At 40.6% G+C, this 72089-nt stretch overlaps 4 non-coding genes across 4 annotated transcripts; 3 read left to right on the plus strand and 1 right to left on the minus strand.

The window, feature by feature from the left end:
• Positions 1–5624: 5624 nt before the first annotated feature.
• LOC130977925 (small nucleolar RNA R71) lies at positions 5625–5732 on the plus strand. Its single transcript, XR_009085595.1, has one exon. It is a non-coding gene; the product is annotated as a small nucleolar RNA R71 (small nucleolar RNA).
• A 9079-nt stretch (positions 5733–14811) lies between these two features.
• LOC130977259 (small nucleolar RNA R71) lies at positions 14812–14919 on the minus strand. Its single transcript, XR_009084959.1, has one exon. It is a non-coding gene; the product is annotated as a small nucleolar RNA R71 (small nucleolar RNA).
• A 6434-nt stretch (positions 14920–21353) lies between these two features.
• LOC130977309 (small nucleolar RNA R71) lies at positions 21354–21457 on the plus strand. The gene has a single exon (XR_009085007.1). It is a non-coding gene; the product is annotated as a small nucleolar RNA R71 (small nucleolar RNA).
• Positions 21458–35301: 13844 nt separating this feature from the next.
• LOC130978539 (small nucleolar RNA R71) lies at positions 35302–35408 on the plus strand. Its single transcript, XR_009086164.1, has one exon. It is a non-coding gene; the product is annotated as a small nucleolar RNA R71 (small nucleolar RNA).
• Positions 35409–72089: the final 36681 nt, after the last annotated feature.

Consider the following 72089-nt stretch of genomic DNA (forward strand, 5'->3'; position numbering starts at 1 on the left):
TCCATGCATTAGCATAGAACTCTTGAAACATTAAGATTCCGACTTGTTGAATGGGATTGGTGAGAGCTTCTGGTGCACGAAATTGTGATCAATACTTTTTAATACACGAAATAATCCCTAGTAATGGCTCCAAAGACTTGGTGCTTAATACCATGGCATAAATACAACTTCGCACAACTAACCAGCAAGTGCACTGGGTCGTCCAAGTAATAAACCTTACACGAGTAAGGGTCGATCCCACGGAGATTGGTGGTATGAAGCAAGCTATGGTCACCTTGTAAATCTCAGTCAGGCAGACTCAAATGGATATGGTGATGAACGAAAATAACATAAAAGATAAAGATAGAGATACTTATGTATATCATTGGTGTAAGAGCTTCAGACAAGCGTATGAAGATGCCTTCCCTTTCGTCTCTCTGCTTTCCTACTGTCTTCATCCAATCCTTCTTACTCCTTTCCATGGCAAGCTTATGCAAGGGTTTCACCGTTGTCAGTGGCTACCTCCCATCCTCTCAGTGAAAATACGTCCCTGATGCTCTGTCACAACATAGGCTAATCATCTGTCGGTTCTCAATCAGACCGGAATAGAATCCAGTGATTCTTTTGGCGTCTGTCACTAACGCCCCACCCTCAGGAGTTTGAAGCACGTCACAGTCATTCAATCATTGAATGCTACTCAGAATACCACAGACAAGGTTAGACCTTCCGGATTCTCTTGAATGCCGCCATCAGTTCTTGCCTATACCACGAAGACTCTGATCTCACGGAATGGCTGGCTCGTTTGTCAGGCGAGCACTCGGTTGTCAGGTGATCAACCATGCATCATGCAATCAGAAATCCAAGAGATATTCACTAAGCCTCAGATGCTTGTAGAACAAGAATAGTTGTCAGTCACCTTGTTCATAGGTGAGAATGGTGATGAGTGTCAATCATCACCTTCATCAAGTTGAAGAACAAGTGATATCTTGGACAAAGAACAAGCGGAATTGAATGGAAGAACAATAGTAATTGCATTAATACTCGAGGTACAGCAGAGCTCCACACCTTAATCTATGGTGTGTAGAAACTCCACCGTTGAAAATACATAAGAACAAAGTCTAGGCATGGCCGAATGGCCAGCCTCCCAAAAGAGGGTTCAATCATAAAAACATGATCAAAAGATATAAATACAATAGTAAAAGGTCCTATATATAGAAAACTAGTAGCCTAGGGTGTACAGAGATGAGTAAATGACATAGAAATCCACTTCCGGGCCCACTTGGTGTGTGCTTGGGCTGAGCAATGAAGCATTTTCGTGTAGAGACTCTTCTTGGAGTTAAACGCCAGCTTTTATGCCAGTTTGGGCGTTTAACTCCCATTTAGGTGCCAGTTCCGGCGTTTAACGCTAGAATTTCTGTAGGTGACTTTGAACGCCGGTTTGAGCCATCAAATCTTGGGCAAAGTATGGACTATTATATATTGCTGGAAAGCCCAGGATGTCTACTTTCCAACGCCGTTAAGAGCGCGCCAATTGGGCTTCTGTATCTCCAGAAAATCCACTTCGAGTGCAGGGAGGTCAGAATCCAACAGCATCTGCAGTCCTTTTCAGTCTCTGGATCAGATTTTTGCTCAGATCCCTCAATTTCAGCCAGAAAATACCTGAAATCTCAGAAAAACACACAAACTCATAGTAAAGTCCAAAAAAGTGAATTTTAACTAAAAACTAATAAAAATATAATAAAAACTAACTAAAAGATACTAAAAACATACTAAAAACAATGCCAAAAAGCGTACAAATTATCCGCTCATCACAACACCAAACTTAAATTGTTGCTTGTCCTCAAGCAACTGAAAATCAAATAAGATAAAAAGAAGAGAATATACTATAGACTCCAAATTATCAATGAAACATAGCTCCAAATTAGATGAGCGGGACTAGTAGCTTTTTGCCTCCAAACAGTTTTGGCATCTCACTTTATCCTCTGAAATTCAGAATGATTGGCTTCTTTAGGAACTCAGAATCCAGATAGTGTTATTGATTCTCCTAGTTAAGTATGATGATTCTTGAACACAGCTACTTATTGAGTCTTGGCCGTGGCCCAAAGCACTCTGTCTTCCCGTATTACCACCGGATACATACATGCCACAGACACATAATTGGGTGAACCTTTTCAGATTGTGACTCAGCTTTGCTAGAGTCCCCAATTAGAGGTGTCCAGGGTTCTTAAGCACACTCTTTTTTTCCTTGGATCACAGCTTTATTTCTTTCTTTTTCTTTCTTTTTCTTTTTCTCCCTTTTTTTCGTTTTTCTCCTTCTTTTTTTTTTCACTGCTTTTTCTTGCTTCAAGAATCATTTTTATGATTTTTCAGATCCTCAGTAACATGTCTCCTTTTTCATCATTCTTTCAAGAGCCAACAATTTTAACATTCATGAACCACAAATTCAAAAGATATATGCACTGTTCAAGCATACATTCAGAAGACAAAAAGTATTGTCACCACATCAAACTAATTAAGCTAGTTTTAAAGATGAATTTGAAATCCTGTACTTCTTGTTCTTTTGTGATAAAAACAGTTTTCATTTAAGAAAGGTGATGGATTCATATTGATAGCTTTAAGGCATAGACACTAAGACACTAATGATCATAAGACACAAACATGGATAAACATAAAGCATAATTTTCGAAAAACAGAAAAATAAAGAACAAGGAGATTAAAGAACGGGTCCACCTTAGTGATGGCGGCTTGTTCTTCCTCTTGAAGGTCTTATGGAGTTCTTGAGCTCCTCAATGTCTCTTCCTTGTCTTTGTTGCTCTTCTCTCATGATTCTTTGATCTTCTCTAATTTCATGGAGGAGGATGGCATGTTCTTGGTGCTCCACCCTTGGTTGTCCCATGTTGGAACTTAATTCTCCTAGGGAGGTGTTCAGTTACTCCCAATAGTCTTGTGGAGGAAAGTGCATCCCTTGAGGTATCTCAGGGATCTCATGATGAGAGGGGTCTCTTGTTTGCTCCATCTTCTTCTTAGTGATGGGCTTGAGGTCATGCCTTCTCAGTTGAACCGGCTTTGGATGCCATAAATGGTTATGGAAAAACAAAAAGCAATGCTTTTACCACACCAAACTTAAAAGGTTTGCTCGTCCTCGAGCAAAAGAAGAAAGAAGAGAGTAGAAGAAGAAGAAATAGAGGAGAGGGAGATGGCTTTGTGGTTAGGCCAAAAGAGGGGGAGAAGTGGTGTTTAGGTTGTGTGAAAATGAAGGAATGAAGAAGGGTATTTATAGGAGAGAGGGGAGATGAGGTTCGGCCATTATGGGTGGGTTTGGGAGGGAAAGTGGTTTGAATTTGAAGAGTGAGGTTGGTGGGGTTTTATGAAGGATGGATGTGAGTGGTGAAGAGAAAGATGGGATTTGATAGGTGAAGGGTTTTTGGGGAAGAGGTATTGAGGTGATTGGTGAATGGGGGAAGAAGAGAGAGAGTGGTGGTGGGGTTGGTGGGGATCCTGTGGGGTCCACAGATCCTGTGGTGTCAAGGAAAAGTCATCCCTGCACCAAATGGCATCAAAAATCACGTTTTGACCCATTTCTGGCATTAAACGCCGGGCTGATGCCCATTCCTGGCGTTTAACGCCAGGTTTTAGCCCTTTTCTGGCGTTTAACGCCAGTCTGGTGCCCCTTTCTGGCGTTAAACGCCCAGAATGGTGCCAGACTGGGCGTTAAACGCCCAACTGCTAGGCTTACTGGCGTTTGAACGCCAGCAGCATCTTCCTCCAGGGTGTGCTATTTTTCTTCCTGTTTTTCATTCTGTTTTTGCTTTTTCAATGGATTTTGTGACTTCTTATGATCATCAACCTACAAAAAACATAAAATAACAAAAGAAACTATATAAAATATAATCATTGGGTTGCCTCCCAACAAGCGCTTCTTTAATGTCAGTAGCTTGACAGAGGGCTCTCATGGAGCCTCACAGATACTCAGAGCAATGTTGGAACCTCCCAACACCAAACTTAGAGTTTGAATGTGGAGGTTCAACACCAAACTTAGAGTTTGGTTGTGGCCTCCCAACACCAAACTTAGAGTTTGAATGTGGGGGCTCTTCTTGACTCTGATTTGAGAGAAGCTCTTCATGCTTCATCTCTATGGTGACAGAGGGATATCCTTGAGCCTTAAACACAAAGGATTCTCCATTCACTTGAATGATCAGTTCACCTCTATCAACATCAATCACAGCCTTTGCTGTGGCTAGGAAGGGTCTGCCAAGGATGATGGTTTCATCCATGCACTTCCCAGTCTCTAGGACTATGAAATCAGTAGGGATGTAATGGTCTTCAACCTTCACCAAAACATTCTCTACAAGTCCATAAGCTTGTTTTCTTGAGTTTTCTGCCATCTCTAATGAGATTTTTGCAGCTTGTACCTTAAAGATCCTTAGCTTCTCCATTACTGAGAGAGGCATGAGGTTTACACTTGACCCTAAGTCACACAGAGCCTTCTTGAAGGTCATGGTGCCTATGGTACAAGGTATTGAAAACTTCCCAGGATCTTGTCTCTTTTGAGGTAATTTCTGCCTAGACATGTCATCTAGCTCTTTGGTGAGCAAAGGAGGTTCATTCTCCCAAGTCTCATTTCCAAATAACTTGTCATTTAGCTTCATGATTGCTCCAAGGTATTTAGCAACTTGCTCTTCAGTGACATACTCGTCCTCTTCAGAGGAAGAATACTCATCAAAGCTCATGAAAGGCAGAAGTAAGTCTAATGGAATCTCTATGGTCTCATTTTGAGTCCCAAATTCCCATGGTTCCTCATTAGGGAACTCAGTGGAGGTCAGTGCACGCCCATTGAAGCCTTCCTCATTGGCGTCCACTTCCTCTCCATCCTCTCCAAATTCGGCCATGTTTAGGGCTTTGCACTCTCCTTTTGGATTTTCTTCTGTGTTGCTTGGGAGAGTACTAGGAGGGAGTTCAGTAACTTTCTTGCTCAGCTGTCCCACTTGTCCTTCCAAATTCCTAATGGAAGACCTTGTTTCAGTCATGAAACTTTGAGTGGTTTTGATTACATCAGAGACCATGGTTGCTAAGTCAGAGGGGTTCTGCTTAGGATTCTCTATCTGTTGCTGAGAAGATGATGGAAAAGGTTTGCCATTGCTAAACCTGTTTCTTCCACCATTATTATTGAAACCTTGTTGAGGTCTCTCTTGATTCTTCCATGAGAGATTTGGGTGATTTCTCCATGAAGAATTATAGGTGTTTCCATAGGGCTCTCCTAGGTAATTCACCTCTTCCATTGAAGGGTTCTCAGGATCATAAGCTTCTTCTTCAGATGAAGCATCCTTAGTACTACTTGGTGCATTTTGCATTCCAGACAGACTTTGAGAAATCAAATTGACTTGTTGAGTCAATATTTTATTCTGAGCCAAAATGGCATTCAGAGTATCAATCTCAAGAACTCCTTTCTTCTGACTTGTCCCATTGTTCACAGGATTTCTTTCAGAAGTGTACATGAATTGGTTATTTGCAACCATTTCAATGAGCTCTTGAGCTTCTGTAGGCGTCTTCTTTGGATGAAGAGATCCTCCAGCAGAGCTATCCAAAGACATCTTGGATAGTTCAGAGAGACCATCATAGAAAATACCTATGATGCTCCATTCAAAAAGCATGTCAGAAGGACATTTTCTGATCAATTGTTTGTATCTTTTCCAAGCTTCATAGAGGGATTCTCCATCCTTCTGTCTGAAGGTTTGGACTTCCACTCTAAGCTTACTCCATCTTTGTGGTGGAAAGAACTTTGCCAAGAAGGCATTGACTAGCTTTTCCCAAGAGTCCAGGCTTTCTTTAGGTTGTGAGTCCAACCATATTCTAGCTCTGTCTCTTACAGCAAAAGGGAATAGCATCAGTCTATAGACCTCAGGGTCTACCCCATTAGTCTTGACTGTGTCACAGATTTGCAAGAATTCAGCTAAGAACTGATGAGGATCTTCCATTGGAAGTCCATGGAACTTGCAATACTATTGCATTAGAGAAACTAATTGAGGTTTAAGCTCAAAGTTGTTTGCTCCAATGGCAGGGATAGAGATGCTTCTCCCATAAAAATCAGGAGTAGGTGCAGTAAAGTCACCCAGCACCTTCCTTGCATTGTTTGCATTGTTGTTATTTTCGGCTGCCATGAGTTCTTCTTCTTTGAAGAATTCGGTCAGGTCCTCTAAAGAGAGTTGTGCTTTGGCTTCTCTTAGCTTTCTCTTCAAGGTCCTTTCAGGTTCAGGGTCAGCTTCAACAAGAATGCCTTTGTCTCTGCTCCTGCTCATATGAAAGAGAAGAGAACAAGAAGATATGGAATCCTCTATGTCACAGTATAGAGATTCCTTGAGGTGTCAGAGGAAAAGAGAAATAGAAAGAAGAAGGAGAAGAAGAATTCGAACTTTAATTAGATGAGGTTCGAATTGTGCATTGAGAAGGAGTGGTACTCCATAAATAGAAGGATATGAGAAGGAGGGAAGTAATTTTTTCGAAAATTAATTAAAAAGATTTTGAAAACATTTTGAAAAACACTTAATTGATTTTCGAAAATAAAAGTGAGAAAGAAATCAAGTGATTTTTGAAAAAGATTTTGAAATTAGAAATTAAAAAGATTTGATTGAAAACTATTTTGAAAAAGATGTGGTTAAGAAGGTATGATTGAAAAGATTTGATTTGAAAACAATTTTGAAAGATATGATTTGAAAACAATTTTTTAAAAAGATTTGATTTTAAAAATAAATGACTTGCCTAACAAGAAAAGATATGATTCAAACATTAAACCTTTCTCAACAGAAAAAGCAACAATCTTGTGATGTTCAATCAAATCATTAATTGTTAGTAAGTATCTTTGAAAAAGGAAAGAAATTTATTTTGAAAACATTTGATTGAAAAGATATGATTTGAAAAAGATTTGATTTTGAAAAACTTTGAAAACTTGAAAAAATTTGATTTGAAAACAAAATCTTCCCCCTTTGCCATCCTGGCGTTAAACGCCCAGAATGGTATCCATTCTGGCGTTTAACACCCAAAATGCACCCTTTTTGGGCGTTAAACGCCCAACCAGGTACCCTGGCTGGCGTTTAAACGCCAGTCTGCTTTCTTCACTGGGCATTTTCGAATGCCCAGCTTTTTCTGTATAATTCCTCTGCAGTATGTTCTGAATCTTCAATTCTTTGTGTTATTGACTTGAAAAGACACAATTAAAAAAAATATTTTTGGATTTTTAATAATTAAAATGCAGCAAGAATCAAATAACAATGCATGCAAGACACCAAACTTAGCAGTTTGTATACTACTGACACTACATGAGACACATAAACACTCAAGTCAAAAGAATTCAAAGATCAGAGTAAGAAATCATCAAGAATTACTTGAAGATCCTTAAGACACATGAATGAATGCATGCAATTGACACCAAACTTAAGATGAGACACTAGACTTAAACAAGAAATATTTTGGTTTTTATGATTTTGTAATTTTTTGTGCTTTTTCGAAAATTAAGTGAAAAGGAAAATAAAGGTATCAAAATTCTTAATGAGAATTCCAGGAATCATGCAATGTTAGTCTAAAGCTTTAGTCTAAAGGAATTAGACATGGCCGGCCAAGCTTCAGCAGGACACTGCATTCAAGAGCTAAATTGATGAGAATCAATCAGCCTTGGTGATGATAAGAACATCACCTTGAAACACTAGAATTCATTCTTAAGAACTCTGAAGAAAAATACCTAATCTAAGCAACAAGATGAACCGTCAGTTGTCCATACACAAGAACAATCCCCGGCAACGGCGCCAAAAACTTGGTGCACGAAATTGTGATCAATACTTTTTAATACACGAAATAATCCCTAGTAATGGCTCCAAAGACTTGGTGCTTAATACCATGGCATAAACACAACTTCGCACAACTAACCAGCAAGTGCACTGGGTCATCCAAGTAATAAACCTTACGCGAGTAAGGGTCGATCCCACGGAGATTGGTGGTATGAAGCAAGCTATGGTCACCTTGTAAATCTCAGTCAGGCAGACTCAAATGGATATGGTGATGAACGAAAATAACATAAAAGATAAAGATAGAGATACTTATGTATATCATTGGTGTAAGAGCTTCAGACAAGCGTATGAAGATGCCTTCCCTTCCGTCTCTCTGCTTTCCTACTGTCTTCATCCAATCCTTCTTACTCCTTTCCATGGCAAGCTTATGCAAGGGTTTCACCGTTGTCAGTGGCTACCTCCCATCCTCTCAGTGAAAATACGTCCCTGATGCTCTGTCACAGCATAGGCTAATCATTTGTCGGTTCTCAATCAGACCGGAATAGAATCCAGTGATTCTTTTGGCGTCTGTCACTAACGCCCCGCCCTCAGGAGTTTGAAGCACGTCACAGTCATTCAATCATTGAATCCTACTCAGAATACCACAGACAAGGTTAGACCTTCCGGATTCTCTTGAATGCCGCCATCAGTTCTTGCCTATACCACGAAGACTCTGATCTCACGGAATGGCTGGCTCGTTTGTCAGGCGAGCACTCGGTTGTCAGGCGATCAACCATGCATCATGCAATCAGAAATCCAAGAGATATTCACTAAGCCTCAGATGCTTGTAGAACAAGAATGGTTGTCAGTCACCTTGTTCATAGGTGAGAATGGTGATGAGTGTCAATCATCACCTTCATCAAGTTGAAGAACAAGTGATATCTTGGACAAAGAACAAGCGGAATTGAATGGAAGAACAATAGTAATTGCATTAATACTTGAGGTACAGCAGAGCTCCACACCTTAATCTATGGTGTGTAGAAACTCCACCGTTGAAAATACATAAGAACAAAGTCTAGGCATGGCCGAATGGCTAGCCTCCCAAAAGAGGGTTCAATCATAAAAACATGATCAAAAGATATAAATACAATAGTAAAAGGTCCTATATATAGAAAACTAGTAGCCTAGGGTGTACAGAGATGAGTAAATGACATAGAAATCCACTTCCGGGCCCACTTGGTGTGTGCTTGGGCTGAGCAATGAAGCATTTTCGTGTAGAGACTCTTCTTGGAGTTAAACGCCAGCTTTTATGCCAGTTTGGGCGTTTAACTCCCATTTAGGTGCCAGTTCCGGCGTTTAACGCTGGAATTTCTGTAGGTGACTTTGAACGCCGGTTTGGGCCATCAAATCTTGGGCAAAGTATGGACTATCATATATTGCTGGAAAGCCCAGGATGTCTACTTTCCAACGCCGTTGAGAGCGCGCCAATTGGGCTTCTGTAGCTCCAGAAAATCCACTTCGAGTTCAGGGAGGTCAGAATCCAACAGCATCTGCAGTCCTTTTCAGTCTCTGGATCAGATTTTTGCTCAGATCCCTCAATTTCAGCCAGAAAATACCTGAAATCTCAGAAAAACACACAAACTCATAGTAAAGTCCAGAAAAGTGAATTTTAACTAAAAACTAATAAAAATATAATAAAAACTAACTAAAAGATACTAAAAACATACTAAAAACAATGCCAAAAAGCGTACAAATTATCCGCTCATCAGCTTCCCATCCTCTTCTCCTAATCTCATGTCAGATCTCCGGATATTCGCTCCTTTTGAGCTTGAAGGGGACCTCGGGGATCACCTTTTTCTTTGCCACAACTTCATATAAGTGGTCTTGATGGGCTTTTGAGATGAATATTTCCATCTCCCATGACTCAAAGGTGGAAGTAATTGGCTTCCTTTTCCTCTTTCTTGAGGTTTCTCCGGCCTTAGGTGCCATTAATGGTTATGGAAAATTAAAAAGCAAGGCTTTTTTCACACCAAACTTAAGAGGTTTACTCGTCCTCAAGCAAAAGAGGAAAGAAGAGAGTAGAAGAAGAAGAGAAGTGGGAGATGGAGGCGTGAGAGGGTTACGGCCAAGGGGGAAAGAAGTGTTTGTGATGTGTGAAAGTGGAGGAATAGGTGGGGGGTATATATAGGGTAAGAAGAGGGGTGGGTTCGTGTAAAGTTGGATGGGTTTGGGAGGGGAATGGTTTGAATTTGAATGATGAGGTAGGTAGGGTTTTATGATAGTTTTTTGGGAATTTGGGGATGGATATGAGTGGTGAAAAGAATATGGGGGAGAGGGTAAGATTTGATAGGGGAGTAGTGTTTTGGGTAGAGTGTTACAGAGAGGTGTGAAGAGGAGAGAGAATGAGGTGGGGTAGGTGGGGATCCTGTGGGGTCTACAGATCCTGAGGTGTCAAGGATTTTTCATCCCTGCACCTCCTTGGCGTTAAACGCCCTCTGTGTGCCATTCCTGGCATTTAAACGCCAGGCTGCTGCCCCTTTCAGGCGTTAAACGCCTGTCTGCCTGCCAATTCTGGCATTTAACGCCCAGAATGGTGCTAGGCTGGGCGTTTAAATGCCCATTTTTCTACCCTTACTGGCATTTAAACGCCAGTTTGCCTGCCAGTTCTGGCGTTTAACACCCAGAATGGTGCCAGGCTGGGTGTTAAACTGCCATTTTGGTATCCTTACTGGCGTTTGAACGCCAGTAAGCTCATCCTCCAGGGTGTGCTATTTTTGATGCTATTTTTTATTTTGCTTTAATTTTTGTAGTTGTTTTTGTGACTCCACATGATCATCATCCTAAAGAAAACATAAACTAACATAGATAAATAAATAAAATTGGGTTCCTCCCAATAAGCACTTCTTTATTGTCAATAGCTTGACAGTGACCTCTTTTCAGAGCTTCACAATTGTTCAGAGCATGGTTGTGGCCTCCCAACACCAAACTTAGAGTTTGAGTGTGGGGGCTCTGCTTGACTCTGTATGGAGAGAATTGGATGAAGCCTTTCATGCTTCCTCTCCATGGTTATAGAAGAAGATCATTGAGTCTTGAACACAAGGTAGTCCTCATTTAATTGAAGGACTAACTCTCCTCTGTCCACATCAATCACAGCCCGTGCTGTGGCTAGGAAGGGTCTTCCAAGGATGATGGATTCATCCTCATCCTTCCCAGTGTCTAGGATTATGAAGTCAGCAGGGATGTAAAGGCCTTCAACTTTTACCAAGACATCCTCTACAAGTCCATAAGCATGTTTCATTGATTCGTCTGCCATCTCTAGTGAGATTCTTACAGCTTGTACCTCAAAGATCCCTAGTTTCTCCATTACAGAGAGTGCCATGAGGTTGATACCTGATGAGCGGATAAATTGTACGCTTTTTGGCATTGTTTTTAGTATGTTTTTAGTATCTTTTAGTTAGTTTTTATTATATTTTTATTAGTTTTTAGTTAAAATTCACTTTTTTGGACTTTACTATGAGTTTGTGTGTTTTTCTGTGATTTCAGGTATTTTCTGGCTGAAATTGAAGGTTCTGAGCAAAAATCTGATTCAGAGACTGAAAAGAACTGCAGATGCTGTTGGATTCTGACCTCCCTGCACTCGAAGTGGATTTTCTGGAGCTACAGAAGCCCAATTGGCGCGCTCTCAACGGCGTTGGAAAGTAGACATCCTGGGCTTTCCAGCAATATATAATAGTCCATACTTTGCCCAAGATTTGATGGCCCAAACCGGCGTTCAAAGTCACCTCAAGAAATTCCAGCGTTAAACGCCGGAACTGGCACCTAAATGGGAGTTAAACGCCCAAACTGGCATAAAAGCTGGCGTTTAACTCCAGAAAACGTCTCTACACGAAAATGCTTCATTGCTCAGCCCAAGCACACACCAAGTGGGCCCGGAAGTGGATTTTTATGTCATTTACTCATCTATGTACACCCTAGACTACTAGTTTTCTATATATAGGACCTTTTACTATTGTATTTTCATCTATCTTTTGATCATGTTTTGATGATTGAACCCTCATTGGGAGGCTGGCCATTCGGCCATGCCTAGACCTTGTTCTTATGTATTTTCAACGGTGGAGTTTCTACACACCATAGATTAAGGTGTGGAGCTCTGCTGTACCTCGAGTATTAATGCAATTACTATTGTTCTTCCATTCAATTCCGCTTGTTCTTTGTCCAAGATATCACTTGTTCTTCAACTTGATGAAGGTGATGATTGACGCCCATCACCATTCTCACCCATGAACAAGGTGACTGACAACCATTCTTGTTCTACAAGCATCTGAGGCTTAGTGATATCTCTTGGATTCTTCGGAATCTTCGTGGTATAGGCAGGACCTGATGGCGGCATTCAAGAGAATCCGGAAGGTCTAAACCTTGTCTGTGGTATTCTGAGTAGGATTCAATGATTGAATGACTGTGACGTGCTTCAAACTCCTAGCAGGCGGGGCGTCTGGTGACAGATGCAAAAGTATCGATGGATATTATTCCGGCCTGACCGAGAACCGACAGCTGAATTCCGCTATGCCGTGACAGGACATATGCAATCGCTTTCACTGAGAGGATGGGAGGTAGCTGCTGACAACAGTGAGACCCTACACGAGCTTGCCATGGAAAGGAGTAAGAAGGATTGGATGAAGACAGTAGGAAAGCAGAGAGACGGAAGGGAAGGCATCTTCATACGCTTGTCTGAAGTTCCTACCAATGAATTACATAAGTACCTCTATCTTTATCTTTATGCTTTTTTCGTTCATCACCATTATACATTTGAGTTTGCCTGACTAAGATTTACAAGGTGACCATAGCTTGCTTCATACCAACAATCTCCGTGGGATCGACCCTTACTCACGTAAGGTATTACTTGGACGACCCAGTGCACTTGCTGGTTAGTTGTGCGAAGTTGTAGTGATCACAATTTCGCGCACCAAGTTTTTGGCGCCGTTGCCGGGGATTGTTCTTGTGTATGGACAACTGACGGTTCATCTTGTTGCTTAGATTAGGTATTTTTTCTTCAGAGTTCTTAAGAATGAATTCTAGTGTTTCAAGGTGATGTTCTTATCATCACCAAAGCTGATTGATTTTCATCAATTTAGCTCTTGAATGCAATGTCCTGCTGAAGCTTAGCCGGCCATGTCTAATTCCTTTAGACTAAAGCTTTAGACTGACATTGCATGATTCCTGGAATTCTCATTAAGAATTTTGATACCTTTATTTTCCTTTTCACTTAATTTTCGAAAAAGCACAAAAAAATTTACAAAATCATAAAATCCAAAAATATTTCTTGTTTAAGTCTAGAGTCTCATTTTAAGTTTGGTGTCAATTGCATGTTTCTGTTCTTCTTGCATTTTTCGAATTTTTTTTGCATGTGTCTTAATTAATCTTTAAGTTGTTCTTGATGATTTTCTTGTTTTGATCTTTGAATTCTATTGACTTGAGTGTTTTGTTGTTTCTCATATGCATTCTCATTCTGTTAGTGTCAGTAGTGTACAAACTGCTAAGTTTGGTGTCTTGCATGCATTGTTATTTGATTTTAATTGCATTTTGATTATTCCTCATTATTAAAAATCCAAAATTATTTTTAATTTGTGTCTTTTCAAGTCAATAATACAGAGAATTGAAGATTCAGAACATACTGCAGAGGAATCACACAGAAAAAGCTGAGCATTCAAAAATGCCCAGTGAAGAAGACAGACTGGCGTTTAAACGCCAGCCAGGGTGCCTGGTTGGGCGTTTAACGCCCAAAAGGGTAGTAGTTTGGGCGTTAAACGCCAGAATGTGCACCATTCTGGGCGTCTAACGCCAGGATGGCAAAGGGGGAAGATTTTGTTTTCAAAATCAATTTTTTTCAAGTTTTCAAAGTTTTTCAAAATCAAATCTTTTTCAAATCATATCTTTTCAATCAAATGTTTTCAAAATCAATTTCTTTCCTTTTTCAAAGATACTTACTAACAATTAATGATTTGATTGAACATTTTTTTGCCTTGAGGAAGGTTTTATGTTTGAATCATATCTTTTCTTGTTAGGCAAGTCATTAATTTTTAAAATCAAATCTTTTTAAAATTGTTTTCAAATCATATCTTTTAAAACTGTTTTCAAATCATATCTTTTCAATCATATCTTTTTAAAACCATAATTTTTCAATCACATCTTTTTCAAAATAAGTTTTCAATCATATCTTTTTGATTTCTAATTTCAAAATCTTTTTCAAAAATCACTTGATTTCTTTTCCACTTTTATTTTCGAAAATCAATTAGTGTTTTTCAAAAATGTTTTCAAAATCTTTTACTTAATTTTCGAAAATTACTTCCCTTCTTCTCACATCCTTCTATTTTTGGAACTAACACTATCCCTTAATGCAAAATTCGAACTCCATCTTCTTTGATGAGTTCGAATTTTCTACCTCTGTCTTCCATTTTTCTTCCTCTGACACCTCAAGGAATCTCTATACTGTGACATAGAGGATTCCATATTTTCTTGTTCTCTTCTCTTTCATATGAGCAGGAACAAAGACAAAGGCATTCTTGTTGAAGCTGACCCTGAACCTGAAAGAACCTTGAAGCGAAAGCTAAGAGAAGCCAAAGCACAACTCTCTTTAGAGGACCTGACCGAATTCTTCAAAGAAAAAGAACCCATGGCAGCCGAAAACAACAACAATGCCAACAATGCAAGGAAGGTGCTGGGTGACTTTACTGTACCTACTCCCAATTTCTATGGGAGAAGCATCTCTATCCCTGCCATTGGAGCAAACAACTTCGAGCTTAAGCCTCAATTAGTTTCTCTAATGCAACAGAATTGCAAGTTCCATGGACTTCCATTGGAAGATCCTCATCAGTTCTTAGCTGAGTTCTTGCAAATCTGTGACACAGTCAAGACTAATGGGATTGACCCTGAGGTCTACAGACTGATGCTATTCCCTTTTGCTGTAAGAGACAGAGCTAGAATATGGTTGGACTCTCAACCTAAAGAAAGCCTGGACTCTTGGGAAAAGCTAGTCAATGCCTTCTTGGCAAAGTTCTTTCCACCACAAAGATGGAGTAAGCTTAGAGTGGAAGTCCTAACCTTCAGACAGAAGGATGGAGAATCCCTCTATGAAGCTTGGGAAAGATACAAACAATTAATCAGAAAGTGTCCTTCTGACATGCTTTCTGAATGGAGCATCACAGGTATTTTCTATGATGGTCTCTCTGAACTATCCAAGATGTCTTTGGATAGCTCTGCTGGAGGATCTCTTCATCTGAAGAAGACGCCTACAGAAGCTCAAGAGCTAATTGAAATGGTTGCAAATAACCAATTCATGTACACTTCTGAAAGGAATCCTGTGAATAATGGGACTAATCAGAAGAAAGGAGTTCTTGAGATTGACACTCTGAATGCCATATTGGCTCAGAACAAGATATTGACTCAACAAGTCAATTTGATTTCTCAAAGTCTGTCTGGAATGCAAAATGCACCAAGCAGTACTAAGGAAGCTTCATCTGAGGAAGAAGCCTATGATCCTGAGAACCCTTCAATGGAAGAGGTGAATTACCTAGGAGAACCCTATGGAAACACCTACAATTCTCCATGGAGAAATCACCCCAATTTCTCATGGAAGAATCAAGAGAGACCTCAACAAGGTTTCAATAACAATAATGGTGGAAGAAACAGGTTTAGCAATGGCAAGCCTTTTCCATCATCTTCTCAGCAACAGACAGAGAGTTCTAAGCAGAATACTTCTGACTTAGCAACAATGGTCTCTGATCTAATAAAGACCACTCAAAGTTTCATGAATGAAACAGGTCCTCCATCAGAAATTTGGAAGGACAAGTGGGTCAGCTGAGCAAGAAAGTTACTGAACTCCCTCCAAGTACTCTTCCAAGTAATACAGAAGAAAATCCAAAGGAGAGTGCAAAGCCATAGACATGGCCGAATATGGAGAGGAAGAGAGGAGGAGGACGCCACTGAGGAAGACCTCAGTGGGCGTGTACCAATCTCCTCTGAGTTCCTCAATGAGGACCAATGGGAATCTGAGGCTCAAAATGAGACCATAGAGATTCTATTGGACTTACTTCTGCCATTCATGAGCTCTGATGAGTATTCTTCCTCTGAAGAGGATGAGTATGTCACTGAAGAGCAAGTTGCTAAATACCTTGAAGCAATCATGAAGCTAAATGACAAGTTATTTGGAAATGAGACTTGGGAGGATGAACCACCTTTGCTCACCAAAGAACTGGATGACTTGTCTAGGCAGAAACTGCCTCAAAGAGGCAGGATCCTGGGAAGTTTTCTATACCTTGTACCATAGGCACCATGACCTTCAAGAAGGCCTTGTGTGACTTAGGGTCAAGTGTAAACCTCATGCCCCTCTCTGTAATGGAGAAATTAGGGATCTTTGAGGTGCAAGCTGCAAGAATCTCATTAGAGATGGCAGACAATTCAAGAAAACAAGCTCATGGACTTGTAGAGAATGTTTTGGTGAAGATTGAAGACCATTACATCCCTACTGATTTCATAGTCCTAGAGACTGGGAAGTGCATGGATGAATCCATCATCCTTGGCAGACCCTTCCTAGCCACAGCAAAGGCTGTGATTGATGTTGATAGAGGAGAGTTGATCATTCAAGTGAATGAAGAATCCTTGGTGTTTAAGGCCCAAGGACATCCCTCTATCATCATGGAGAGGAAGCATGAAGAGCTTCTCTCAAACAGAGCCAAGCAGAGCCCCCACAGTCAAACTCTAAGTTTGGTGTTGGGAGGCCACAACCAAACTCTAAGTTTGGTGTTGAACCCCCACATTCAAACTCTAAGTTTGGTGTTGGGAGGTTCCAACACGGTTCTGAGTATTTCTGAGGCTCCATGAGAGTCCTCTGTCAAGCTAATGACATTAAAGAAGCGCTTGTTGGGAGGCAACCCAATGTTTTATAGTTAACTATTTTCTTTTGTTATTTTATCTTTTTTGTAGGTTGATGATCATAAGAAGTCACAAATCCATTGAAAAAGCGAAAACAGAATGAAAACAGGAAGAAAAACAGCACACCCTGGAGGAAGAAGCTGCTGGCGTTTAAACGCCAGTAAGCCTAGCAGTTGGGCGTTTAACGCCCAGTCTGGCACCATTCTGGGCGTTTAACGCCAGAAAGGGCACCAGACTGGCGTTAAACGCCAGAAAAGGGCTACAACCTGGCGTTAAACGCCAGGAATGGGCACCAGCCCGGCGTTTAACGCCAGAAATGGCTCAAAACGTGGATTTTGATGCCATTTGGTGCAGGGATGACTTTTCCTTGACACCTCAGGATCTGTGGACCCCACAGGATCCCCACCAACCCCACCACTCTCTCCCTTCTTCTTCACCCATTCACCAATCACCTCAACATCTCTTCAACACTCACATCCATCCTTCATAAACCACCACTTCTCCCCCTTTTTGGCCGAACCACAAAGCCATCTCCCTCTCCCCTATTTCTTCTTCTTCTACTCTCTTCTTCTTCTTTTGCTCGAGGACGAGCAAACCTTTTAAGTTTGGTGTGGTAAAAGCATTGCTTTTTGTTTTTCCATACCATTTATGGCATCCAAAGCCGGTTCAACTGAGAAGGCATGACCTCAAGCCCATCACTAAGAAGAAGATGGAGCAAACAAGAGACCCCTCTCATCAAGAGATCCCTGAGATACCTCAAGGGATGCACTTTCCTCCACAAGACTATTGGGAGCAACTGAACACCTCCCTAGGAGAATTAAGTTCTAACATGGGACAACTAAGGGTGGAGCACCAAGAACATGCCATCCTCCTCCATGAAATTGGAGAAGATCAAAGGATCATGAGAGAGGAGCAACAAAGACAAGGAAGAGACATTGAGGAGCTCAAGCACTCCATAGGATCTTCAAGAGAAAGAAAGAGCCGCCATCACTAAGGTGGACCCGTTCTTTAATCTCCTTGTTCTTTATTTTTCCGTTTTTCGAATTTTAGTGCTTTATGTTTATCCATGTTTGTGTCTTATGATCATTAGTGTCTTAGTGTCTATGCCTTAAAGCTATGAATATGAATCCATCACCTTTCTTAAATGAAAACTGTTTTTATCACAAAAGAACAAGAAGTACAGGATTTCAAATTCATCTTTAAAACTAGCTTAATTAGTTTGATGTGGTGGCAATGCTTTTGTTTTCTGAATGTATGCTTGAACAGTGCATATGTCTTTTGAATTTGTGGTTCATGAATGTTAAAGTTGTTGGCTCTTGAAAGAATGATGAAAAAGGAGACATGTTACTGAGGATCTGAAAAATCATAAAATGATTCTTGAAGCAAGAAAAAGCAGTGAATACAAAAAAAAAGGAGAAAAAGAGGGAGAAAAACGAAAAAAGGGAGAAAGAGAAAAGAAAGAAAAGAAAGAAATAAAGTTGTGATCCAAGGCAAAAAGAGTGTGCTTAAGAACCCTGGACACCTCTAATTGGGGACTTTAGCAAAGCTGAGTCACAATCTGAAAAGGTTCACCCAATTATGTGTCTGTGGCATGTATGTATCCGGTGGTAATACTGGAAGACAGAGTGCTTTGGGCCACGGCCAAGACTCATAAAGTAGCTGTGTTCAAGAATCATCATACTTAACTAGGAGAATCAATAACACTATCTGGATTCTAAGTTCCTAAAGAAGCCAATCGTTCTGAACCTCAGAGGATAAAGTGAGATGCCAAAACTGTTTGGAGGCAAAAAGCTACTAGTCCCGCTCATCTAATTTGGAGCTATGTTTCATTGATAATTTGGAGTCTATAGTATATTCTCTTCTTTTTATCTTATTTGATTTTCAGTTGCTTGGGGACAAGCAACAATTTAAGTTTGGTGTTGTGATGAGCGGATAAATTGTACGCTTTTTGGCATTGTTTTTAGTATGTTTTTAGTATCTTTTAGTTAGTTTTTATTATATTTTTATTAGTTTTTAGTTAAAATTCACTTTTTTGGACTTTACTATGAGTTTGTGTGTTTTTCTGTGATTTCAGGTATTTTCTGGCTGAAATTGAAGGTTCTGAGCAAAAATCTGATTCAGAGACTGAAAAGAACTGCAGATGCTGTTGGATTCTGACCTCCCTGCACTCGAAGTGGATTTTCTGGAGCTACAGAAGCCCAATTGGCGCGCTCTCAACGGCATTGGAAAGTAGACATCCTGGGCTTTCCAGCAATATATAATAGTCTATACTTTGCCCAAGATTTGATGGCCCAAACCGGCGTTCAAAGTCACCTCAAGAAATTCCAGCGTTAAACGCCGGAACTGGCACCTAAATGGGAGTTAAACGCCCAAACTGGCATAAAAGCTGGCGTTTAACTCCAGAAAACGTCTCTACACGAAAATGCTTCATTGCTCAGCCCAAGCACACACCAAGTGGGCCCGGAAGTGGATTTTTATGTCATTTACTCATCTATGTACACCCTAGACTACTAGTTTTCTATATATAGGACCTTTTACTATTGTATTTTCATCTATCTTTTGATCATGTTTTGATGATTGAACCCTCATTGGGAGGCTGGCCATTCGGCCATGCCTAGACCTTGTTCTTATGTATTTTCAACGGTGGAGTTTCTACACACCATAGATTAAGGTGTGGAGCTCTGCTGTACCTCGAGTATTAATGCAATTACTATTGTTCTTCCATTCAATTCCGCTTGTTCTTTGTCCAAGATATCACTTGTTCTTCAACTTGATGAAGGTGATGATTGACGCCCATCACCATTCTCACCCATGAACAAGGTGACTGACAACCATTCTTGTTCTACAAGCATCTGAGGCTTAGTGAATATCTCTTGGATTCTTCGGAATCTTCGTGGTATAGGCAGGACCTGATGGCGGCATTCAAGAGAATCCGAAGGTCTAAACCTTGTCTGTGGTATTCTGAGTAGGATTCAATGATTGAATGACTGTGACGTGCTTCAAACTCCTAGCAGGCGGGGCGTCTGGTGACAGATGCAAAAGTATCGATGGATATTATTCCGGCCTGACCGAGAACCGACAGCTGAATTCCGCTATGCCGTGACAGGACATATGCAATCGCTTTCACTGAGAGGATGGGAGGTAGCTGCTGACAACAGTGAGACCCTACACGAGCTTGCCATGGAAAGGAGTAAGAAGGATTGGATGAAGACAGTAGGAAAGCAGAGAGACGGAAGGGAAGGCATCTTCATACGCTTGTCTGAAGTTCCTACCAATGAATTACATAAGTACCTCTATCTTTATCTTTATGCTTTTTTCGTTCATCACCATTATACATTTGAGTTTGCCTGACTAAGATTTACAAGGTGACCATAGCTTGCTTCATACCAACAATCTCCGTGGGATCGACCCTTACTCACGTAAGGTATTACTTGGACGACCCAGTGCACTTGCTGGTTAGTTGTGCGAAGTTGTAGTGATCACAATTTCGCACACCAATACCTAACCCCAGGTAACACAGAGCCTTTTCAAAGTTCATGGTGCCTATGGTGCAAGAAATTAAGAACTTTTCGGGATCCGATTTCTTTTGAAGCAATGTCTGCTGAATCCATGTATTCAGTTCATTGATGAGCAATGGGGGTTAATCCTCCCAAGTCTCATTACCAAATAACTTGGCATTCAGCTTCATGATTGCTCCTAGATACTGAGCAACTTGCTCTTCAACAGTGTCTTCATCCTCTTCAGAGGATGAATATTCATCAGAGCTCATGAATGATAATAGTAAGTTCAGTGCAATCTCTATGGTATCTGTATGAGACTCAGATTCCTTTGGTTCCTCAATAGGGAACTTATTATTGGTCAGTGGACGTCTCTTGAGGTCTTCATCACTCGGAATCACTGCCTTTTCACTCTCTCAATAGGGAACTTATAGTTATGGCCTTACACTCTCTTATGGGATTCTCTTCTGTATTTCTTGGGAGAGTACTAGGAGGAGTTCCAGTAACTCTTTTACTCAGCTGACCCAATTGTGCCTCCAAATTTCTGATGAAGGACATTGTTTCATTCATGAAACTGAGAGTGGTTTTAGATAGATCAGAGACTATATTTGCTAAGCCAGAGATGCTCTGCTCAGAATTCTCTGTCTGTTGATGAGAAGATGATGGAAAAGGTTTGTTATTGCCAAACCTATTTCTCCCACCATTATTATTATTGAAGCCTTGTTGAGGCTTCTGTTGATCCTTCCATGAGAAATTTGGATGATTCCTCCATGAAGGATTATAAGTGTTTCCATAGGATTCTTCCATGTAATTCACCTTTTCCATTGCAGGATTCTTATGGTCATAAGCTTCTCCTTCAGATGAGGCTTCTTTAGCACTGCCAAATGTAGCTTGCAATCCAGTCAGATTCTGAGAAATCATATTGACTTGCTGAGTCAATATTTTGTTCTGAGCTAATATGGCATTTAGAGTATCAATCTCAAGAACTCCATTCTTCTGAGTCATCCCATTATTCACAGGATTTCTTTCAGAAGTGTACATGATCTGGTTATTTGCAACCATCTCAATGAGTTCCTGGGCTTCTGCAGGTGTTTTCAAATAAATAAATCCACCAGCAGAATGGTCCAATGACATCTTGGATAATTCAGACAGACCATCATAGAATATACATATGATGCTCCATTCTGGAAGCATGTCAGAATGACATCTTTTGGTTAATTACTTGTATCTTTTCCAAGCTTCATAGAGGGATTCACCTTCCTTCTGTTTGAAGGTTTGGACTTCCACTCTAAGCTTGCTCATCTTTTGAGGTGGAAAGAATTTGGTCAAGAAAGCATTGACCAACTTGTCCCAAGAGTTCAGGCTTTTTCTAGGTTGTGAGTCCAACCATGTTCTAGCTCTGTCTCTTACACCAAAGGGGGAAAGCATAAGTTTGTAGACCTCGGGATCAACCCCATTGGTCTTGACAGTATCACAGATCTACAAGAATTCAGCTAAGAACTGATGAGGATCTTCCGATGGAAGTCCATGAAACTTGCAATTCTACTGCATTAGAGAAACTAATTGAGGCTTAAGCTCAAAGTTGTTTGCTCCAATAGCAAGAATTGAGATGCTTCATCCATAGAAGTTGAAGTTAGTGCAGTATAGTCACCAAGCATCTTCCTTGCATCTCTTGCTTTGTTGTTGGGTTCGGCTGCCATGTCTGCCTCTTTTTCGAAATTCTCTAAAAGGTCCTCTCCGGAGTGTTGTGCTTTAGCTTCTCTTAGCTTCTTCTTTAGAGTCCTTTCAGGTTCAGGATCAGCTTCAACAAGAATATTTTTATCCCTGTTTTCTGCTCATATGAAAAAGAAGAGAACAAAAGGGAGTAGTGAAATCCTCTATGTCATAGTATCCTTGATGTGTCAGAGGAAAAGGAGTAGAAAAATGAGAAGAGAGAGGAGGTGAGTTCGAAAACTTTTTTAGATGAGTGGAGGAGGAATGTTAGCAATTAAATAAAATAAATAGAAAGAGATGAAAGAGAAAGAGTTTTCAAAAATTTGAAAGAAATAACAAAAAATTAGAATTTAAAACAATTAGTTAATTAAAAAGATTTTTGAAAAAGGGGTTACTGATTTTCGAAAATTGGAAGTGGAAAAGTAGTTAGGTGGTTTTGAAAAAGATAAGAAATAGTAATTAGTTGAAAAAGATTTGAAAATAATTTGAAAAGATAAGAAGTTAGAAAAAAAAGATTTTGAAATCAAAATTTAAAAAGATATGATTGAAAAAGATTTGATTGAAAAAAGATATGATTTTAAAAAGATATGATTAACAAAAAAGATATGATTTAATGACTTGACTAACAAGAAACTAAAAGATATGATTTTAAAATTCAAAGATTGAACCTTTCTTAACAAGAAAGTAACAAACTTGCAATTTTTTGAATCAAAACATTAATTGTTAGCAAGGATTTTTGAAAATGTGGAAACATAAGATTTTAAAATTATGAATTAAAACATGAAGATTTGAAAAAAATTTTGAATTTGAAACGAAATTACCTCCCTTGTGTCATCCTAGCGTTAAACGCCCAGGATGCTATCGATTCTGGAAGTTAACGCCCAAAATGCTACCTCTTTGGGCGTTTAATGCCCAGCCAGATACCCTGGCTGGCGTTAAAGGCCAAAAATCCTTCTTTACTGGGCGTTTTTCTAAACACCCAGCTTTTTCTCCGTGATTCCTCTGCTGTATGTTCTGAATCTTCATTTCTCTGTATTATTTACTTGAAAAGAGATATTTTTTATTTTTGAATTTTTAATGAAGAGAGAGAAAAACAACAAAATGAAATAAAACATAAAAATGCAAGATCAAAACAAGTAATGCATGCAAGGACACTTTGAATGTCAAGATGAACACCAAGAATACCTTGAAGATCATGATGAACATCAAGGACATATTTTTGAAAATTTTTAAGAGAAGAAAGACATGCAAGACACTAAACTTAGAAATTTTTAATGTTTAGACACTATGGATTTGAAAATCCATATGAAAAACAAGAAAAGACACAAAACAGAAGAATTTAAAGATCAGAACAAGGAAAATCATCAAGAACAACTTGAAGATCAATGAAGAACACAATGCATGATTTTTTTTTCGAAAACTTGAGAAAATTTGAAAACATGCAATTGACACCAAACTTAGAAATTGATACTAGACTAAAAAAAGAAACACAAAAAATATTTTTTTTGGTTTTTATGACTTTATTAATTTTTTTGTATTTTTTCGAAAATAAAAATAAAAAGCTTAAATATAAAATAAAATTACCCAATCTAAGCAACAAGATGAACTGTCAATTGTCCAAACTTGAACAATCCCAGACAACAGTGCCAAAAACTTGGTGCACGAAATTGTGATCACACTTTTTACAACTCCGCATAACTAACCAGCAAGTGCACTGGGTCGTCCAAGTAATACCTTACGTGAGTAAGGGTCGATCCCACGGAGATTGTCGACTTGAAGTAAGCTATGGTCATCTTGTAAATTTCAGTTAGGCGGATTTAAATGGTTATGAGATTTTGATAATTAACAGATAAATAAAACATAAAATAGAATAGAGATACTTATGTAATTCATTGGTGGGAATTTCAGATAAGCGTTTGGAGATGCTTTGTTGCTTCTGAACCTTTGCTTCCCTATTTCCTTCATCCAATCATGCGTCCTCCCTTCCATGGCAAGTTGTATGATCCTCTCAGTGAAAATGGTCCGGCTACGGTCCCTGTACGGCTAATCAACTGTCGGATTTCTCGTCTCGGATGAAAAATACTAGGCACAGCTACTGCAGGGCTAATCATTTGTCGATTCTCACTTGTGTCGGAATAAAATCCATTGATCCTTTTGCACACTGTCACTGCGCCCAACATTCGTGAGTTTGAAGCTCCTCACAGTCATCCCTTTCCAGATCCTACTCGGAATACCACAGACAAGGTTTAAACTTTCCAGATCTCAGGAATGCTGTCTATTGATTCTAGCCTATACCACGAAGATCCTAATCATGGGGTCGGATGCTCTGTTGTCAGGAGAGATGATGCCAATCCATGGATTAGAGACCCAAGAGAGTATACTCCAGCTGGGTGATTATCACGGGCCACCCGTTCAGTCTGACTTAACTGAATTAAGTACAACAATATATCTTGGAGAAGAAGTAGGCGTGAATTGAAGGAAAAACAATAGTACTTGCATTAATTCATGATGAACAGCAGAGCTCCTCACCTTAATCTATGAGGTGTAGAAACTCCACCGTTGAAAATACATAAGAACAAAAGGTCTAGGCACGGCCGAATGGCTAGCCTCCCAAATGGCATAAGAATTCGAAAATAGGGGAAGAAGACCTGATCAAAGGATCGAAAAGTGGTCTAAAGATAAAATACAATAGTCAAAAGTGCTATTTATACTAGACTAGTAACCTAGGTTTACAGAAAATGAGTAGATAGTGCAGAAATCGACTTCTAGGGCTTACTTGGTGTGTGATTGGACTGAGTTTTGAAGCTTTCATGTGCACACGCCATCCTTGGAGTTAAACGCCAGCTTTGGTGCCAGTTTGGGCCTTTAACTCCAGTTCTGGTGCCAGTTTTGGCGTTTTACGCCAGAAAAGGGTCTCTTGGTGGCGTTTGAACGCCAATTTGAGCCATCAAATCTCTGGCAAAGTATAGACTATTACACATTTCTGGAAAGCCCAAGATGTCTACTTTCCAACACAATTAAGAGCGCGCCAATTAGGCTTCTATAGCTCTAGAAAATGCACTTCGAGTGCAGAAAGCTTAGAATCTAACAGCATCTGCAGTCCTTTCTCAGCCTCTGAGTCAGATTTTTGCTCAGGTCCCTCCATTTCAGCCAGAAAATACCTGAAAACACAGAAAAACACACAAACTCATAGTAAAGGCTAGAAATGTGATTTTTGCATAATAACTAATAAAAATATACTAAAAAGTAACTAAAACATACTAAAAACTACCTAAAACAATGCCAAAAAGCGTATAAATTATCCGCTCATCAAATATCAACAAGCAATAAGAGAGTATAAACAATCAAGTGAAATGAACTACTTCCCAGAGCCACAAAGTGACTCATACTATTATGACACGCACACAAATAATGGCTGGAAAGGGAATTGTAATTATTCTCATTCTAATCATTCAAAGATATTATCACTTGATTATGCTGTCAGTACATACATGGATGATTATTCCTCCTTGCCACAAAATAATCCACACTGTGATGAATTCAACAATCACTTAAGTTGTGGGTGGTAGAATCAAAAGCAAACAGCATTCAATAGTTCATACTCCACTCATCAAGAGACATCATCACTGGAGTGTGCTTTCAATAAATTCATGCAAGATTGTCCCCCAATGCCACAAGATGATCCATACTGTGATGAATTCAATAATTCTTCAAGTTGTGCTTGGGAGGATCAAAATCAAAGAGCACTCAATGTGTCATACCCCATTAATCAAGAACCATCATCGCTTGAGCAATCCCTCAACTCATTTATGCTAAATTGTCCAACCTCACCTCCCAGTTCCTCATTTAAAAATTCTTCATCACTTGATTATGCCTCAACACAAAGTCTCCTCCAAGATCCATACAATTCATTCCACCAACCACAAAACTTGTTCCACAATCCACAAGATTAATTCCATACCACTCAAAAGAATCTCACCACAATACATCCATATCCATAAAATCTCTGTCAACCTTCATTTTTTGAGCTAGTAGTTGAGGATCCCCTTCAAAAGTTGATGAGCGGATAATTTATACGCTTTTTGGCATTGTTTTTACATAGTTTTTAGTATGATTTAGCTACTTTTTAGAATATTTTTATTAGTTTTTAAGAAAAATTCACATTTCTGGACTTTACTATGAGTTTGTGTATTTTTCTATGATTTAAGGTATTTTCTGGCTGAAATTGAGGGACCTGAGCAAAAATCTGATTCAGAGGCTGACAAAGGACTGCAGATGCTGTTGGATTCTGACCTCCCTGCACTCGAAATGAAAGTTTTGGCGCTACAGAAGTTCAAATGGCGCGCTCTCAAATGCGTTAGAAAGTAGACATTCAGGGCTTTCCAACAATATATAACAGTCTACACTTTGTCCGAGTTTAGACGATGCAAAATGGCCTTTAACGCCAGCTTTTTGTCCTATTCTTGCGTTAAACGGCAGAAACAAGTTGCAAGCTAGAGTCAAACGCCAGAAACAAGTTACAAACTGGAGTTTAACTCCAAGGAAGACCTCTACATGTGAAAGCTTCAATGCTCAGCCCAAGCACACACCAAGTGGGCCCGAATGTGGATTTCTGCATCATTTACTCATTTCTGTAACCCTAGTAACTAGTTTAGTATAAATAGAACTTTTTACTATTGTATTATCGATCTTTGATCAGTATATGCAATCTTAGAGATTGGGGGCTGGCCTCACGGCCATGCTTGGACCTTTATCACTTATGTATTTTCAACGGTGGAGTTTCTACACACTATAGATTAAGGGTGTAGAGCTCTGTTGTTCCTCGAGTATTAATGTAATTACTACTGTTTTCTATTTAATTCATGCTTATTCTTATTCTAAGATATTCATTCACACTTCAACCTGATGAATGTGATGATCCGTGACACTCATCACTATTCTCACTTATGAACGCGTGCCTGACAAACACTTCCGTTCTACCTGCGTAAGCTAGAGTGTATATCTCTTGGATTCCTGGTCCACGATGCATGGTTGCCTCTCCTGACAACAGATTCTTCTATTCTGTGAGATCAGAGTCTTCATGGTATAAGCTAGAATCAATTGGCAGCATTCTTGAGATCCGAAAAGTGTAAACCTTGTCTGTGGTATTCCGAGTAGGATCTGGGATGGGATGACTGTGACGAGCTTTAAACTCGCGACTGTAGGGCGTAGTGACAAACGCAAAAGGATAGTAAATCCTATTCCTACACGATCGAGAACCAACAGCTGATTAGCCATGCGGAAAACCGTAGAGGACCATTTTCACTAAGAGGACGGGAAGTAGCCATTGACAACGGTGACATCCAACATACAGCTTGCCATAGAAAGGAGTATGAAGTATTGGATGAAGGCAGTAGGAAAGCAGAGATTCAGAAGGGATGAGGCATCTCCATACACTTATCTGAAATTCCCACCAATGAATTACATAAGTATCTCTATCTTTATTTTATGTTTTATTTATATTTTAATTATTAAAACTCCATAAACATTTGAATCCGCCTGACTGGAATTTACAAGGTGACCATAGCTTACGTCAAGCCGACAATCTCCGTGGGATCGACCCTTACTCACGTAAGGTTTATTACTTGGACGACCCAGTGCACTTGCTGGTTAGTTGTGCAAAGTTGTGAAAAAGAGTGATATTACAATTGTGCGTACCAAGTTGTTGGCGCCATTGAGATCACAATTTCGTGCACCAAGTTTTTGGCGCCGTCGCCGGGGATTATTCGAGTTTGGACAACTGACAGTTCATCTTGTTGCTCAGATTAGGTAATTTTCTTATTGTTTCAACCTTTATTTTATTTTCAAAAAGTTTTAAAAAATCTTTCAAAAAATATTTTTCTTCTTTTTCGTTTTTCTAAAAACTATTTTCGAAAAATCCAAAAAAAATTAATAAAATCAAAAAAATCAATTTTTTTTTGTGTTTCTTGTTTGAGTCTAGAGTCAAGTTTTAAGTTTGGTGTCAATTGCATCTTTTTAATCTTCAAAAAATTTTTCGAAAAAATTCATGCATGTGTTCTTCATGATCTTTAAGTTGTTCTTGGTAAGTCTTCTTGTTTGATCTTTACATTTTATTGTTTTGTGTCTTTTGTTGTTTTTCATATGCATTTTTGAATTCATAGTGTCTAAATATGAAAAATCTCTAAGTTTGGTGTCTTGCATGTTTTTCTTTTCTTGAAAATTTTTCAAAAATAAGTTCTTGATGTTCATCATGATCTTCAAAGTGTTCTTCGTGTTCATCTTGACATTCATAGTGTTCTTGCATGCATCATTGGTTTTAATCCAAAATTTTTATGTGTTGAGTCATTTAGTTGTTTTTCTCTTTCCTCATTAAAATTCAAAAAAAATATATCTCCCTTATTTCTCTCATAAATTTCGAAATCATTGGGTTGAGTTGGTCAAAAATTTTTAAAATAAGTTGTTTATTGTTAGTCAAATCAAGATTTCAATTTCAAAAATCCTATCTTTTCAAAATCTTTTTCAAAAATCAAATCTTTTTTATTTTTTTTTTATTTTCAAAAATTTTGTTAAATTGATTTTCAAAATCTTTTTCTTATCTTTACTTCATAATTTTCGAAAACTTTACTAACAATTAAAGAAAGGTTCAATCTTTAAATTCTAGAATCATATCTTTTAGTTTCTTGTTAGTCAAGTAATCAATTTTTAATTTTAAAAATCAAATCTTTTTAATTTCCAAATCAAATCTTTTTCAAAATAAATCTCAATCATATCTTTTTAATCATATCTTTTTTCAAAATCAATTTCAAAAATCTTTTATAACTTCTTATCTTTTCAAAATTGATTTTCAAATCTTTTTCAACTAACCGATTGACTTTTTGTTTGTTTCTTATTTTTTTCAAAATCACCTAACTTCTTTTCTATCTCTAATTTTCGAAAATCACTAACCATTTTCCAAAAACAATTTTTGAAAACTCCTCTCTCATCTCTTTCTATTTATTTATTCAATTACTAACACTTCTCTTCATCTTAAAATTCGAACCCTCTTCTCTTCTCTCTCTGTGTTCAAATTTTTCCTCTTCTATTCTTCTTCTCTTCTACTCACATAAAGGAATCTCTATACTGTCACATAGAGGATTCCTCTTCTTTTCTGTTTTCTTCTTTTTCTTATGAGTAGGAGCAAGGACAAGGACATTCTTGTTGAAGCAGATCCTGAACCTGAAAGGACTCTGAAGAAGAAGCTAAGAGAAGTTAAAGCACAACAATCTAGAGAAAAACTTACAGAGAATCTCAAAAAAGAAAGAGACATGGCCGAACCCAACAACAATGCAAGAAAGATGCTTGGTGACTTTACTGCACCAAATTCTAACTTACATGGAAGAAGCATCTCAATCCCTGCCATTGGAGTAAACAATTTTGAGCTAAAGCCTCAATTAGTTTCTCTGATGCAACAAAATTGCAAGTTTTATGGACTTCCATCAGAAGATCCTTTTCAGTTCTTAACTGAATTCTTGCAGATTTGTGATACTGTTAAGCCAATGGGGTTGATCCCGAGGTCTACAGGCTTATGCTTTTCCCTTTTGCTGTAAGAGACAGAGCTAGAACATGGTTGGACTCTCAACCTAAAGATAACCTGAACTCTTGGGATAAGCTAGTCACGGCTTTCTTAGCCAAGTTCTTTCCTCCTCAAAAGCTGAGCATGCTTAGAGTGGATGTTCAAACCTTCAGACAGAAAGAAGGTGAATCCCTCTATGAAGCTTGAGAGAGATACAAGCAACTGACCAAAAAGTATCCTTCTGACATGCTTTTAGAATGGACCATCCTGGATATATTCTATGATGGTCTGTCTGAATTGTCTAAGATGTCATTAGACCATTCTGCAGGTGGATCTATTCACCTGAAGAAAACGCCTACAGAAGCTCAGGAACTCATTGATATGGTTGCAAATAACCAGTTCATGTACACTTCTGAAAGGAATCCTGTGAGTAATGGAATGCCTCAGAGGAAGGGAGTTCTTGAAATTGATGCTCTGAATGCCATATTAGCTCAGAACAAAATGTTGACTCAGCAAGTCAATTTAATTTCTCAGAGTCTGAATGAATTGCAAAATGCATCCACCAGTACTAAAGAGGCATCTTCTGAAGAAGAAGCCTATGATCCTGAGAACCCTGCAATGGTAGAGGTGAATTACATGGGTGAAGCCTATGGAAACACCTATAATCCCTCATGGAGAAATCATCCAAATTTCTCATGGAAGGATCAACAAAAGCCCCAACAAGGCTTTAATAATGGTGGAAGAAACATGTTTAGCAATAGCAAGCCTTTTCTATCATCCTCTCAGCAACAGACAAAAAATTCTGAGCAGAGCCCCTCTAGCCTAGCAAACATAGTCTATGATCTATCTAAGGCCGCTCTAAGCTTCATGAATGAAACAAGGTCCTCTATTAGAAATTTGGAGGCATAAGTGGGCTAGCTGAGTAAAAGAGTCACTGAAACTCCTCTTAGTACTCCCCCAATGATGCATGAAAACTTGTCTCTCAACAAATTTCTCTTTGGCAAGTATACCGAATTATCGTCAAGTAAAAACTAACAATAGAATGAGATCAAATCCCATAGGGATTGATTGGTCAAGCAACTTTAGTTGGAAGAATATGCTAGTCGAGCTAAACAGAATGTAGTTTGAGAATTGTAGAAAATTAAATGGCGGGAAAGTAAATAGCAGAAAATAAAGTGCAGAATCTTAGATGGGGATTTGGGGAAATGAGCATGTAAATAAATGGCAAAAAGTAAAGAGAATGGGTAAGATCAGAAATGGGGAATTCATTGGGCTCAGGAGATGTTGTATTCTCCGGATCAAATTCATTTTCATCTCTTCCTCAATCAAAGCATCTATTGATCTCCTTGGCAATCTTAAGTGATTAGGTTCCAATTCCTTGGCAACCCAATCTCTCTAAGCTTGAACAATTGCCCAATTCCTTGATTTAATTGCTCATGGGAAGAGATGGAGTGTGGTCACTAATTATACTACATGTATTTCCAAATCAAAGTGTTGGAAGGATTACATATCACTATATCCGCCCAGACCCCAATTTGGTCCAACATGAGAAAGCAATTCTAGCATGATCTCCTCATCCCTTTTCCAAGGCTCAGAATAGATCCAATTATAGAGAGTTTCTTTTCCAAGACAACTAACCAATTGAATTAAGATCGAAAGCTTTCTAGTAAATCAAAAAAGAAGAAAGAAGAAGAGAATGAAAACTATAATTGATCCATCAAATTACAACAGAGCTCCCTAACCCAATGAAAGGGGTTTAGTTGTTCATAGCTCTAGAAATGGAAAATGGCAGAAAAGAATCCATCGTTAGCTAAAGTGCAGAAAAGTAAATATATAGAGGGTAGTTCTCCAAAGTGCCAAGCTTCTCTATAGTTCAAAACTACTCCTATATATACTACTTCTCTTGATCTTCTAGTGAGTTCTTCAAGTCTTGGATGTGGGCCTTAGATCTTGAGTTAAAGCAGTTACAATCTTTAGTGGACTCAGCTTGCTGAAAAGTATGAATTAGGCATGGGCATTAGTGAAGTTAATGTTAAGTGACATTGTGGGTTTGGGAACGTTAGTGGCAATCACCTTTTTCATTAACGTTCCAACCCCATATAACCCACGTTAACTCCAGCGTTAGTGGCACTAACGTGACCACTAACGTTGCCTTATAAACCTTCGGAAGCGTTATTAGGACTCACCTTTCCCAATAACGTTGCCTTGTGCCCCTTGTCCCTACATTAGAGTTCACGTTAGTGTAACTAACGTGGCTCTTAACGTGGGTATGCCTCATCTTCGAGAGCATTAGTGGCACTCACCTTTGTCACTAATGCTCCAAGTGCCCCTACTCTCCATGTTAGAGCTCACGTTAACTAAGTTAATGTGGCCACTAACGTGGTAGTGAATGCCATCTCCAACGTTAGTGACAAAGATGAGTGTCACTAACATTGGCTCATCAATCTTAGCTCCACGTTAACTTTCACGTTAGTGGTCTTAACGTGACCACTAATGTGGGCAATGCTAGTTTGATCTAACGTTAGTGACAAAGGTGAGTATTACTAATGTTGGCATTGTTCCTCTCTTCCACGTTAGAGTTCACGTTAACTAAGTTAACGTGGCTCTTAACGTGGTTCATTGCCACATTTTAGAGCATTAGTGGTGTTCACATTTACCACTAACGTTGGAGCTTTCTTTGTCTCCACGTTAACTACCACGTTAATCTAGTTAACGTGGCAATTAACGTGGGCTTATGATGGCTTCGTAGACGTTATTGGTGATCACTTTTCTCATTAACATTTCAAGCTCTTTCCCATTCCACGTTAGTGGTCACGTTAACTAGGTTAACGTGGCTACTAACATGGTTCTTCCTTGCTTCCTTTGTCCTGAAATCAAGCAAATAAAGTGCATCAAAGCTCTAGTCAAAGTTATGAGATTATGCATCATCAATTTGTCATTCAATTCTTGCAAAATCCTCATGAAATCATGTGAAATTCACAATAGTTGCTTGAATCAAGGTGTGAGTGTATTTTCATCCAAAACTTGCCTTATTCTCTAAGAAAATGCATGAAACTACCTTAAAACAGTAAAGAAAAAGTCAGTGAAACTGTCCTAGATACCCTGGCATCACAACACCAAACTTAAAGCTTGCTTGTCCCTAAGCAAGTACTGGAACATAGGAATAATTAATGAAAGAACAAGATGAACAATATAAAAGTAAAATTCCTGGTTTATGGGGTTTCATGCATAGCAACTTAGGTTCATTCCTTTACCAGGTTTCAGGCCTTTATCATGCCCTTGAACACTTGCTTACTTACATCCCTTGAGACTTCCTAGTTGTTGATCCTTCCTTCTTTTTGTTTTCTCAAGATTTATTGCATTCTTCTTTTGGCTAAGTGCTCTGTAAGAGGGCGACTCTTTATGATAAGCTTTCAGCCAACACTCAACGAACCAGTTGATTCAAGGTGCTAGGTGTTAAGACACCCTTAAGGACTTACTCCCTCAAGTCTTTTTCCCTCATACATACACACCACAGGCACATGGTTTGTTATTTTTCTTTCTTAAGACCTTGGTGTCCAGCACCTCTTTGGGTTACTAAGTGTTCTGTAGCAAGGGTCACTCTTGATAGTGGACTTTCAGCTGATAATCCCGGATTAGTTAATCCAAGTTACCAAGTGATGAGACACCCCTAAGAGCTTATTCATCCAAGCATATCCCTTGCACATGAACACCACAGACACATGCCTCAATCTTAAAACCCTTGGTGCCTAGCATTGTTTCTTATTGTCTTTCTTTCCTTATCACTTTTATTGCTCTTTCTCTTTTCTTATTGGGATCTTGTTATTTAGTTAGTCTCATAGAATGTGTTTCAAGCATAGGATTCAGGATAGATAGTTGCATTCTTTCCTTGTTGGTGAACCAACTTAGTTAACTAATCACCCTACCACAAACATTCAGGATTCACTTCACAAAATAACTCCACTCTTGTTCTTATCATAACATTTTCTTTTTTATTAACTTAAAGGACAGGCATACAATTAAGAAAGATGAAGATGAACACTAGGGACATTAAGCTCAATAACATGGATCTAAACAAAGAAAACCTTAAATGTAGAATTGAAAATCCTAAGCTACTCATGGAAGCATGTTCTATTTCATACATGATTTTCCTTATTTAAAGTTTGAAAGAGATAGAACTAAGAAGGAACTCCACCACCTTTCACTTATTGGAATGCTCATGTTCCTTTGTCTTGGGATCCTCCTTGATTGCTTGAGTCCCCATTCCCTTTGCGCTTCCCTATCATCTTTTTCCAGAAACCAGCATCCTCCATCTTCTTCTTTAATGCTTCCTTTTGCTGTTTCACCTTCCCCTCTTCTTGCTCTGTTAAGTCCTTGCAAACTGCCTCATAACTTGGGATGGCAGGGTGCAAGTTAATTATATGCCCAGTCATATAGTTTAACTTGGCCTGAGTGTTTATGCTAAATTTTTCTCGATGCAGTTGCCTTCCTTCATTGAGTACACTGAATTCGTTGAAGGCTTTCATCTGAGCTATCTGGCATTGGTTGAGTTCCTGAAGGTGTTTGTCCTGGCTTTCTTGCCTTTCGGACACTTGATTGATGGCTTGGGTGAGCTGGGAGTAATGCTCCTGTTGTAATTCCATTTGCTATTTCTGCCACTCTCTTTGTTGATCCATCCAACTAGAGAGTAGTTTTTCTTGATGATCCATCCAACTAGAGAGTAGTTTTTCTTGATGATCCATCCTTTGATGAACTCTTTCTGGCTAGTAGCTCCTTTATATACTTGATATAGGAATGCATTTGCTGGAGGGCCTTAATAAATGGTATATTTACATCAAGAGATGCAAACATGTCGAGGAACCTTGAATACATTCTCCCTGCTACACCACCCTTAAGCCTTTGGAGGAAGGGTGCATATGGGTTCAGTATCTCCCTCTCCTTCAGCTCTTCCTTGAGTGTGAGTTGAGGTGCAGAGTTTCTTTCTTCATGATTTTCCTTTGGACTGTATTGGAGGTGTTCTACTTTCTCCATACTCCTCTTATCACTTGTGGTGATTATCTTACATTCTTCCCACTTTACTTTCTTTGTTTCTCCTCTTGGGTTCTTCTCTGTGTCACTTGGAAAACCATCAGTCGGTTTGGGAATTTGTTGAGCTAGATGCCCTACTTGAGACTCTAGTCTCTTGATGTTTTTCCCTTGGTTTTTGATATTGGCTCGCACTTCCTCCTTAAACACCTTATTGTCTTGGATTTCTCTACATATGTCTTCAAGTAGAGTCACAATCCTTGAAAGTCTATCCTCGGTTAGTGATGGTGGGTTGGGATTAGGTGGTTGTTGATAGGACCTGTGTGAGGGATGTTGGTGAGTTGCATTGTTGTTCGGGTTATGGTTGTGGCGTCTCTGGTCTTGGCCTTGGTCTTGTTGATTTCCCCACCCAAAGTTGGGGTAATTTCTTCATCCAGAGTTATAAGTTTTAGAGTATGGATCATGGATTTGTCTAGGTGAGTTTCCAACATAGTTGATTTGTTCCTAGTCACCTTCTTCTCCTATATTCACTCCTTCTTGAGCTGGTGATGAAGTGATGATTGCTGCAACTTAGTTTTCCTCCACCTTCTTGGTAAAATCTGCTAGCTGCTTGGTGATCATCTTATTTTGAGCTAGTAATGCATCCATGTGGTTCAGCTGCATTACTCCTCGAGTATTGCTTCTTTCAGAGGCATAGAAGTAGTCATTCTCAGCTACTGTTTCAATGACATCTATGGCTTCTTCAATGGTTTTCTTCTTGTTTAGGGAGCCCCCTGATGAATGGTCTACAGCCTTCTTTGACTCATAAGAAAGACATTCATAGAAAATATGATGTTGAATCCATTCATTGAACATATCTGGTGGGCATCTTCTTGTTAAGTCCTTGAACCTCTCCCATGCCTCATAGAGAGTCTCACCATCTTGTTGCCTAAAAGTTTGCACCTCAGCTCTCAGCTTGTTAATTCTTTGAGGAGGGTAGAATCTTGCCAAAAACTTGTTCACCACATCTTCCCAATTTGTCAAGCTCTCCTTTGGGAAGGATTCAAGTCACTTAAATGCTTTGTCCCTGAGTGAAAAAGGGAACAAAAGTAGCCTATAGACATCCGGGTGGACTCCATTAGACTTCACAGTGTCACAAATTCTCAGAAAGGTGGTTAGATGTTGATTAGGGTCTTCTTGAGCACTTCCTCCAAATGAGCAATTGTTCTGAACAAGGGTGATTAGCTGGGGTTTTAATTCAAATTTGTTGGCATGTATGGTGGGCTTTTGGATGCTACTTCCATAGTTTCCTGGATTTGGATTGATGTAGGAGCCTAAAACTCTCCTTTCTTGCCCAGCATGGTTTGCAGGGCCTTCTCTAGCATGGTTGTGAGCTTCTCCTTCATGATTGTTTTCCAAGTTCTCCTCCATGTTGGTTTCAAAATACTCTTCCTCTTCTTCAGCACCAACAGCTCCTTTCCCTCTTGCTTCCCTTCTTAGTCTCTGGAGGGTTCTTTCAGGTTCTAAATCGAAGGAAGTTGAAGCTCCCCTTCTTCGCCCTGTCAGACAACTAACAAAATACACAGCAAGAGATGAAATGAAGAGGTTATTCTTGTTAGAGTGATTGTTAGTGTGAGTGGTGCAAATTATCAAATAGTTAGTGGGTTAGTGAGCAGAATTGTAAATAATAAAGAAGAAAGAAAGAAAATAGATGGGGTATAGGAGGTGAGGAAGAAACGAAACAAACTGAAGGTAAACAACCGAATAAAGTAAACAAACAAAAGAAAAATGCTCAATCTAGTGAACTTCCAACTTAATCATTGTTGATACAAAATCAATCCCCGACAATGGCGCCATAAACTTGATGCATGAAAGCTTGTCTCTCAACAAATTTCCCCTCGGCAAGTATACTGAATTATTGTCAAGTAAAAACTCACAATAGAGTGAGGTCGAATTCCACAAGGATTGATTGGTCAAGCAACTTTAGTTGGAAGAATATGCTAGTTGAGCTAAACAGAATGTAGTTTGAGAACTGTAGAAAATTAAATGGCGGGAAAGTAAATAGCAGAAAATAAAGTGCAGAATCTTAGATAGGGATTTGGGGAAACGAGCGTGTAAATAAATGGCAGAAAGTAAAGAGAATGGGTAAGATCAGAAATGGGGAATTCATTGGGCTCAGGAGATGTTGTATTCTCCGGATCAAATTCATTTTCATCTCTTCCTCAATCAAAGCATCTATTGATCTTCTTGGCAATCTTAAGTGATTAGGTTCCAATTCCTTGGCAACCCAATCTCTCTAAGCTTGAACAATTGCCCAATTCCTTGATTTAATTGCTCATGGGAAGAGATGAAGTGTGGTCACTAATTATACCACATGTATTTCCAAATCAAAGTGTTGGGAGGATTACATGTCACTATATCCGCCCAGACCCCAATTTGGTCCAACATGAGAAAGCAATTTTAGCATGATCTCGTCATCCCTTTTCCAAGGCTCAAAGGAGATCCAATTATGGAGAGTTTCTTTTCCAAGACAACTAACCAATTGAATTAAGATCGAAAGCTTTCTAGTAAATCAAAAGAGAAGAAAGAAGAAGAGAATGAAAATTATAATTGATCCATCAAATTACAACAGAGCTCCCTAACCCAATGAAAGGGGTTTAGTTGTTCATAGCTCTAGAAATGGAAAATGGCAGAAAAGAATCTATCCTTAGCTAAAGGTGCAGAAAAGTAAATATATAGAGGGTAGTTCTCCAAAGTGCCAAGCTTCTCTATAGTTCAAAACTACTCCTATATATACTACTTCTCTTGATCTTCTAGTGAGTTCTTCAAGTCTTGGATGTGGGCCTTAGATCTTGAGTTGAAGCAGTTACAATTTTTAGTGGGCTCAGCTTGCAGAAAAGTATGAATTAGGCATGGGCGTTATTGAAGTTAACGTTAAGTGACACTGTGGGTTGGAGAATGTTAGTGGCAATCACCTTTTTCACTAACGTTCCAACCCCATATAACCCATGTTAACTCCAAAGTTAGTGGCACTAACGTGACCACCAACGTTGCCTTATAAACCTTCGGAAGCGTTATTGGGACTCACCTTTCCCAATAACGTTGCCTTGTGCCCCTTGTCCCTACGTTAGAGTTCACGTTAGTATAACTAACGTGGCTCTTAACGTGGGTATGCCTCATCTTCGAGAGCGTTAGTGGCACTTGCGTTTGTCACTAACGCTCCAAGTGCCCCTACTCTCCACGTTAGAGCTCACGTTAACTAAGTTAACGTGGTAGTGAATGCCATCTCCAACGTTAGTGACAAAGGTGAGTGTCACTAACGTTGGCTCATCAATCTTAGCTCCACATTAACCATCACGTTAGTGGTCTTAACATGACCACTAACGTGGGCAATGCTAGTTTGATCCAACGTTAGTGACAAAGGTGAGTGTCACTAACATTGGCATTGTTCCTCTCTTCCGCGTTAGAGTTCACGTTAACTAAGTTAACGTGACTCTTAACGTGGTTCATTGACACATTTTGGAGCGTTAGTTGTGTTCACATTTACCATTAACGTTGGAGCTTTCTTTGTCTCCATGTTAACTACCACGTTAATCTTGTTAACATGGCAATTAACGTGGGCTTATGATGGCTTCGCAGGTGTTATTGGTGATCACTTGTCTCATTAACATTGCAAGCTCTTTCCCATTCCACGTTAGTGGTCATGTTAACTAGGTTAACGTGGTATGGGAAAGAGATTGCAACGTTAATGAGAAAAGTTGCTTGACCAATCAATCCCTGTGGGATTCGACCTCACTCTATTGTGAGTTTTTACTTAACGATAATTCGGTATACTTGTCGAAGGGAAATTTGTTGAGAGACAAGTTTTCATGCATCAAAAGTGCTATTAAATTAAATGTTGAGTGCAAAAGAGGAAGTAGTAAAACAAGAAAGTGAGAAAGACAATCAAAGAAGTCCAAATTCAAGTGAAGCAGAAAATTGCATAGAAGAAGGGCTCATGGAACTACCAATGTAAGAAGCTCTTGATGAAGAGAACACTCTGACAATCACACAACCACCAAGTCTTGATATCCAAGAAGTGAAGGCAACTAACAAGAGCACCGAGTAGAGGATTGTGACCAAGATACCAAGGACAACATTCAAGAAAAGGTCAACTGCAGACAATCCTACCCCTGATCCAGCAAGCAAGTTCAATCCAGCAAATAACAAAAGGAAGCTTGTTGAGGAGAAACCAAAATAGGGGACAATAGCTTAATCTTCTCCCCCCTTGAGGTCATTCCTCTTAACAAACTGGAAGAAGAGGAAGAAAGTGAAGAACAACATGTCAAGCTAATGACACTAAAAGAGCGCTTGTTGGGAGGCAACCTGATGAGCGGATAATTTATACGCTTTTTGGCATTGTTTTTAGTATGTTTTTAGTATGTTTTAGTTAGTTTTTATTATATTTTTATTAGTTTTTAGTTAAAATTCAATTTTCTGGGCTTTACTATGAGTTTGTGTGTTTTTCTGTGATTTCAGGTATTTTCTGGCTGAAATTGAGGGACCTGAGCAAAAATCTGATTCAGAGGCTGAAAAGGACTGCAGATGCTATTGGATTCTGACCTTCCTGCACTCGAAGTGGATTTTATGGAGCTACGAAAACCCAATTGGCGCGCTCTTAATTGCGTTGGAAAGTAGAGATCCTGGGCTTTCCAGCAATATATAATAGTCCATACTTTTCCCGAGATTTGATGGCCCAAACTGGCATTGCAAATCAGCTTCAGAATTCCCGGCGTTTAACGCCGGAACTGGCAGAAAAATTGGAGTTAAACGCCCAAACTGGCACAAAAGCTAGCGTTTAACTCCAAAAAAAGTCTCTACACATGAAAGCTTCAATGCTCAGTCCAAGCACACACCAAGTGGACCCCGAAAGTGGATTTTTACGTCATTTACTCTTTTCTATGTATCCTAGGTTACTAGTTCACTATTAGTAGGACCTTTTGACATTGTATCTTTACCTCATGACACTTTACACGTTTCATATTGTATCTTCTACGGCATGAGTCTCTAAACCCCATGGTTGGGGGTGAGGAGCTCTGCTGTGTCTTGATGGATTAATGCAATTACTACTTGTTCCGGGGGTTACCTGAAACGTGTAGCTCGGTCGTCTGGAGATGCCCGAGGTGGGGGTCAGGGACCCGAGCTTGATGTGTTGGCGGTTGGTGGTTGTACCTGCAATGACACTCCGATGCTTAAGTTAGCATGGGTCCAAGCAGATATGTGTAGAATGTGGAATGTATCTCATACCTGGGTGCTCCAGTGTATTTATAGTAGTTGGCTGTGATCTTCCCTGGATAAGATATTCTTATCTTATCTTATCTTTCGGGAGTTTTATCCCTATCTTTGTGGAACCGCCTTTGCTAGGCCTTTTCGGCCTTTGGGTTTTGGGCTGCGTTCCTTTTGATGGGCCTTCCTTGCTTTGTTGTCCGAGGTCCGACCTCTAGGCGTGGGCCTTAGGACGAGGTCGGACCTTTCATAGATTTGCCGAGTTGGAGGAGCTCGGTCAGGGTATGAACAGTGCCCCTGCCCGAGTTCGTCCTTTTTGGGAGGTCGAGCTCGGGCATAGTTGTTTTTTCAAATTTCAAAAATGGCCGTTCCTGCATTTATTGCATTTTACCGTTTCTCCTCGATTTCCGTTCGGGCTCTGTGAAGGCATTATTTATTTGCTCCCTTCCTTTTTCTTCGTTTATTCTGTTCCTTCCTATTTTTCTAAGTTTTCGCCATCTCTTTTTCGAGCACTGCTTCTTCTTTCTCTTTGTTCTTCTTCCCCGAATCTTTCCGTGCGTCTTTCCGGGGTTTCCTCTGTGCCGCCGTTTCGTTCTCCTTGCTTCGGAGCTCGTCGTCTTCTTTCTTTTTTTCCAGGTTTGTTCCCGTCTCTTTTCTTTGTGTACATATGCTTTCTGTTCTTTGTGTGGCTCTTGTTTGTTTCTTTTTCTTTATGCCTGGGTTGCCCCGAAAAGAGGCGCCGCCATTGCCTTGTTTGTATATGGGGGGGGCTCTTTTTGTTTTTCTGGTACTTTGCTCCGGGTTGCCGTATTTTCTTTTGTTTCTTGCTTGGCTGAACGGGTTTTCACTGTCTGCTTTATGTGATTTTTGCTTGCTGTTGTACTTCTTCTTTGTAGGTAAGAGTTTCATGTCTCGAAAGGTTCTTCAAGCGATGTCGACCAAGATTCCAAGTGGTCTTGGTTGGGTAGACCCTCTTCCCCTAAAAGTCCCTTCTGTGGTAGATTCTGAGTATTTGGCTAGGTTCCGTAGGCACTGTAGCGTATGTGAGAATAGAGAGTCTGAGAGGGATTATGAACTAGTAGCCCCGGAATCCGAGGAGAGAGTGTGCTTCCCGCCCTTAGATAGTTCCGAGAAGCTCTTCTTTTATGCTTATGACTGTTTTTTCTCTAAGCTGGGTGTCCGACTTCCTTTTACCGACCTAGAGTCCGAGGTGTTGTGGTCATGTAACCTTGCCCCTACGCAGCTCCATCCAAATTCTTGGGCGTTCTTAAAGCTGTTTCAACTTTTGTGTCAGTTTTTGGGCGTCGCTCCCTCTATTTCTCTTTTTTCCTATTTGTTTGTGTTGACGAAGCCGGGGTCGGGTGGGGGGAAGGTGTCTTGGGTTTCTTTTAGGGCTAACCAGGGAAGGAAGTTTTGTACCCTTTATGATGAGTCCTTTCATGATTTCAAGAACTTTTATTTCAAGGTCCGGGCTACTGGAGACGTCCGACCTTTCTTTCTGGATGAGAGTGGGGAGCCTTCTTTTCCTCTTTGTTGGCAGGAGAATGTAGTGTCTGCTAAGTATACTTTTGAGAGTCTAGATGAGGTTGAGCAGGCTTTTGTGGGTGTGGTGAGCAGTTTATGGGGTCGGGCACCTCACTTGGATACGAAGAAAATGTTGGGGGATCCAAGCCTTCTCCGTTCCGAGTTAGGTAGTTTCCCGACCTCTCCGAGATTCTTCTTTTTCAATATTGTTGTTTTGCTTGTTTTTGGTTGAATTTCTGTTGTGGTAATCCTTTTCTTTTAATTTTCTGCAGAGATGTCTTCTCAGACGGATTCCATGAAGTTCCTTCGTCGGACGAAGAAGTCTGTGGCTGCTCGAAATATCAAGGCTGAGGCTTCTGCTCGATCTTCTCCGCAGAAGACTACCGTGGGTGTTCAGACTCGGTCGAAGACTATTCCGACTCCCCAGTTCCGAGCTATAAATCAAGACCCTCCGACCTCCGGGCCTGCTACCTCTTCTCCTCCCCCGTTCTCGGGTCCTCCTCCCAAGAAGCAGAAGACCTCTCAAGAGCTTGCGGGTTTTAACGATAAGGATTTCGATGCTCTTGGTTGGATTGAACAGCATATTCTCCCTCAGACTTTTATCTCTACTGATGACGTGTCTATGGAGCATCATTTTCAGTATATGGCGCGGAGTTGTGTTCGGATGGCCAGTCTTCATGCTGCTATTGCCCGGGAGTTCAAGAAATCCCCCATTGGCGCGACCAGCTCCCGACTTAAGAAGGCTCAGTCTGAGTTCGAGAAGTTTAGTGAGCTGAAGGCTGCTAGGATTACGGAGCTGGAGGCCTCTTTGGAGAAGGAGAAAGCTAAAGCTACCGCGGCTGTGGCGGCAGCGAAAGCGTCCGAGGAGATGGCGAAGGCGGCGACGGAGAATTATACTCGGATATATGCTGAGCTTGTGGAGACAAGGGAGAAGTTGCAATCTGCTCAGGATGATTTTTACGAGCTGGAAGGCCATGTGGCTAAGGGTATGGATGCTATGTTCGAGAATTTGAAGGCTCAGGTCCGGGTTCTTGCTCCTGACCTGGATCTGAGCTTATTTAGTACGGATAACGTCGTTGTGGAGGGAAAGATTGTTCCTGCTCCCAATGAGGGTGAGGTTCCGGTGTCCGATCCCAAGGTTCCGGTGTCCGACCTTAAGGTTCCGGTTGCGGACCCGACTTCACCCTTGGTCGGGAATGGATCTGGCGTGGAGGTTTCAAGCCGGGATGACGGTGCCGTTGATGCAGTCCCGATTTCTATGTTTCCTCCGCAGCCTTCTGTTGATGTGGAGTCCGGAAAGGACCTTGATCCTCTGTAATCTTTTATTTTTAGTTTTTTGCCCGGCCTGTGGGCTCTTTGCTTTTGGATGGTTTCTGTGAACGCTTTGGACACCTTTTTGCTTTTAGCTACTTGTAGTAACTTTTTAGCTTTATTATGCGGTGTTTTATTCGTGTTTTGACTTTTGTTCCGCTTTTATGCTTTTTTAGTTGTTTTTGGATAACAACTTTTTTAGCTAGCGTTTTGAAACTTTGCTTTGCCTCTTCCTTTGATTTCGTTTTTTCGCTTGTACTTTTTAGTTGTTTTTGTATAGCAACTTTTTAGTAAGCGTTTTCGAAAGCTTGGCTTTGCCTCTTCCTTTGATTTCGTTTTTTCGCTTGTACTTTTAGTTGTTTTTGTATAGCAACTTTTTAGTAAGCGTTTTCGAAATCTTGGCTTTGCCTCTTCCTTTGATTTCGTTTTTTCGCTTGTACTTTTTAGTTGTTTTTGTATAGCAACTTTTAGTAAGCGTTTTCGAAATCTTGGCTTTGCCTCTTTAAGGCTTCTTTCCTGGATCCGGGTTTTTCCTCGGACCTCGGGTGTTCGAGTACTTCCCTTTGTTGGGTCCGACCTTGTCGTTGGTCGGCCTTTTAAGTTATTTTTGTAATCTCTTTTTATTTGGCTTTTTGAGCCTTTTCAGAGTTACTTTATAACTTCTCACATTAATTTGAACCTCGTCGCTTTATCTTTGCCGACCTTGTGCGGTCTTTTTGGCAAATGATTTTTTGCGTTTTGTCGAGCATAAATTAATGCGCCTTGGCGGGGTACTTCGATTTGTTTCATCATGGGGAAGAAGAAAAGAAAATAGAGAAATTTGATTAGTATTAAAAAAGAAAGAATATTTACAGAGTGTTTTACCCTTGACTAGGTCGGGTGCCTTACTTGACCGGGTGTCTCATTAAAAAACCCTTGTAGGGAAAAAGAGTACACCTCGGGTCAAATTTTCCTAGCTGTAGTACCGTCTTAGATTACAGGCGTGCCAGGCTCTGGGCAGCTCATTGCCTTCTAGGTCGGATATCTTGTAATAGCCTGTTCCTAAGACTTCTGTTACTTTGTAGGGTCCTTTCTAATTTGTAGCCAGCTTTCCTTCTCCCGACTTTTGTGTTCCGATGTCATTTCGGATTAGAATTAGGTCGTGAGTGGAAAAGCTTCGTTTTATTACTTTCTGATTGTATCTGAGGGCCGTTCGCCGTTTTAAGGCTTCTTCTCGGATCCGGGCTCTTTCTCGGACCTCGGGGAGGAAGTCGAGTTCTTCCTTTTGTGCCTGCGGGTTACCTTCTTCGTTGTAGAAGATGACTCTGGGTGACCCTTCATCTATTTCGATAGGAATCATTGCCTCCATCCCGTAGGCTAGTCGAAATGGCGATTCTCCCGTTGTAGAGTGTGGAGTTGTCCGATATGCCCATAGCACCTGGGGGAGCTCTTCGGCCCATGCCCCTTTGGCCTCTTGGAGTCTCCGTTTTAACCCGGCCAAGATGACTTTATTTGCAGCCTCTGCTTGTCCATTGGCTTGTGGGTGCTCGACTGAGGTGAATTGCTGTTTGATTTTTAGTTCGGCCACCAAGTTCTGAAAACTTGTGTCCGTGAACTGTGTTCCATTGTCTGTTGTGATGGAGTAGGGGACTCCGAACCTTGTGATAATATTTTTGTATAGGAATTTGCGACTTTTCTGAGCCGTAATGGTGGCTAAGGGTTCAGCTTCGATCCACTTTGTGAAGTAGTCGACCCCTACTATGAGGTATTTGACTTACCCCGGTCCTTGGGGAAACGGGCCGAGTAGGTCAAGTCCCCATTTTGCGAAGGGCCATGGTGCGGTGATGCTGATAAGGTCTTCGGGTGGTGCCTTGTGAAAATTGGCGTGTTTTTGGCAGGGGGGGCATATTTTCACAAATTCCGTTGCGTCTCTTTGCAAGGTCGGCCAGTAGAATCCGGCTCGGACTACTTTTTTGGATAATGCCCGAGCTCCGAGATGGTTCCCACACATGCCTCCGTGGATTTCTTCGAGGACGCCCTTTGTTTCTGAGGTCGGGACGCACCTAAGGAGGGGGTTTGAGAATCCTCTTCTGTATAATACGTCGTGAATTAGTGTATAATTCTGAGCGTCTTTCGTGAGTTTTTTAGCTTCCTTCCTTTCGATGGGGAGGGTTCCCGACTTCAGGTAGTTGAGTATGGGGGTCATCCATCCTTGCTGTTGGTTGGATATATTTAGCGTTTCTTCCTCTCTGATCACGGAGGGAGATTGTAAGGTTTCCTGGAGGAGACTTCTGTTGTTACCTCCGGGCTTGGTGCTGGCGAGCTTTGAGAGGGCGTCTGCTCGGGCGTTTTGTTCCCGAGGTATGTGCTGGATCTGTATTTCTGAAAAGTGGCATAATTGTGCCTGTGTTTGGTCCAGGTATTTTTTCATAGTTGGATCTTTGGCCTGGTAGCTTCCATTTACTTGTGACGTGATGACCTGGGAGTCGCTGAAGATCGTGATTTTTTGGGCTCCGACCTCTTCGGCTAGCTTTAGACCTGCTAGTAGGGCCTCGTATTCGGCTTGGTTGTTCGAAGCCTGGAACTCGAATTTTAGGGATAGTTCTATCCGCGTTCCTTGGTCGCTTTCGAGTATAACCCCGGCTCCGCTTCCTGTTTTGTTTGAGGACCCGTCGACATACAGGTTCCATGAGAGTGGGGTTCCAGGGGTCTCAGTGTATTCTGCGATGAAGTCGGCTAGATACTGAGATTTTATGGCAGTCCGGGCTTCATAGTGGAGGTCGAACTCGGACAGTTCTACCGCCCATTGTAGTATTCGTCCTGCTAGGTCCGTTTTTTGCAGGATGTGTCTCATGGGTTGGTTTGTCCGGACTTTGATGGTGTGGGCTTGAAAGTAGGGACGGAGCCTCCGAGCTGTGAACACTAGGGCGTAGGCGAATTTTTCTATCTTCTGATAGTTTAATTCGGCCCCTTGTAGTGCCTTGCTTACAAAGTATATGGGGTGTTGTCCTCGGTCATTTTCGCGTATTAACGCTGAGGCGACTGCTCGATGTCCAACCGAGAGATATAGTACGAGTTCTTCTCCTTTTAGAGGTCGAGTTAGGATTGGTGGCTGCCCGAGGAATTCCTTGAATTTTTGGAAGGCTTTTTCGCACTCCAGGGTCCATGAGAAGGGTTTCCCTTTCTTTAGGAGCGAGTAGAGAGGTAGTGATTTTATCGCGGATCCTGCCAAGAATCTTGATAGGGCGGCTAGCCTTCCATTCAGTTGTTGTACTTCTTTGACACACGTTGGGCTCTTCATATTGAGTATTGCTTGGCATTTATCCGGGTTCGCTTCGATGCCCCTTTGAGTCAGCATGAAGCCTAAGAACTTTCCGGCTTCTGCGGCGAAGGTGCACTTCGTCGGGTTAAGTCTCATGTTGTGTTTTCTGAGGGTGCCGAAGACGCTGGCGAGGTCGGTCAACAAGCTTCTGTCTTCTTGTGTCTTTACCAGCATGTCGTCGACGTACACCTCTAGCTGTAGTCCGATGTGCTCTGAGAACACTTTGTTCATTAGCCTCTGGTAGGTTGCCCCTGCGTTCTTCAGCCCAAAGGGCATTACTACGTAGCAGTAGTTGGCCCTTGGGGTTATGAACGAGGTCTTTTCTTGGTCGGGTCCGTACATCGGGATTTGATTGTATCCCGAGTATGCGTCCATGAAGGAGAGATATCTGTAGCCTGAGGCTGCGTCTACTAAGGCGTCGATGTTTGGTAGTGGATATGGGTCTTTGGGGCAGGCTTTGTTGAGGTCTGTGTAATCGATGCACATCCTCCACTTTCCGTTGGGCTTTTTTACCAGGACCATGTTTGCAAGCCATAGGGGGTATTTTACTTCCCTAATGAACCCTGCATCTAGTAGTGCTTGTACTTGTTCTTCTATCGCTTGCATGCGCTCGGGTCCGAGCTTCCTGCGTCTTTGTTGGACAGGTCGGGATCCCGGGTACACTGATAGCTTATGGCACATCAGGTCGGGGCTTATGCCTGGCATGTCGGAGGCTTTCCAGGCGAAGAGGTCGGAATTTTCTTTTAAGAGGGTTATGAGTTCCTCTTTTAGGCCTGCTTCGAGGTTTGCTCCTATGTTTGTTACTTTTTCAGATGTGTTCCCGATCTGGACTCTTTCGGTTTCTCCCTCTGGTTGTGGCCGAAGATCTTCTCGGGCTTGAACTCGCCCGAGTTCTATTGTGTTGATCTCTTTTCCTTTTAGGCTCAGGCTTTCGTTGTAACATCGCCGTGCTAGTTTTTGGTCGCCTTTTAGGGTAGCGATTCCTTTTGCGGTAGGGAACTTCATACGGAGGTGTGAGGTTGAGACTATAGCTGCCAGTCTATTTAGGGTTGGTCGCCCAATGAGGGCATTGTATGCTGAAGTGACGTCGACTATAATGTAGTCGATGTTTAATGTTTTAGATTGCTCGCCTCTTCCTAAGGTAGTGTGTAGCGAGACGTATCCTAAGGGATGGATTGGGGTATCCCCTAGCCCAAATAGGTCGGTGGGATAGGCCTTTAGTTCTTTTTCTTCAAGTCCGAGCTTGTCGAAGGCCGTTTGAACAGGATATCTGCTGAGCTTCCCTGGTCAATCAGGGTTCGATGTAAGTTGGCGTTTGCTAGGATAATGGTGATTACCATTGGATCGTCGTGCCCGGGTATTATCCCTTGAGCATCTTCTCGGGTAAACGAGATAGTAGGTAGTTCGGGCAGGGGGCTGTCTTCTCGGACGTGGTAGACTTCTTTGAGGTGTCTTTTTCGCGAGGATCGGGATGTTCCTCCGCCTGCAAACCCTCCATTTATCATGTGAACGTGCCTTTCGGGGGTTCGTGGGGTTTGTTCGGCCCGATCTTCGTTATCTCTCCGCCTCCTCTTCCTGGTCTCTTCTCCTTTCTCTGCTATGTATCTGTCGAGTTTTCCTTCTCTGGCTAGCTTTTCTATAACGTTTTTTAGGTCGTAGCAGTCGTTAGTAGAATGACCGTAGAGCTTGTGATATTCACAGTATTCAGACCGATCTCTCCCCGCTCTCTTGTGTTTTAGAGGTCGGGGTGGTGGAATTTTTTCGGTGTGGCATACTTCTCTGTAGACGTCTACCAGGGAGACTCGGAGGGGGGTGTAGTTGTGGTACTTCCGTGGCTTGTCCGAGTTGGGTTCTTCTTTCTTCTTTCTGTTCCCGATCTCGATCTCGGAGTGGATAGGTTGATTCCTTCCTAGAAGAGTCTCTTAGCTGGGAGGTTTCCTCCATGTTGATATATTTTTCTGCCCGCTCCTGTACCTCGTATAGGGAGGTCGGGTATCGTTTGGATAGGGATTGGCTAAACGGTCCCTCTTTTAGGCCGTTTGCTAGTCCCATGATGGCCGCTTCAGTGGGCAAGTGTTGTATGTCCAGGCAGGCTTTGTTGAATCGCTCCATGTATTCTCGGAGAGTTTCTTGGTTACCTTGTTTGATCCCGAGTAGACTGGGGGCATGTTTTGCCTTGTCCTTTTGAATGGAGAACCTTGTTAGGAATTTTTTGGTTAGGTCTTCGAAGCTGGTGATTGATCTTGGTGGCAGGTTGTCGAACCACTTCATGGCTGACTTGGTGAGAGTGGTGGGGAAGGCTTTGCACCGAATCGCGTCGGAGGCGTCGACTAGGTACATTCTGCTTCTGAAGTTGCTGAGGTGGTGACTTGGATCGGTGGTGCCGTCGTAGAGATCCATATCGGGTGGTTTGAAGTTTCGCGGTACCTTCTCCTTCATGATCTCTTGCGTGAAGGGATCATGGTTGCCTTCGGGGGCGGTGTCGCGTTCTGTCCGATCTTTCAGGTTGGCCTCTATTTTCCGCAGTTTTTCTTCTAATTCTCTGTGTTTGCGAGCCTCCCTTCTCAGATCTTGTTCAGTTTCTTTTTGCTTCTTTATGTCCTCCTCGAGTTGTTTCAGTCGGTTTTGTTGTGCCCGGACTGCTTCTAGAATTTCTGAGCTCTTTTCTTTTTCGGGGTTTTGTGGATCCTTGTTTGGGAGTGATGTCTTTGGGCGATTCTGTTTGTTTCCTCCTGGAGTGCGTGGTGATAGAGGGCTGTCCGGTCGTTCTCCGGTGTCAACTTCCTCCTCTTGTTCTGATGCAGCGTGGTCATTGTTGAGAGGGTCGTCCGCCATGGTAAAGGGATGACTTCCAGGTCCCCGGCAACGGCGCCAATGTTCCAGGGGTTACCTGAAACGTGTAGCTCGGTCGTCTGGAGATGCCCGAGGTGGGGGTCAGGGACCCGAGCTTGATGTGTTGGCGGTTGGTGGTTGTACCTGCAATGACACTCCGATGCTTAAGTTAGCATGGGTCCAAGCAGATATGTGTAGAATGTGGAATGTATCTCATACCTGGGTGCTCCAGTGTATTTATAGTAGTTGGCTGTGATCTTCCCTGGATAAGATATTCTTATCTTATCTTATCTTTCGGGAGTTTTATCCCTATCTTTGTGGAACCGCCTTTGCTAGGCCTTTTCGGCCTTTGGGTTTTGGGCTGCGTTCCTTTTGATGGGCCTTCCTTGCTTTGTTGTCCGAGGTCCGACCTCTAGGCGTGGGCCTTAGGACGAGGTCGGACCTTTCATAGATTTGCCGAGTTGGAGGAGCTCGGTCAGGGTATGAACACTACTGTTTTTCATTTAAACACGCTTGTTTCCATTCTAAGATATCACTTGCTCCTCAACTTGATGAATGTGATGATTCGTGACACTCATCATCATTCTCACCTATGAACGTGTGCCTGACAACCACTTCCATTCTACTTTAGATTGAGTGGATATCTCTTGGATTCTTTAGCTAGAATCTTCGTGGTATAAGCTAGAATATATTGGCGGCCATTCTTGAGGATCCGGAAGGTCTAAACCTTGTTTGTAGTATTCTGAGTAGGATTCAGGGATTGAATGACTGTGACGAGCTTCAAACTTGTGATTGTGGAGCGTTAGTGACAGACGCAAAAGAATCACTGGATTCTATTCCGACATGATCGAGAACCGACAGATGAATAGCCGTGCTGTGACAGAGCGCGTTAAACATTTTCACTGAGAGGATGGGAGGTAGCCATTGACAATGGTGAAACCCTACATACAGCTTGCCATGGAAGGAGCCTTGCGTGTATGAAGAAGAAGACAGTAGGAAAGCAGAGATTCAGAAGATAGAGCATCTCCAAAACCTCAACCTGTTCTCCATTACTGCAAAACAAGTAATCATTTCATGTTCTTCTACTTTTCACAATTAAACCTGAGAATTATTGATATCCTGACTAAGAGTTACACTATAACCATAGCTTGCTTCAAGCCGACAATCTCCGTGGGATCGACCTTTACTCACGTAAGGTATTACTTGGACGACCCAGTGCACTTGCTCGTAGTTGTGCGGAATCGCAAAAGTGTGATTGCAATTTCGTGCACCAAGTTTTTGGCGCCGTTGCCGGGGATTGTTCGAGTTTGGACAACTGACGGTTTATCTTGTTGCTTAGATTAGGACTGTTTTATTTTTGTTGGTTTAGAGTCTTTTATTTGAGTTTAGTTTCATATTTTAAGTTTGGTGTCAATTGCATGCTTTTGTTTTCTTTTAATTTTTCGAATTTGCATGTTCTTAGTCCTTTCTTGATCTTTAAAAATTCTAAGTTTGGTGTCTTCTTTGTATTTTCCTTTAGGTTTTCGAAAATTTGTGTGTGATTTTCTAAAAATTTCTAAGTTTGCTGTCTTCTTTGTATTTTCCTTTAAATCTTCGAAATTTTGCATTAATTTTCAAAATCATATCTTTTCAATCATATCTTTTTCAAAATAATTTTCAATCATATCTTTTTAATTGCTAATTCCAAAATCTTTTTAATTAATTAATCTAGTTTTCAATTTGCTTTGATTTTGTTTTCTTTTAGTTTTCGAAATTTTATTTTATTTTATTTTCTATTTTATTTTATTATTTTTGGTCATTCCTAATTAAAAAAAATTTATACTTTACTTGTGAATCCATATCATATTCCCTTTCTCCATCATGGACCTAAGTGGAATTGAGCAGTCCAGAAGGACTCTGGGGTCATATACTAACCCCATTATAGTTGCATATGGGAGTAGCATTTGTATACCTCCCATTAAAGCAAGCAGCTTTGAGCTAAATCCTCAACTCATTATCATGGTGCAGCAAAATTGCCAGTATTCCGGTCTTCCACAGGAAGAACCTACTGAGTTTCTGGCACAGTTCTTACAAATTGCTGACACAGTACGTGATAAAGAGGTGGATCAGGATGTCTACAGATTATTACTGTTTCCATTTGCTGTAAAAGATCAAGCTAAGAGGTGGTTGAATAACCAACCCACAGCAAGTATAAAAACATGGAGATAGTTATCAGACAAATTCCTGAATCAATTTTACCCTCCAAAAAGGATGACACAGCTGAGACTGGACATCCAAGGCTTTAAACAAGAGGATCATGAATCCCTTTATAATGCCTGGGAGAGGTACAGAGGTATGCTAAGGAAATGCCCCTCTGAAATATTTTCAGAGTGGGTACAGTTAGACATCTTCTACTATAGGCTTACAGAAAAAGCTCAGATGTCTCTAGACCTCTCAGCTGGTGGATCTATACATATGAGAAAGACGATTGAAGAGGCTCAAGAGCTCATAGATACGGTTGCTAGAAATCAACATTTATACTCAAGCAATGAGTCCTCTACAAAGGAAGAAGCTATGGCAGTAGCTACTAATCCTAATCCTCAAGAACAGATTATTGAGCTTAATCAATAATTACTCCTGATGACAAAGCAGTTAGCAGAATTTAAAGAGATACTCCAAGAAACTAAAATTGCTAAGAAAAATATAGAATCATAGCTGAATCAGACAAAGTAGCAATTATCTAAATAGATAACAGAAGAATGCCAAGCAGTTCAACTGAGGAGTGGGAAGACATTGAATAACACTGCTCAAAGTGGCAAAAAGCCAAGAAAGGAACAACTGACAGAGGATAACCAAACCACTGCCCAAAATCCCTCTGAGGACAGTAAGAGCCTAGAGAGAAATACTTCTAGCGTTCAAACGCCAGAAAAAGGGGAAAAGTTGGCGTTAAACGCCCATTCCTTGCCCAGTTCTGGCGTTCAAACGCCAGAAAGGGGGGAAAAGTTAGCGTTAAACGCCCATTCCTCACCCAGTCCTGGCGTTCAAACGCCAATGAGGAATCAGACACCTGAGAGTGCTGATAGTAACCCCTCTAAAAAGGCTTCTCCAACCACCTCTATAGGGAATAAACCTGCAGCAACTAAGGTTGAAGAATATAAAGCCAAGATGCCTTATCCTCAGAAACTCCGCCAAGCGGAACAGGATAAACAATTTATCCGCTTTGCAGACTATCTAAGGACTCTTGAAATAAAGATTCCGTTTGCAGAGACACTTGAGCAAATACCTTCTTATGCTAAGTTCATGAAAGAGATCTTAAGTCATAAGAAGGATTGGAGAGATACTGAAAAAGTGTTTCTCACTGAAGAATGCAGTGCAGTCATTCTGAAAAGCTTACCAGAGAAGCTTCAAGATCTAGGAAGCTTTATGATACCATGCACATTAGAAGGTGCTTGTACCAAGACAGCCCTATGTGACCTTGGAGCAAGTATCAATCTAATACATGCATCCACTATCAGAAAGCTTGGGTTGACTGAAGAAGTCAAACCAACCCGGATATGTCTCCAACTTGTTGATGGCTCCATTAAATATCCATCAAGCATAATTGAGGACATAATTGTCAAGGTTGGGCCATTCGCCTTTCCAACTGACTTTGTAGTGTTGGAAATGGAGGAGCACAAGAGTGCAACTCTCATCCTAGGAAGACATTTCCTAACAACTGGACGAACTCTTATTGATGTACAAAAAGGAGAAGTAACCCTGAGAGTCAATGAGGATGAGTTCAAGTTGAATGCTGTCAAAGCTATGCAGCATCCAGACACATCAAATGACTGCATGAGCGCTGATATTATTGACTCTTTGGTGGAAGAGATCAATATGACTGAAAGTCTAGAATCAGAGCTAGAGGACATCTTCAAGGATGTTCAGCCTGATCAGGAGGAACCAGAGGAAATAAAAGAATTTTTGAAAGTTCCTCAGGAAGAGGATAAGCCTCCTAAACCTGAGCTCAAACCACTACCACCATCCCTGAAGTATGTATTTCTGGGAGAGGGTGACACTTTTTCAGTGATCATAAGCTCTGCTTTAAATTCACAGGAAGAGGAAGCACTAATTCAAGTGCTAAGGACACACAAGATAGCTCTTGGATGGTCCATAAGTGATCTTAAGGGCATTAGCCCAGCAAGATGCATGCACAAGATCTTATTGGAGGATAATGCCAAACCAGTGGTTCAACCACAAAGGCGGCTAAATCCAGCCATGAAGGAGGTGGTTCAGAAAGAGGTCACTAAATTACTAGAGGCTGGGATTATTTATCCTATTTCTGATAGCCCCTGGGTGAGCCCTGTCCAAGTTGTCCCCAATAAGGGAGGCATGATAGTGGTTCATAATGAAAAGAATGAATTGGTTCCTACAAGAACACTTACAGGGTGGCGTATGTGTATTGACTACAGAAGGCTCAATACAGCCACCAGAAAGGATCATTTTCCTTTACCATTCATAGACCAGATGCTAGAAAGACTAGCTGGTCATGATTATTACTGCTTTTTGGATGGCTATTCAGGTTACAACCAAATTGCAGTAGATCCTCAGAACCAAGAGAAAATAGCATTTACTTGCCCTTCTAGCGTGTTCACCTACAGAAGAATGTCTTTTGGTTTGTGTAATGCACCTGCAACTTTTCAGAGATACATGCTATCCATCTTCTCTGATATGGTAGAGAAGTTCCTGGAAGTCTTCATGGATGACTTCTCAGTATATGGAGACTCATTCAGCTCTTGTCTTAATCATCTAGCACTTGTCCTGAAAAGGTGCCAAGAGACTAACCTGGTCTTAAACTGGGAGAAATGTCACTTTATGGTGACTGAAGGAATTGCCCTTGGGCACAAAATTTCAGGCAAGGGAATAGAGGTGGATCAAGCAAAGATAGAAGTAATTAAAAAATTACCACCACCTACCAATGTTAAGGCAATCAGAAGCTTTCTAGGGCATGCAGGATTTTACAGAAGGTTTATAAAGGACTTTTCAAAAATTGCAAAACCTCTAAGCAACCTGCTAGCTGCTAACACACCATTTGTGTTTGACACAGAGTGTCTACAGGTGTTTGAGACCCTGAAAGCCAAGCTGGTCACAGCACCAGTCATCTCTCCACCAGATTGGACATTACCATTTGAACTAATGTGTGATGCCAGTGACCATTCCATTGGTGCAGTGTTGGGACAGAGGCATAATAAGCTTCTGCACATCATTTATTATGCTAGCCGTGTTCTAAATGACGCACAGAAGAATTACACAACCACAGAGAAAGAGTTACTTGCAGTGGTTTACGCCATTGACAAGTTTAGATCCTATTTAGTAGGGTCAAAAGTGATTGTGTACACTGACCATGCTGCTTTTAAATACTTACTCGCAAAGCAGGATTCAAAACCCAGGCTCATAAGGTGGGTGTTGCTTCTGCAAGAGTTTGACGTAGAAATAAGAGACAAAAAAGGGACAGAGAACCAGGTAGCTGATCATCTGTCCCGAATAGAACCAGTAGCTGGGGCATCCCTCCCTTCTACTGAGATCTCTGAGACCTTTCTAGATGAGCAACTCTTTGCCATTCAGGAAGCTCCATGGTTTGCAGACATTGCAAATTATAAAGCTGTGAGGTTCATACCCCAGGAGTATAGTAGGGTGCAAAGAAAAAAATTAATTTCTGATGCCAAGTACAACCTATGGGATGAGCCATATCTCTTTAAGAGATGTGCAGATGGAATGATCCGCAGATGTGTACCTAAAGAAGAAGCACAAAAGATCCTATGGCATTGCCATGGATCACAGTATGGGGGACATTTCGGAAGTGAGCGAACAGCCACTAAGGTCCTCCAATGTGGCTTCTACTAGCCTACCCTCCATAGAGATGCCCGAGAGTTTGTGCGTAACTGTGACAGTTGCCAAAGAGCTGGTAACTTGCCTCATGGGTACGCTATGCCTCAACAATGGATCTTAGAGATTGAATTGTTTGATGTATGGGGTATTGACTTCATGGGTCCGTTCCCACCATCATACTCAAACACTTACATTCTGGTGGCGGTGGACTATGTATCTAAATGGGTAGAAGCAATTGCCACACCCAATAATGATACTAAAACCATGCTGAAATTCCTCCAGAAACACATCTTCAGCAGGTTTGGTGTTCCGAGAGTACTAATCAGTGATGGGGGCACTCACTTCTGCAATAAATAGCTATACTCTGCTATGGTCCGATATGGAATTAGCCACAAAGTAGCAACTTCGTATCATCCATAGACAAATGGGCAAGCTGAAGTCTCTAATAGAGAGCTAAAAAGAATCCTGGAACGGACTGTTATTGCCCGTAGAAAGGATTGGGCAAAGAGCTTGGATGATGCTCTGTGGGCATACAGAACAGCATTCAAGACTCTTATAGGAACCTCTCCATACCAACTTGTGTATGGGAAGGCCTGTCATCTACCCATGGAACTGGAACATAAAGCCTACTGGGCAACCAGATTCCTAAACATGGATGCTAAGTTAGCCGGTGAAAAAAGATTGCTCCAGCTAAATGAGCTAGAGGAGTTCAGACTCAGTGCCTTTGAAAATGCAAAAATTTATAAGGAAAAGGCAAAGAAGTGGCATGACAAGAAGTTGTCATCCAGAGTCTTTGAGCCAGGACAAAAAGTTCTGCTCTTCAACTCTAGGATCAGACTATTCTCAGGAAAACTTAAATCCCGGTGGAGGGGTCCGTATGTGATTACAGGAGTGTCACCATATGGATATGTTGAGTGGTGCACGAATTTGTGATTCGCACAACTAACCAGCAAGTGCACTGGGTCGTCCAAGTAATACCTTACGTGAGTAAGGGTCGATCCCACGGAGATTATTGGCTTGAAGCAATCAATGTTTATTTTATTGATCTTAGTCAGGAGGCCAATAGGATTAAAAGTGAAATTACTAGATTTGATTATAAAAATAAAAGAGAATAACAGTGTTACTTGTTGTGCAGTAATGAGAAATATGTTGGAGTTTTGGAGATGCTTTGTCCTTTGACTTCAACTCTTCCTTGAAATCCTTCAATACACGCAAGGCTCCTTCCATGGCAAGCTCTATGTAGGGTGTCACCGTTGTCAATGGCTACTTCCCATCCTCTCAGTGAAAACGTTCCTATGCTCTGTCACAGCACAGCTAATCATCTGTCGGTTCTCAATCAGGTTGGAATAGAATCCATTGATTCTTTTGCGTCTGTCAGTAACGCCCAGCCCTCAGGAGTTTGAAGCACATCACAGTCATTCAATCCCAGAATCCTACTCGGAATACCACAGACAAGGTTTAGACTTTCCGGATTCTCATGAGTGCTGCCATCAATCCGGCTTATACCACGAAGATTCTGATTAAGGAATCTAAGAGATATTCATTCAGTCTGATGTAGAACGGAGGTGGTTGTCAGGCACACGTTCATGGATTGAGGAAGGTGATGAGTGCCACGGATCATCACCTTCTTCATAATTAAGCGCGAATAAACATCTTAGATAAGAACAAGCGTGTTTGAATGGAAAACAAAGGAATTGTATTAAATCATCGAGACGCTGCAGAGCTCCTCACCCCCAACAATGGAGTTTAGAGACTCATGCCGTCAAAAGTATGTAATTCAGATCTGAAAAATGTCATGAGGTACAAGAAATGTCTATAAAAGTTGTTTAAATAGTAAACTAGTAACCTAGGTTTACAGAAATGAGTAAACTAAGATAATTGGTGCAGAAATACACTTCTGGGGCCCACTTAGTGTGTGCTGGGGCTGAGACTAAAGCTATCCACGAGTAGAGGCCTTTCTTGGCGTTAAACTCCAGGTTATGACGTGTTTTGGGCGTTCAACTCTGGATCATGACGTTTTTCTGGCGTTTAACTCCAGACAGCAGCATGAACTTGGCGTTCAACGCCAAGTTACGTCGTCTATCTTCGCGCAAAGTATGGACTATTATATATTGCTGGAAAGCCCTGGATGTCTACTTTCCAACGCCGTTAAGAGCGCGCCAATTGGACTCCTGTAGCTCCAGAAAATCCATTTCGAGTGAAGGGAGGTCAGGATCCAACAGCATCAGCAGTCCTTTTTCAGCCTAACTCAGATTTTTGCTCAGCTCGCTCAATTTCAGTCAGAAAATACCTGAAATCACAGAAAAATACACACACTCATAGTAAAGTCCAGAAATATGATTTTTGCTTAAAAACTAATAAAATTCTATTAAAAACTAATTAAAACATACTAAAATCTACAAGAAATTACCCCCAAAAAGCGTATAAAATATCCGCTCATCATTGAGCTTCAGGATATTGATTCTGACAAAAAGTTCATTGTTAATGGACAGAGGGTCAAACATTATCTTGAAAGCAATTTTGAGCAGGAATGCTCAAAACTGAGGCATGAATGAGTCTCAGTAAAGGTCCAGCTAAAGACAATAAAGAAGCGCTTGCTGGGAGGCAACCCAGTTTTTGACAGGTCATTTGTTTTACTTAGTAAAAGTTTGATGTATATTCTTCAAGGTTGATCAGCAAAATTGAAGGAATTTACAGAGTTACAGAAGGATTCAGTGAAAAAAGCAGAGAAAAGGAGCTTGCTAGCAAGAAAATGCCAGTAAAGGGCACTCTGGGCGTTAAACGCCAGAATGGATACCATTCTGGGTGTTTAACGCCAGTAAAGGCACCATTCTGGGCATTAAACGCCAGAATGGGCACCATTATGGGCGTTTAACGCCAGAAATGCAGCATCCTGGGCGTTCAGCAAAACGCCCAGTGATAAAGGGGTTTCTGGCATTTAACGCCAGCCAGGGCATCTGGCTGGGCGTTAAACGCCCATAATGGCCACCAATTGGGCGTTAAACGCCAGAATGGATACCATTCTGGGCGTTTAACGCCAGAAAGGTAGGGGACAGAGATTTTGTTTTCCACTTCAAATTTTTTCAAACTTTCTTATTTTGATCCATCATTTTCCCAATAAATACATTACAAACTTTCATCATTCACCTTCAAATTTCAAAAATTAAACACTTATCTAAATCATTCTTCAAATCTCTTTCAAATCCCTTCCAAATCTTCTTCAAAAAAATCAAATATCTTCTCAAATTCTTTCCATATCTTCTCTAATCTCCTTCAAAATTTTCGAAATCTCTCCCCCTCCCTTATAAATACACATTTGGCCATCCCCCTCTCCCTACCATTCAAATTTGCTCTCCTCCTCTCTCTCTTCTTTCCTTTCTTTTGCTTGAGGACAAGCAAACCTCTAAGTTTGGTGTGCTTTTCCGTGATCACTAAGCCAAGATTTATCAAGATCATGGCTCCTAAGGGAAAATAAACCAATTCAAAAGGCAAGAAAGAGAATAATCCAAAGAATCTTTGGAATCAAGAGATGTTCTTAACCAAAGAACATGCAGACCATTACCACACAATAATGGGTCTGAGGTCAGTGATCCCGGAAGTCAGATTCGATCTGAAAGAAGATGAATATTCGGAGATCCAAGAGCAAATTCGAAACAGAGGATGAGAAGTTCTAACCAACCCTGAGACAAAGGTTGGAAGAAATATGGTTCAGGAATTCTACTCAAATCTGTGGCTGACAGATAAGCAGAGAATGACTGGAACTGCTTTTCATACCTACAGAACTATGGTCAGATGGAGAATTATTTACTTCCATCTGGACAGAATAAGAGAGGTCTTCAAATTGCCTCAACTACAAGATGATCCTGAATCCTTTAATAGGAGAATGGTGAGAGTAGATAAGGGGTTGGATCAAGTTCTAGAGGACATATGCCTCCCTGGAACTAAGTGGATGACCAATTCAAAAGGTGTCCCAAACCAACTCAAGAAGGGAGATCTCAAACCAGTTGCAAGAGGCTGGCTAGACTTCATTGGGCGTTCTATTCTGCCCACTAGTAACCGTTCTGAGGTCACTATAAAGAGAGCAGTGATGATTCATTGCATTATGCTGGGAAAAGAAGTGGAGATTCATCATCTGATTGCTTGTGAGATTTACACAATCGCAAACAAGAACTCCACTGAAGCCAAACTGGCTTACCCAAGCTTAATCTCTTTACTATGTAAAGATGCTGGGGTGAGGATGGGAGTAGATGAATTCATTTCAATTGAACATCCAATCACCAGGAAGTCAATAGAAGGACAATTGCAAGATAACTCTATCAAAAGGAGGGCGCAGGAATTCCTCCCTGAACTTCCTGAATTTGACTACTGGGCCCGCCTAGAAGCATCTGTTGCCAAGCTGCAAGAAGCTATGGAACAAATTAAGGAAGAACAGCAGAATTAAAACTGCATGCTCTGCAAACTGCTGAAGGAACAAGAGAAGTAGGGGTGATGAGCGGATATTTTATACGCTTTTTGGGGGTAATTTCATGTAGATTTTAGTATGTTTTAATTAGTTTTTAATAGAATTTTATTAGTTTTTAAGCAAAAATCATATTTCTAGACTTTACTATGAGTGTGTGTATTTTTCTGTGATTTCAGGTATTTTCTGGCTGAAATTGAGGAAGCTGAGCAAAAATCTGACTTAGGCTGAAAAAGGACTGCTGATGCTGTTGGATCCTGACCTCCATGCACTCGAAATGAATTTTCTGGAGCTATAGGAGTCCAATTGGCGCGCTCTCAACGGCGTTGGAAAGTAGACATCCAGGGCTTTTCAGAAATATATAATAGTCTATACTTTGCGCGAAGATAGACGACGTAACTTGGCGTTGAACACCAAGTTCATGCTGCTGTCTGGAGTTAAACGCCAGAAACACGTCATGATCTGGAGTTGAACGCCCAAAACACGTCATAACTTGGAGTTTAACTCCAAGAAAAGCCTCTACTCGTGGATAGCTTTAGTCTCAGCCCCAGCACACACCAAGTGGGCCCCAGAAGTGGATTTCTGCACCAATTATCTTAGTTTATTCATATTCTGTAAACCTAGGTTACTAGTTTACTATTTAAACAACTTTTAGAGACTTATCTTGTACCTCATGACATTTTCATATCTGAATTACATACTTTTTGACGGCATGAGTCTCTAAACTCCATTGTTGGGGGTGAGGAGCTCTGCAGCGTCTCGATGAATTAATTCAATTCCTTTGTTTTCCATTCAAACACGCTTGTTCTTATCTAAGATGTTCATTCGCGCTTAATTATGGAGAAGGTGATGATCCGTGACACTCATCACCTTCTCCAATTCATGAACGTATGCCTGACAACCACCTCCGTTCTACATCAGATTGAATGAGTATCTCTTAGATTCATTACGCAGAATCTTCGTGGTATAAGCCGGATTGATGGCGGCATTCATGAGAATCCGGAAGGTCTAAACCTTGTCTGTGGTATTCCGAGTAGGATTCTGAGATTGAATGACTGTGACGAGCTTCAAACTCCTGAAGGCTGGGCGTTAGTGACAGACGCAAAAGAATCAACGGATTCTATTCCAACCTGATTGAGAACCGACAGATGATTAGCCGTGCTGTGACAGAGCATAGGAACGTTTTCACTGAGAGGATGGGAAGTAGCCATTGACAATGGTGACACCCTACATAGAGCTTGCCATGGAAGGGACCTTGCGTGTGTTGAAGGATTTCAAGGAAGAGTTGAAGTTCAAAGGACAAAGCATCTCCAAAACTCCAACATATTTCCCATTACTGCACAACAAGTAACGCTATTATTCTCTTTTATTTTTCCAATCTAATAATTCCAACTGATAATTTTGATTAATATCCTGACTAAGAATAATAAAATAAACATAGCTTGCTTCAAACCAATAATCTCCGTGGGATCGACCCTTACTCACGTAAGGTATTACTTGGACGACCCAGTGCACTTGCTGGTTAGTTGTGCGGATCACAAATTCGTGCACCAAGTTTTTGGTGCCGTTGCCGGGGATTATTCGAGTTTGAACAACTAAAGGTTTATTTTATCTCCTAGATTAGGAATAATTTATTTTTATTTTTATTGTTATAGAGTCATTAAATCTTGATAGGATAGTTTCTTTTCAAAATTTATTATTTTTCTTAATTAATTGCTAATTTTCGTGATTTTAGTGTTTTGTTCTAAAGTTTGGTGTCAATTGCATATCTTATACTTTTCTTTAAAATTTTCGACTTGTGTTCCTTGTTCTTCATTGATCTTCAAGTTGTTCTTGTTTATCTTTCTTGTTGATCTTGAGTTTTCTTGCTTTGTGTCTTTTCTTGTTTCACTTGTGTTCTTTTTAAAGCATTAATTGGAATATTCAGAACAAGTGTGTTACATTTACTCCCAATTGGCTAGAGTATTGGTTTATATTCTTGATAATTGGATATACGCTTTGGAACCTTTTTCAAAAATAATTTTTCTTTGATTGAATCTTGTGCCAAACTTTAAGTTTGGTGTTTTCTTGTTAATCTTTTTATAATTTTCGAAAATTTTATTAAAGTTTTCTAAAAATCTTAAGTTTGGTGTTCTTCCTTTTGTTCTTGGTGTTCTTGTGAATCTTCAAGGTGTTCTTGAGTTTTTCTTGTGTCTTGATCTTAAAATTTTTAAGTTTGGTGTTCCTTGGTGTTTTCCCTCCAAAAATTTTCGAAAATAAGGAGCATTAGATCTAAAAATTTTAAGTCTTGTGTCTTTTGTGTGTTTTTCTTTTTCATCACAAAATTCAAAATTCAAAAAAAATTATATTTTCTAACTAATTTTTGAACTTTTTTTTTCGAAAATTTTATATAAAAATTCAAATTTCAATTTCAAAATATTTCCAATTTCTTTTATTTATTTCGTTTTTTATTTTTAATTCAAAAAAAAATCAACATATAAATTATCCCTTGTATTCCATCATGGAAGCAAGTAGGAATGAACAGTCCAAGAGGACTCTGTGGTCATATGCTAACCCCACTACTGCTTCATATGGGAGTAGTATCTGTATACCCTCCATTGGAGTTAGTAGCTTTGAGTTGAATCCTCAGCTCATTATCATGGTGCAGCAAAACTGCCAGTATTCTGGTCTTCCACATGAAGAACCTACAGAGTTTCTGGCACAATTTTTGCAAATTGCTGACACAGTACATGATAAGGAAGTGGATCAGGATGTCTACAGGTTATTACTGTTTCCATTTGCTGTAAAAGATCAAGCTAAGAGGTGGTTAAATAACCAGCCTAAGAACAGCATAAAAACATGGAAGGAGCTGTCAGAAAAATTTCTGAATCACTATTTCCCTCCAAAACGGATGACACAGCTAAGGCTAAGCATCCAAGGCTTCAAATAAGGAGATAATGAATCTCTTTATGATGCCTGGGAGAGATACAGAGAGATGCTAAGAAAATGCCCCTCTGAAATGTTTTCAGAATGGGTGCAATTAGACATCTTCTACTATGGGCTTACAGAAAAAGCTCAGATTTCTCTAGACCACTCAGCTGGTGGATCTATACATATGAGAAAAACAATTGAAGAAGCTCAAGAGCTTATTGATACAGTTGCCAGAAATCAACATCTGTACCTAAGCAGTGAATCTTCCATGAAAGAAGAAGCTAAAACAGTAACTGCTGAACTCAGTCCGGTGGATCAGGCTAATGAATTCAATCAGCAATTAGACTTTCTAACTCAGCAGCTAGCCAAATTCAAGGAAATATTACAGGAGACAAGAATTGCTAATAGGAATATGGAAGTACAATTAAAGCAGACAGAAAAGCAACTGTCAAAACAAATAGCAGAGGAATGCCAAGCAGTTCAATTAAGAAGTGGGAAAACATTAAATACCTCACTTCAAAGCAGCAGGAAACCAAGAAATGAACAAGTGGCTACTCAAAATCCCTCTGAGGACAGTCAGAGCCCAGAGAGGAATAAAGCTGGCGCTGAACGCCCAGACCATGCTCATTCCTGGCATTCAACGCCAGAAACAAGCATGAATCCGGCGTTGAACGCCCAAAGGGAGCATGGTTCTGGCGTTCAAACGCCAGTAACAAACAAGGAAGTGGCGTCTAACGCCACTCCAGCTCCCACTACTGGCATTCAAATGCCAGTGGGGAATCAGTCACATACAAGTGCTGATAACAACCCTTCTAAAAAGGCTTCCCAACCCACTTCTGTAGGTAATAAACCTGCAGCAACTAAGGTTGAGAAATACAAAGCCAAAATGCCTTATCCTCAAAAACTCCGCCAAGCGGAACAGGATAAGCAATTTGCCCGCTTTGCAGACTATCTCAGGACTCTTGAAATAAAGATTCCGTTTGCAGAAGCACTTGAGCAAATACCCTCTTATGCTAAGTTCATGAAAGAGATCTTAAGTCATAAGAAGGATTGGAGGGAAACTGAAAAAGTTTACCTCACTGAGGAATGCAGTGCAGTCATTCTGAAAAGCTTACCTGAGAAGCTTAAAGATCCTGGGAGCTTTTTGATACCATGCACATTAGAGGGCACTTGCACCAAGCAAGCTTTATGTGATCTTGGGGCAAGTATCAACCTAATACCTGCATCTACTATCAGAAAGCTTGGTTTAACTGAAGAAATCAAACCAACCAGGATATGTCTTCAACTTGCTGATGGCTCCATTAAATACCCATCAGGCGTGATTGAGGACATGATTGTCAAGGTTGGGCCATTTGCCTTTCCTACTGACTTTGTGGTGCTGGAAATGGAGGAGCACAAGAGTGCAACCCTCATTCTAGGAGGACCTTTCCTAGCAACTGGCCGAACCCTCATTGACGTCCAAAAAGGGGAAGTAACCTTGAGAGTCAATGAGGAGGAGTTCAAATTGAATGTTGTCAAAGCCATGCAACATCCAGACACCCCAAATGACTGCATGAGTATTGATATTATTGACTCTCTGGTAAGAGAGGTCAATGTGGCTGAGAGTCTCGAATCAGAGCTAGAGGACATCTTTAAAGACGTCCAGCCTGATCTGGAGGAGTCAGAGACAATAGTAGAACCTCTGAAAATCCCTCAGGAAGAGGAGAAACCTCCTAAACCCGAGCTCAAACCATTACCACCTTCCTTAAAATATGCATTCTTGGGAGAAGGTGATACCTTTCCTGTAATCATAAGCTCTACCTTAGAGCCACAGGAAGAGGAAGCACTAATTCAAGTGCTAAGGACACACAAGACAGCTCTTGGGTGGTCCATCAGTGATCTTAAGGGCATTAGCCCAGCTAGATGCATGCACAAGATCTTACTGGAGGGTGACGCCAAGCCAGTGGTTCAACCACAAAGGCGGCTGAACCCAGCCATGAAGGAAGTAGTGTAGAAAGAGGTCACTAAATTACTAGAGGCTGGGATTATTTATCCTATTTCTGACAGCCCCTGGGTGAGCCCTGTCCAAGTCGTCCCTAAGAAAGGTGGCATGACAGTGGTTCATAATGAAAAAAATGAACTGGTTCCTACAAGAACAGTTACTGGGTGGTGTATGTGTATTGATTACAGAAGGCTCAATACAGCTACCAGAAAGGATCATTTTCCTTTACCATTCATAGACCAGATGCTAGAAAGACTAGCAGGTCATGAATACTACTGCTTCCTGGATGGATATTCAGGTTATAATCAAATTGCAGTAGATCCCAAGGATTAGGAGAAAACGGCATTCACATGCCCATCTGGAGTATTTGCATACAGAAGGATGCCATTTGGCCTGTGCAATGCACCTGCAACCTTTCAGAGGTGCATGCTCTCAATTTCTCTGATATGGTGGAAAATTTGGAAGTCTCATGGATGACTTTTCAGTGTTTGGAGACTCATTCAGCTCCTGCCTTAACCATTTAGCACTTGTTTTAAAGAGATGCCAAGAGACTAACCTGGTTTTAAACTGGGAAAAGTGTCACTTTATGGTGACTGAAGGAATTGTCCTTGGGCACAAAATCTCGAACAAGGGGATAGAGGTGGATCAAGCTAAGGTAGAGGTAATTGAAAAACTACCACCACCTGCCAATGTTAAGGCAATCAGAAGCTTTCTGGGTCATGCAAGATTCTACAGGAGGTTTATAAAGGATTTTTCAAAAATTGCCAAACCTCTGAGCAACCTGCTAGCTGCTGACACGCCATTTATCTTTGATAAAGAGTGTCTGCAAGCATTTGAGACTCTGAAAGCTAAATTGGTTACAGCACCAATCATCTCTGCACCAGACTGGACACTACCATTTGAATTAATATGTGATGCCAGTGACCATGCCATCGGTGCAGTATTGGGACAAAGACATGACAAGCTTCTGCACGTCATTTACTATGCCAGCCGTGTTTTAAATGACGCACAGAAGAATTACACAACCACAGAAAAAGAGCTACTTGCAGTGGTTTACGCCATTGACAAATTCAGGTCCTATTTAGTAGGATCAAAAGTGATTGTGTATACAGATCATGCTGCTCTTAAATATCTACTCACAAAGCAGGATTCAAAACCCAGACTTATAAGATGGGTGTTGCTTCTGCAAGAGTTTGATATAGAAATAAGAGACAGAAAAGGAACAGAGAATCAAGTAGCAGATCACCTGTCCTGAATAGAACCAGTGGAAGGGGCGTCCCTCCCCCTCACTGAGATCTCTGAAACCTTTCCGGATGAGCAACTTTTTGCCATCCAGGAAGTGCCATGGTTTGCAGACATTGCAAACTACAAAGCAGTGAGATTTATACCCAAAGAGTACAGTAGACAGCAAATAAAGAAGCTGATCACGGATGCAAAGTATTATCTTTGGGATGAGCCGTATCTCTTTAAGAGATGTGCAGACGGAGTAATCCGTAGATGTGTGCCTAAGGAAGAAGCACAGAAGATCCTATGGCACTGCCATGGATCACAGTATGGAGGACATTTTGGAAGTGAGCGAACAGCCACAAGAGTCCTCCAATGTGGCTTCTACTGGCCTACTCTCTATAAAGACTCCCGAGTGTATGTGCTTAATTGTGACAGTTGCCAAAGATCTGGCAATCTACCTCACAGTTACGCCATGCCTCAGCAAGGGATCTTGGAGATTGAGTTGTTTGATGTATGGGGCATTGACTTCATGGGACCCTTCCCACCATCATACTCAAACACTTATATTCTGGTGGCAGTGGATTATGTATCCAAATGGGTGGAGGCTATTGCAACACCCACCAATGACACTAAAACAGTGTTAAAATTCCTCCAGAAACACATCTTTAGCAGATTTGGTATCCCTAGAGTGTTAATCAGTGATGGGGGCACTCATTTCTGCAATAAACAGCTTTACTCTGCTCTGGTGCGTTATGGAGTTAGCCACAGGGTAGCTACTCCATATCACCCACAAACTAATGGACAAGCTGAAGTCTCAAATTGAGAACTCAAAAGAATCCTGGAACGGACTGTAATTAACCGTAGAAGGGATTGGGCAAGAAGCTTGGATGATGCTCTGTGGGCATACAGAACAGCATTCAAGACCCCTATAGGGACCTCTCCATACCAGCTTGTGTATGGAAAGGCATGTCACTTGCCAGTAGAACTGGAACACAAGGCCTATTGGGCAACCAGATTCCTAAACTTTGATGCCAAGTTAGCAGGAGAAAAACGATTGCTCCAGTTAAATGAGCTAGAGGAATTTAGACTCAATGCTTTCGAGAATGCAAAGATTTACAAAGAGAAAGCGAAAAGATGGAATGATAAGAAATTGTCATCCAGAGTCTTTGAGCCGGGGCAGAAAGTTCTGCTATTTAATTCTAGGCTCAAATTATTCCCCGGGAAATTAAAATCCCGGTGGAGAGGTCCATATGTCATTACAAACGTATCACCATATGGGTACATAGAGCTTCAGGATAATGACTCTAACAAAAAGTTCATTGTTAATGGATAAAGAGTTAAACATTATCTTGAAGGAAATTTTGAGCAAGAATGCTCAAAACTAAGACTTAATTAAAACTCAGTAATAGTCCAGCTAAAGACATTAAAGAAGCGCTTGTTGGGAGGCAACCCAGCCAAATCACAAAATTTAATTTTATTTGTTTCTGTTGATTTTTACAGGTGTAGGTCAAAATATCTTCAAGGTAAAAAAGCAATTGATTGGATTCACAGAGTTACAGGGGAATTTGGAAGCTCACAGGCGAAAAAAGGGCAGTAAGAAACATTTTGGGCGTTGAACGCCCAAAAGAAGCACTTTCTGGGCGTTCAACGCCAGTGAGGGTGGCCATCTGGGCGTTAAACGTCAGAAAGGAGCATCTTCTGGGCGTTAAACGCCAGAAAGAAGCACCTTCTGGGCGTTTAACGCCAGAGTGACAGCATCCTGGGCGTTCAGAAAAACGCCCAGTGACAAAGGACTTCCTGGCGTTCAACGCCAGAAAGATGCATCAGCTGGGCGTTGAACGCCCAGGAGAAGCAACATTTGGGCGTTAAACGCCCAAACCATGCAGCAGTTGGGCGTTTAACGCCAGGATGGTGGGGAGGAGGTAAAAATTCATTTTTTTTACTATTTTTCTAAATTTTTTATGTTTCAATTCATAATTTCTTGCATCAACATGTTTCAAATTATCATCCCTCAAATCAAATTAGTTTTCTAAAAATCCTAATTTCTAAAATCCCTTTTTCAAAAATATCAAATGTATCTTAATCCATAAAGACAAATTAATTTTCAATCCAATCCAACTCTTTTAAAGTTTGTTTTCAAAACTCAATTATCTCTTTAAAAATCTTTTTCAAAATTAAAAATTCAAATCCATCTTTTCAATTATTATTCATATCTTTCTCTTTTTAAACTATATCTTTTTCTTATCATATCTATCTTTTATAAATCATATCTTCTATCTTATCCTTTTCTTATTTTCGAAATTTCCCACCCCCTCCCTATATATTGAGTTCGGTGCCCCACTCATCATCACCTTGCAACACTTGCTCTCCTCCTATCCCTCTCCTTTCTTCTCTTTTGCTTGAGGACAAGCAAAGCTCTATGTTTGGTGTGGTTATCCGTGATCGCAAAAACATACTCATTAAGATCATGGCCCCTAAAGGAAAACAACCCACCCCAAGGGGCCAGAAAGAGAGTGCTCCAAAGCCACTTTGGAATCAAGGAAAGTTCTTAACTAAAGAACATTCAGACCATTACTACAAAATAATGAGTCACAGATCAGTGATCCCGGAAGTCAAATTTGATCTGAAAGAAGATGAATATCAAGAGATTCAAGAGCAAATTCGAATCAGGAATTGGGAAATTCTGACCAATCCTGAAACGAAAGTGGGAAGAAATATGGTTCAGGAGTTCTATGCTAATCTATGGCAGACAGACAGGCAAAGAATAATTGGAGCTGCTCTCTATGACCATCGGACCTTAGTCAGAGGAAAGATTGTTCATACTCATCCTGACAAGATCAGGGAGATATTTAAGATCCCTCAACTGAAAGATGACCCAGACTCCTTTAACAGGAGAATGATGAGGGTAAACAAAGGTCTAGACAAGATTCTAGAAGATATATGCATCCCTGAAGCCAGGTGGACCACCAGCACCACTGGCACCCCAATTCAACTCAAAAGAGAAGATCTAAAACCAGTAGCCAGAGGCTGGCTGGATTTCATTGGGCGTTCTATATTGCCCACCAGCAACCGTTCTGAAGTTACCATTAAAAGAGCAGTAATGATTCACTGCATCATGTTGGGAAAAGAAGTAGAAGTCCATCAACTGATCCCATGTGAGCTATACAAAATAGCAAACAGGAATTCCAAGGACGCCAAATTGGCCTATCCAAGCTTAATTTCTATGCTCTGCAAAGATGCCGGAGTGAAGATGGGAATAACAGAGTATATTCCAGTTGAGAGGCCAATCACTGGAATATCAATGGTCAGGCAACAGCAACAAGATGATTCAGCCAAGAGGAGAGAATAGGAAGCCCTCCCAGAACTGCCTCAATTCGAATATTGGGAACATCTTGAGGCTTCTATTTCCAAATTGCAAGAAGCTATGGACCAAATAAAGGAAGAACAGAACAATCAAAGTAGCATGCTTTGCAAACTGCTTAAGGAACAGGAAGAGCAAGGGCGTGATCTAAGGGAGCTAAAGGGCCAAAAATTAATCCTTGAAAAGCACCCCATTGATTAGAGGAACATCTACTCCTCAAAACAACAGGTTGCTGAGTTCCAATTTTTCTGCTTTAACTTAGTGATAGTATTATTATAGAAATTTACCTTAGGAGATATCTAGTAGTAGTAATTAGTATGTCTATTTTGATTTTATTTCCAATTAAGCTATAATTTATTTTTCTCATCATCATCAGGCATGAATAAAGTAGTAGATTTTTTTTAGAATAAAGAAGTAATCTATATTTTTCGAGTTCTTAATAATAAAAATTATAATTAATTATGTGTGGTGGCAATACTTTTTGTTCTCTGAATGAATGCTTGAACAGTGCATAACTTGTACTTTGAATTTGATGAATATTGGCTCCTGAAAGAATGAGGAACACGAAAAATATTAATGATGATCTGAAAAATCATGAAATTGATTCTTGAAGCAAGAAAAAGCAGTCAAAAAAAAAGAAAGAAGAAGGAGTAATAGAAAAAGCCACGAGCCCTTAAAACCAAAAGGCAAGGGTGAAAAGGATCCAAGGCTTTGAGCATCAATGGATAGGAGGGCCTAAGGAAATAGTTCCAGGCCTAAGCAGCTAAACCAAGCTGTCCCTAACCATGTGCTTGTGGCATGAAGGTCCAAGTTACAAACTTGAGACTGAGTGGTTAAAGTCGTGATCCAAGGCAAACAGAGTGTGCTCAAGAGCTCTGGACACCTCTGACTGGGGACTCTAGCAAAGCTAAGTCACAATCTGAAAAAGGTTCACCTAGTCATGTGTCTGTGGCATTTATGTATCTGGTGGTAATACTGGAAACAAAGTGCTTAGGGCCACGGCCAAGACTCATAAATAACTGTGTTCAAGAATCAACATGCTACACTAGGAGAATCAATAATACTATCTGAATTCTGAGTTCCTATGGATGCCATCATTCTGAAATTCAAAGGATAAAGGGAGATGCCAAAACTGTTCAGAAACAAAAAGCTGCAAGCCCCGCTCATCTAAAAAGAATCTGAGCTCCATTTAAACTCTTAGATATTATTACTTCTTAATTTCTCTCATCCTATTTTATTTATCTAGTTGCTTGAGGACAAGCAACAGTTTAAGTTTGGTGTTGTGATGAGCGGATATTTTTACGCTTTTTGGGGGTAATTTCATGTAGATTTTAGTATGTTTAATTAGTTTTTAATAGAATTTTATTAGTTTTTAAGCAAAAATCATATTTCTGGACTTTACTATGAGTGTGTGTATTTTTCTGTGATTTCAGGTATTTTCTGGCTGAAATTGAGGAAGCTGAGCAAAAATCTGACTTAGGCTGAAAAAGGACTGCTGATGCTATTGGATCCTGACCTCCCTGCACTCGAAATGGATTTTCTGGAGCTACAGGAGTCCAATTGGCGCGCTCTCAACGGCGTTGGAAAGTAGACATCCAGGGCTTTCCAGCAATATATAATAGTCCATAATTTGCGTGAATATAGACGACGTAACTTGGCGTTGAACGCCAAGTTCATGCTGCTGTCTGGAGTTAAACGCCAGAAACACGTCATGATCCGGAGTTGAACGCCCAAAACACGTCATAACTTGGAGTTTAACTCCAAGAAAAGCCTCTACTCGTGGATAGCTTTAGTCTCAGCCCCATCACACACCAAGTGGGCCCCAGAAGTGGATTTCTGCACCAATTATCTTAGTTTATTCATATTCTGTAAACCTAGGTTACTAGTTTACTATTTAAACAACTTTTAGAGACTTATCTTGTACCTCATGACATTTTCAGATCTGAATTACATACTTTTTGACGGCATGAGTCTCTAAACTCCATTGTTGGGGGTGAGGAGCTCTGCAGCGTCTCGATGAATTAATACAATTCCTTTGTTTTCCATTCAAACACGCTTGTTCTTATCTAAGATGTTCATTCGCGCTTAATTATGGAGAAGGTGATGATCCGTGACACTCATTACCTTCCCCAATTCATGAACGTATGCCTGACAACCACCTCCGTTCTACATCAGATTGAATGAGTATCTTTTAGATTCATTACGCAGAATCTTCGTGGTATAAGCCGGATTGATGGCGGCATTCATGAGAATCCGGAAGGTCTAAACCTTGTCTGTGGTATTCCGAGTAGGATTCTGGGATTGAATGACTGTGACGAGCTTCAAACTCCTGAAGGCTGGGCGTTAGTGACAGACGCAAAAGAATCAATGGATTCTATTCCAACCTGATTGAGAACCGACAGATGATTAGCCGTGCTGTGATAGAGCATAGGAACGTTTTCACTGAGAGGATGGGAAGTAGCCATTGACAACGGTGACACCCTATATAGAGCTTGCCATGGAAGGGACCTTGCGTGTGTTGAAGGATTTCAAGGAAGAGTTGAAGTTCAAAGGACAAAGCATCTCCAAAACTCCAACATATTTCCCATTACTGCACAACAAGTAACGCTATTATTCTCTTTTATTTTTCCAATCTAATAATTCCAACTGATAATTTTGATTAATATCCTGACTAAGAATAATAAAATAAACATAGCTTGCTTCAAACCAATAATCTCCGTGGGATCGACCCTTACTCACGTAAGGTATTACTTGGACGACCCAGTGCACTTGCTGATTAGTTGTGCGGATCACAAATTCGTGCACCAAGGGGCGTAAGCTACAGGAGCTGAAGCGCCAGAAGCTCTCCCTTGAAGGGTCAAACACCCCACAAGTTGAGGGAGCATCCACTTCTCAAAATCAAGGTTGTTGAGTCCTAACTCTGTGATAACCTCTATCATTAGGAATCAATTTTAGAGTCATTTAAATTTTTGTTTTTAATTTTCTATTTCCTATTATTATTAGTCTTCTCTTATAATTATCTTTGAGTCTTGTTCTTATTTCATGATTAATAATATTTAAGGTTCATGCCTTAAAGCTATGAGTGTCCTATGAATCCATCACCTCTCTTAAATGAAAAATGCTTTAATCCCAAAAGAACAAGAAGTACAGGATTTCGAATTCATCTCTGAAACTAGTTGAATTATTTTGATGTGGTGACAATACTTTCTGTTTTCTGAATGAATCCTTGAACAGTGCATATGTCTTTTGAATTTGTTGATTAAAGAATGTTAAACTTGTTGGCTCTTGAAAGAATGATGGAAAAGGAAAAATGTTATTGAGGATCTGAAAAATTATCAGATTGATTCTTGAAGCAAGAAAAAGCAGTGAATTCAAAAATAAATAAATAAATAAATAAATAAATAAAGTGATCCAAAATAAAAAGAGTGTGCTTAAGAACCCTGGACACCTCTAATTGGGGACTCTAGCAAAGCTGAGTCACAATCTGAAAAGGTTTACCCAGTTATGTGTCTGTGGCATGTATGTATCCGGTGGTAATACTGGAAGACAGAGTGCTTTGGGCCACAGCCAAGACTCATAAAGTAGCTTTGTTCAAGAATCATCATACTTAACTAGGAGAATCAATAACACTATCTGAATTCTGA

Source organism: Arachis stenosperma, chromosome 4 (genome assembly GCF_014773155.1).
Source record: "Arachis stenosperma cultivar V10309 chromosome 4, arast.V10309.gnm1.PFL2, whole genome shotgun sequence".
Classification (NCBI taxonomy): Eukaryota; Viridiplantae; Streptophyta; class Magnoliopsida; order Fabales; family Fabaceae; genus Arachis; species Arachis stenosperma.